Source organism: Falco rusticolus, chromosome 4, assembly GCF_015220075.1.
Source record: "Falco rusticolus isolate bFalRus1 chromosome 4, bFalRus1.pri, whole genome shotgun sequence".
Taxonomy (NCBI): domain Eukaryota; kingdom Metazoa; phylum Chordata; class Aves; order Falconiformes; family Falconidae; genus Falco; species Falco rusticolus.
In genome coordinates, this window is record NC_051190.1 from 42,364,758 (window position 1) to 42,436,846 (window position 72,089).

The 72,089-nt window shown below is 38.9% G+C and overlaps 1 long non-coding RNA gene across 1 annotated transcript; it reads left to right on the top strand.

Moving 5' to 3' along the window:
* The first annotated feature begins 9,820 nt into the window (after window positions 1-9,820).
* LOC119147213 lies at window positions 9,821-37,833 on the top strand. Its single transcript, XR_005103973.1, has 4 exons — window positions 9,821-9,935; window positions 26,231-26,312; window positions 31,815-31,865; window positions 37,672-37,833. It is a non-coding gene; the product is annotated as an uncharacterized LOC119147213 (long non-coding RNA).
* Window positions 37,834-72,089: the final 34,256 nt, after the last annotated feature.

Genomic DNA, 72,089 nt, shown 5'->3' on the forward strand with positions numbered 1-72,089 from the left:
GGCTGCATGTGTGTGAATTTGCCTGCAGTAAATGGAGTTTTACAGACTAGTCAAAAAGAGAAATTGTTCAACACATCAGCCGAAAGGGCTCAGTTTTGAATTACACAGCACAAGTAGACAGCTGCTGCTTCAGGAATATAGGTGAGCTGCTTCGATAACACACCTCACTCCATGGATTGTAAAAGCCATTACTTTGCAGCAATAATAGTCAAAGAAAACAACAATAAAATCATGAACTATTAAGCAGGAAATTCTTTCAGTAGCATTGAAGTTGTTGTTTCTGCTACTTATAATGGCTGAAATAATTTCTGGTAACCCCAGTGGTTCCCTTATTTCTATTAGTTTTGCCTCTGTAACCATGTCCTCCCTCTGCCCTTTCCCCAGCTTTCTCTTTCAGAGCTTCTCGACAACAAAACCTCATTGGGGAAAACTAGTAGGTTTTGTTCATGGCAGTGCTATGCTTTTGCCTGCCATAGTTCCACTATTTTGAAAGAAATATCAGGCTGTGAAGTTCACCAGACCATGAAAGAGAAGATAAGCAAGTTCCATTTAAATTTCTACAGCCCTAATTTTGAGGTTTTATTGAAATATTTAACTGTATTTAAAAGTCTAAATTTTTGTCAGCCGTTACTTCACTCTCATGTGACAACAGGCATTGTAAACCATAAACTCCAAACAGAACAATATATTTTGCCCGGTTAATTTCTGAGAAATAGAAATGGTTACTTCTATATTTATTTCCCAGTTTAATGACTGCTCTGGCTTTATTGACCTACATTTCAGCTTGCAGACAAGTGTAGGGGAGTGCATTATCTCATGTGTGCTGTTTCATTGCAAAATTCAAACGCAGGTTTCACAAGGTGCACCTTATAGAAGCACACACAGTCCCTGCTCCCAGGACCCTGCCCATTCAAAAAGCCAACCATCAGGAGGGAATACTGAGCACAGAGAGTAAATTCCATTCACCCAGGGCTGCACAAGCCAGCGGCAGAGACAGGAAAAGGACCACCTTTTCTACTACTGTATTCCTTATGCTAGACAGTATTCTTGGATTTTTATTTTCCTTTTTTTTTTTTTTCTATTCTATGATATAAACAAGAAAAGGTCAGTAGGCAGGGCCTGTAGTTAGAATCATGGAATCATTTAGGTTGAAAAAGACCTTTGAGATCATTAAGTCCAGCCGACAGTTGGTGCATGATGTGTGAAAGCAGACAGATTAAACTTTGCAATCCATAATCATCGTACCATGGCCTCCAGCAGGGCCCTTGGCTACCTCCTGCAAAGAACTCACCTTCTGCAAATATTGGAGGAGCCTCCTGATCCCTTTGCACTTAAACTACTTTGTCACTTTCCAAAATTGTCAATGGCAGGCAACAAATATCACACAGAGCATGAATAAAATCATGGTATTAAATTAGATCGAAGTCCTACGCTCACAGAAGTTCTTTGGAAACCTTATTTTGTCCTATAACCCAACTAGCCTTATCTATAGAAAGCTAAAAATGAGAAATGACAGCAATCAGCATTACTATCACTAACCCATTTTTGGTTCTAGCCTAAAGAGCCCAACCTAAATCTCACTGCAGACAATACAAATAAAAACATAGCAAATGATACAACCCTTGCGGTTATGCATTGGCCATAATTCCTCCAGCTGCCCTCAGCCATTTCACACCCAGGGGACTAGCAGCCTGTTGAAGCACGTCATCTTTTATGGTCATGTTCCTACTAACTAGATATGTTTATCTAGCTAATTAAACCAGTTATCTGGTAATTCTCAGAAATAAGTATTATTCAGCATGCACAGGGATTGCAAAGGAGGCTGTGCTTTTGAGATGCAGGTTACAGGTCCATAACTAAAGTCACTACAGGCTTCATTATATTTCAAATATGTTCTTTGTTAAACAACGACTGACTCTTGGGAAGCTGCAGAATTCAAATTCATGCAGTTGCTGAAGGTGCTTCTCTGTGAGACAGATCAGTCAGCCAAGAAAGGGATGCAGGGACCAAGCGTGTGGTTTATAGCACAGAGAAGCTAAAAAACCCTGCAAGTCTGCTGTGCTCCGGGGAGGAACTGTTCTGATGTTACCTTTGAGAAACACAGTTGTGCCCACTCTTTGGCAGAGCATGGCAAGGACTCTGGTACAAATTATAAAACAACCATACGGCTTGAGCGTACTTTTGACATCCTCAAAATCAGTGAGTCTAAAAACTTGTCTTGGAAAACAAGCTAGTTTCATGCAAGAAAATGAGTTAAAATATTGATTTAGGACCTCGGTAAAGACTCTTATAATTTGTACTATAAATAAACTGAACAATAAAATCCACAATTCAAGGAAAAACTCGGCTATAAGAAGTAATAAAGTAAAAATAATGACCAGCTCATCAGCTTAAAACAAGCAATGTTCAGAAATTAAAATGGTGACTGTAAGGTAAAAAGCATGACTGATTTTCAGCTACATGTGGCTGTGCCCAGGCAACATTTGCCATTTAATGTTTGTTCTGAAGAAACAACACAGAAATCTTAAGTCTTTTTGATTTAGAAAATTTAGTCATACTGAGATGTGAGATTCCTTATATCTTTGTGAAACCTTTCCCTTGGCTTTATTATCTTAAATACTTGATGCAACTTGGTTTAAAACTCTTAGTTTCTTTTTCCTGGAAGGGCAGGTCAGCTAACAAACAGGAATTCAAGGCAGTATTTGCTACAGATCCAGGCATGCACATACTATCCTTTTAATCAACGCCTTATTTTCATCTCTGAGGTGAGGTACTGGCATAAAAAGGTTTTACTACTGGCTGGGGAAGGAAGGGTGATTTCATATATGTAATTTCCTATTTGAATTTCCCAGTATGACCTTTACGAGTAAGAATCCAGTGGTCCTCTCTCAACTGCAACTCACTCGTGGACCTTCACATCCCCTTCCCCAGAGCACCTGCCTAACCTGCTATTCCCCAACCTGCTGCACAGGTAATCGTTCATACCCAAGTCCAACTCTTCTTATTTGCTCTTACAGGATTGTGAACCAGTTCTCCCACTTCACATTAAACCTTCTTCACATAAGCCCTCATATCAATATCACCTGCAGATGTAAAGAACAGACTCTTTTTAGCTCAGGCCACTAATAAGAACATTGAGTAGTACCTGGGCAGCCCGCCTGGGAGCTCGCAGGTTACTGCCTTTCCATTCTGACAGTCAATCATTTACAACTGTTCTCTGAGACTCATTTCACAATAAGTTTTGATCCCATCTAACTTTATTGTTATCAAACTGTATTTCTCTATCCTGCTTACAAGAAGTCACAGGAGACAACATCAAAAAACTTAGGTCGAGGTATGTGACATCTCCTGTCTTCTTGCTGTAGTAGAAAGTTAAACAGGTTTGAAGAACAATTGCTCTGGGAATATCTATGTTGACTTTTGCTTGAGTTCTTATTGACTTTCATGTGCTTTGCAAACAGTTAATCTGTTCCCCTGTTCAAATAAAATATTTTGTAAACATCTGGGAACACTACAGAGCTAAGCACTGAATCACCTCAATTTTTATCCTGTGTGTTAGGAAACACGACTGACATGGACTCCGAAGTCATGAAATACTAGAACTTGAAAACAACAGCTTTGCAGGTGCAGTCTGACACCCACCTCCTCCAGTCAGAGATAACTTAAATTCTTTAACTTTCCAATACAATATTTTCAATAATGAATCTTCTTGCCATTGCTGTTAATTCCCCCCATTCATACCTTTCATATTTTCACACAGTAATCCTCTCAGCCTCCCTTAGAATATTAGCAGTTTTCTTAGCTGTGAAGAATAGGAAACCCACAAAATCTTTGTTTCATTATAATCAAATAAATGTCAGCTTCCAAAACCAGGTTGTAGCTAGATCTGTTAATATAATTCTTACCATAGTAAACCACTATGAGTTTGCTATCAAAAAAAAAAAAAAAGTTTTACTGTTGTCTGTTCTAATGCAAATTTCACTGGGCTCGAGTTCTTCATGTGGCAGGATTATGTCATTCACAGGTACGCCTGGAGTATTAACAAACCCAATCATTCAAAAAGCCACAGGCTAGTATTAAAAGTCACAGTATTCAGGCCAAGTAGATAATACAGAATCATACCAATATTGATGTTCTTGACATCAAGAAAGATTAGATCCAATTGTTATAGTTACAGAGGAGAGGAACAGTGGCAACCAGAAGAAAGGAGATCCTAACTTATCTGAACAGCAAAACTGGCAAAGTGAAAGCTCAGAAGGCGACAGCAGCCAGAGATAAATACTGGCATAGGAACAAAGGACTATAATCTAGTCCTTTAGATCGGACACCTGAAATAGTTTTACAACCAGTAGGATTGTATGGCTGTGAAAAGAAGGAACAGCTTAGGATGGAGCTTGAGAAACTAATTAATTGTGAGTGAGATGTGCCAAGCAGGGGACTAATGCTAGGAACAGAAACACATATGTCACATCCAATTCTCTTTCCTTAGGATGTATACTTGGCCTCCATTTATTTACACAAGCTTAAGATCCAGAATGGTAAAAGTTTGTTATGAAAGAAAGGTGGTATTAATTTATTTTTGTTGACAACTTAAGCCAAATTCCCAGGAATAGGATTGCAGGTCATTAACTTCACTGAGTTCACAACAAATGCAAACGATGCTTTTTATGCTGAAATAATATACTTGACATCAGTTGAATATACTAGTTGCAACCAAACAGCTACATGCCTGAACTCACTTTTTGCATACAACTGTATTTATATCATATTTATATCATACTTAATTTGATTTGACAGTTATATCATTTGCTAATATTTTTACACTACAGCTACCACTGTGCTCTGCCTTTGCTCATTATGTTTAACATCTTTTATAAAATATTCACTACACACAAACAGCATTACTCAGCACACACAGGGTCTTACCTTACAGCAGAAATTAAATACAAAAAATTGCTTCAGAACAGATTAAGTGATGAAGAGGAAGCCACAGTAATAAAAACTTGAACAACAAGCTCATTCTTTATGTAAACTGTTTCAGAGGTATTTGTTTTCTAAATATATATATAAAAAAACACTAATGGAGATCAGATAAATTGGTTACAGTCTTAAAAGCAAAATTTTGACAGTTGTCTTTAAATACACATGTGCACACATGCATATTGTACATCACCTTTGCAAAGACATCACAGACATATTCTGCTCGTTCACTTGCTCGTTCCAACAGCAATATTAGGAACATTAATCCTACCATGCTTTTAAATAACACTTTCAACTCCAGCAAAACGTAATGTATCACTGTGTGAATAGGAGGCAGAATATGTAGTGCTCTTGAGTATATTTTTCTCTGTGGTACAAATTATAACTCTGGAATAAAAGTCCAGTCCTCAGATGCTATAGGGAGGAGAGGAACTAAGAACCTGCATCAACAGAATTTCTTCATAAAAATTACTAAAACGAATTGCATAAAATGTTTCTTTGGGACACATCCAAGCAGCTGGTTTGCTAATGAACAGGAACCAGAGTCAAGCATAGCCCTCAGAGACGTACAATCAACCTCAACAGGTGTATTTCCCTGAAATCAGATTTCTGGCTTCTTTTTATGAGAAATAAGAAGAATTTCAATCAAAGAATAAAATTAGAGAAAATAACATTTCTTTCAGGAGTATCCTCCATGTAAAGAGCTAGCAGACTGATGCTTAAAAACAATTACCATGCAAGTTTAAAACTTTCTTTTCTAGCCATTTGCAATTATTCTTTCTCAGCCGTAATCAATGGAGTATAATTGAAGGCTACCAAATGTTGTTTGAGATTTTGCCATGATTTAAAAAAAAAAAAAAGTTACTGTCCAGTTTTTGTATTAGTGTGACTTAAAGGCTTGAAGGATTTGAACAAGGCTGTATCGCCAATTACCATAAAGAGATGCACCTACGAAATACATCAGCTCATTTCTGAAATCTCCAGGTGTCTGGGAGGTGGAAAAGAAATACCACTATTTAATATATGAACTAAAGCAAGCACACTATTCAAGTGTGACCTCCTTCATGTACCAGCGAATGCAGCGAAACATGGGAGATACAGCCAGAAGTGGGAATCTTGTCTAAGGGAAGACTGGAGCTGGAAACACCTGAGCTACAACACCCTGCGGTAAAACACAAAATTGAAACATCATCCTAATTTTATGACTAATGTCAGGAGAAAAAAAAAAGGTTGTTTACATATACATGTATTTATATGCATATTTTTGTATATACAAATATACATTTTTGAGGAAAAGAGGATCCTGGAGTTTTGCTCACATCACGTTTTAAGTACTACAGAAGGGAAGACAAGCAGTATGCTAGCTGAGAAGTTTCTGCCTGATGAAGCGCTGACAGGCAGGCTGTGCGAGCACACACCCTCCTTCCGCTCAAGTGCTTTGAAGGAACATTGGTGAGTGTCAGCTGAAGGGTGAAAGCTGCTCTTTTTAAGTGAAATATTTTCATATTTATCCTGCCTATTTGCCCAGGATGCTTTAAAGGGGTAAATAACACCTTTCTCACTACACACACCTTTACCTCACTGCCTAGAGGGTCGACTGTGGTGCCGCTACACCCAGATCAACAGGGAGGGCAATATCCCTGCGCACATCCAGCCCTGTCCAGAGGGGCATGAGAACCCCCTGCCCCGCCCCCCCCCCCCCCCCCCCCGCAGCCCTGTACTGAGGCTGACCTCAGTTCAAAGGCTTCTCTCCAAGGGATATTCTGCATTTCCAGGGCATCTGTTTTCACAGAGCTTCTGTTTCTGTAATATGTCCAGAGTATATAGGGTAGGTTTTCAATGGGATTTGAGCTGCTAATGCTCTTAGACTCCCTGGAAAATTCCAGTCCGATGTCTTGACATTTACAAAATTGATTTCATGCCATGACCGTTTTAAAGCCCAGGGTCTTGGGATTTTTTCTTTTTTTTCTTTCATCTTTTTTTCCTCAGGAAAAACATGATATACACTAAACTAGCAGAATCACCGTCGTGCAGTTTGCCTCGTTACAGTTTGCCGGAGCGGCTGGAGCAGACCGTGTACCCTGGAATGCTGTATCCAAGAGGAAGAGAGCCAGGAGCCAAGGGGAATTTTACCATCCACTATTAAAACTTCCTAAAAGCTATCAATTCAGTAGATTAAATTAGTGCCACTAAGCCCATCTTTTTCTACAAAAATGAAATCTGTGCTAAGTGAGTATGGCACCTTTGTTTTGAAAAAAACATTTACTCTCCTGTGTGTTTGTTGAGACTTGTGGACCATAAAAACAGACAGTAACTTGAAGCATTGTACTGAAATGGTCTTTTAGAACATTTAATACAAATGCACACAGATGTACCCAGCTCAGATTGCACTCTGCTAATTATCAGCTTTTTTCCAGAAATTTGCAGATGGTGGAAACTATCCTTGTATTTTTTACATCTCACCTATTTGCCTAGGATGCTGATATGAAGTAAATAACATCTTTTATGACATTATCACTATCCTTGCAACAAAAGCTTTAATCAACTTTTATTAATTAAGCAAGGGACTAAATTTTCTGCCTAGTAACATTACTTCAAAGTCTGTGACCAAAAAACCCATGATGACTTAAAAGATCAGAGTAAAAGCTATTAACTAACAAATACCATTTAAAATTTCCATAGGAAGCCTCTTATGGTAGGAAGTGCAAGACTCATTTTGCTGTTGCTGGAGTTTCTGCTTTTTTTGTCCAGGGCTGATTTTTAAATCTTAGCACGTCTGGTCATGAGGGACATATCTTAGTGGAGACAAACTAGAAAGGTTTTGGAATTGAATGCTATACATTGGACGCATGCTGAGGATGGTAGCTGATGCCCAGATGAATTTCAATAAACCTTCCTATGAGACAAGCTTTCCTAGATACTAACATCACTCATAGCCTGGGTTCTTCCTTACAGATAGTTAATTGATCAGGCTTGCATAGAATGATATGCTTGATAGCGATCCTCCAACTTACTATTTCAAGCAGGTTTAAGAGTAAGCGGTATTCGATGACACATTTAAGTAAATTCAAATAGTTTTTACATACTTGATCTCTAAATAATTAAGTACTTTTTAATCACTTCTTTCACATATCATAAATCAATGTCCTGATTACTAAAATGTCTGATCTGGGTATTTTCTGCACCTTTAAAATTTCTTAATGGACACAATGAGACAACTGACAGAGCCAACCAGATTTTGAGTTTGAGTGTGTTGATCACCATTGTCTACTTGAAACGCAGTACTTAAAGCTGTTGAAGTTCTTGTTTGGTTACTTACAGACTAGAACCTTCATACCAAAGGTTATCATTATAGATGTAGTACAAAACATCTCTACCCTTAGTTAGCTCTATTATAACAATCAATAAATAAACTGGATATGCTAATCTTCTCATTATTTGTTATTCATCTTATGCCAGCTATGTCTTTATATGGGAATACTCAACTTTAATGGCTCTCCAGCATTTTGTCACATGGGATTTAGCCTCACATTTTATTTGTGCCATAGGCAATTCAAAATACGTCCTTTCCCCCAGACAGTCTAGCCGGAATTGGTTCTATAGCTTTATATCCCCTCTTTAAATTCACTCTACCTGACATTTCATTGTCGTTTACTATAGCTACCACAGGAAAATACCCTCCCTGGAACATGCTCTGAAATGTATATTATTTTATACCTTTTCATTAAAAACTGATGGTAGATCTAGTGTAACATGGTATCCAGCCATAACATATGCACCACGGTAGTCATTTGTATTCCAAAAATATCCAGCAATATTACATTTTTCAATAGAGACATTCCAAAGCTAGAAGACATACTCTGTTAAACTACCTGATCAGCTCTTTCTCTTCTGAGATAAAAAGCTGTGTTCCCTTAGTGTGCAGAATCTCCTGTGAATGAAATCCAAATCTAACTGATCCTCTTCTGATTCTGGGCACATGAGTTAAAAGGAAATCTTCACAACTGTCTCTAGTCTGCTTTGACCCCATCCTGAGCCCCAGTCTTATAGATACTGGGACACACACAGGTGGAGATAACAAATCCTGATCCACTGACACTAATGTTAAGATTCACTTTTTCACAGGATCACAATCTGTAATATGGAGGTTCTGCAGGACAGAAAGTAATTTTGCTAGGATATTGTTCTTTCAAAGTACTTCTGCATCTTTCTCAATTGACTTCTCACTCTCAGGAGGGCATCCCACTACCTCAACTTGACTCCATGCCTGTTCTATTTTAACCTCCCTTCTTTAGGGTATTCTATATCGTACTGAATTACCTTGATCTGCAAAAATTTTGTAATGAAGACAGGCTTACAACAGACAAAAAGAACCTGTACTGCACAAAGCTACCTAATCCTACGTCTTCCCACACAATGTACCGTCACCTCTGCCACAAACAGTCAGGCTCCCTCCTTTCAGGTCGTTTGTATCTCACCACCATTTGCTTTGTGGCTGACCGAATTTAGCTGTCTGAAACTACCATGTTTGAAAAATTGGCTCCAGAAAGAAAACATTTCAGTACACGGTAATGTTTTGAATTTCATTTTGGTCCATTAAAATGGTTAGAAAAGGGACATTTAAAATATCATTAATGAAATCACAGATACGCCATACAAAAAGTAAAATGAACCCCCTTAATTAGATATTAGATTAACAACTCTTAATAAACTTATATAAAGTTAGTCAATCAATGCTATTCTCTCCCAGTATCCCCAGAGCAATTAAAATTCAGTGCTCAGTAAGATCCATTTAATGATTTGGTAAGGTCTCTTTTGGAACCACATGCACAGTGTTAGTGTCAGAACATTCTATGTACGTTATACAGGATGCCTACTACAGCAGGTTTGTGGGTCCTTCAAACCAAATGGCTCACCAAGAGACCCACCAATTAATTCTCAGATGTTAATAGGAGGTAAGTCCAATGGTTTTGAGATCACTTTTTATAAATGACATCATGTGAACAAGATCATTAGAATATTCCTCAACTGTACGATCAGTCTGATGGTATGGATGTTGTGAGAAGTGTGGTTGTGAAAGCTAAAATAAGAATGGCTTTTCTTTGCATGCAGATACATTCTCAGAGGTCACAGGACTGCAACATGTTATTTTTCAATTCTTTACTGAAAGAGGATGGAATAATTCACAAACATGCTTATTTTATCTGTCCCTCCAGCAGCTGCTGTATGTGTACAGCAATTACTTTTCAATATTAAAGTGCTTACAGCAGAATTCATCAGTACACATTGGTCCTTTTTAAAGCAGGTTTGAAGATAAAAAGTTCTTGAAATGGATGGAAAGGAATAATTAAAAACAAACCTAAAGTAGTTTTAGAAAAATAATTTTTAACAACTTTATTCTTGACAGGATACATACTTGCATATAGTCATTTGCTGTGACTGGATGACTGATTATATTTTGTAATTTTGTTTATATTCATTTACTTCCTATTATAAGAAGTACTTGGCAATTATTTTTAAAAAAAAAAAAAAGTAGGCTTTATGTGAAAACATCTTATCTGTCAGTTCAGCTCACAGGAAGCCTGTTAAGTTCTATGGTGGTCTGTGATGAAGGAACACATTTTTAACAGCCCAAAGTCAAAAGATGTTACGGCAAAGGAAGACTGAACCTAGACTTTAAAATCTGTTCTTCCCTCTCAAGAGGCCAGAACTACCAGGAAATTTGCTCCCTAACAAAATAATTTGAAAAACAGTGAAGCACTTGACAGTCAAAATCATACTTGAATCTGCCATTGGGAAAGATGCTGGATGCATAATTAGTATTGTCCATGCCCCAGCACCACTGCATCACCTTCATTTCAGTTGTAGGGAAGGAAGGGTGCCATGGTTATGAAGAACATTTATTTACCACTGAAAATGATGACTCTGAACTGAAAAATCAAGGTAGGAACTTACAGATACTTCAACTCCCTCCATAGTAATATAGAGCTGTTTGGTTTTAGGGTTGTTGTTGGGGTTCTGTTTTCTCTTTAAGCAGTGTAGTGGATGTTACCTGAAGGCTTTCTACAGCTCTGAAGGTCTGCCTTATTAAAGAGTGAGGTCTGTGGAGAACACATTGCATCCCAGAATCTAATGGCTTCTAGATCCAAGGGAAGAAAGAGTCATTGGCTATTTCCTATCAATAAATCATGCTGAAATATTTCAGCATTTAGTCTAAGCTCAAAAGATAAACACAAATGGTGATTTGCTGATGCCTGACCCAAGACTCAAGCCACAGAAAGTAATTGAGAACTTTTGGTTCTGCAAAATGAGCTGGAAAAATTATCTAGATAACCACACATAATCATTTTGTGCTTTGTCAGGCTCATTTGAATAGTACTTTCATAAAATCAGCAATTTCCAAAGGACTGGTTGTCTTAGTCTAGAATTAACTGAAAAATTACTTTAGTCTAATGCCTATAGCTTAATTTAAGTAGGAATGCACTTCAGGTCTATCAGTTGAGAAAAGAGAACATAAAGCAGGTGCAAAAGTATTAGACAGTGAGTCTATAGCAAATTGATTCACAGTTTTGAAACCACAGGAAAACCGTCCCTTTTGTAAACAGATACGCCATCCAAACTGTCACCAAAGAAGACATTTTAAAGAGCAAAGATCTAAGATTGCTGTGCACACAGCTAGAATTCCTTCATCAGAGCAGCAATATAAAACCCAGTATATTGTAGTTTGAATGTGCACAGTCACAAAAAACAAACCACAGCCCAGAGATAATTTCCATTACATTCAAATCACTCTAACAGAGATATAAATTAAAACACATTTTGGAAGCTCCCAGAAATGATAGAACCTTTTCCTCCCTGTCTCACATAAAAGTGCAGTCAAACTCTGCTATGAATCTTTATATTTTTCCTATACTTAGTTGAGTTCCTCTACTCAAAAAAAGATGGCCATTTAACTTCAGAAAAGATCCCACCATTTGTCCCTTCTATTTAAAATAAATGTTTTAGGACAAGGACGTTTTTCTCTGGTCTGTGAACAGTGCCTAGCATAACAGACTCAAGATCTCCACTGAGATCATGAAAGTATTAGGTAAGAAATGCTAACACCACATTGAGTGGGTTAGTGCACAAGCCATACAGGCAATAATAGTTTATATGACCTTCTCTTCTGCTGATACTGTTAGCTCAGTTCTTGCCCTTCTCTTTCCTGTAGGGAACTTCAGAAGCTATTCATCTCCAACAACTTAAAAAACCTTGAGCTTCACTCAAATGCATCAGGGGATCTGTGAAAGTTTGCCACAGATTATGTGTCGATGTAGGCACCGTTACTTCGAGGGTACATTATTGATAAAAGCTAAATATTTCATCTTCGCTGTCTCTAAACAAAACTGCCATTTACTTAACATGAGACTGAAAATTCAACCTTTTCAATATTATAACAAGGAAACATGCTCGTAGTGCCTCTCATGAAGAAAACAGACACCATGGCTCCTCTGCAGCTGCAGCAAAGTCACAGTGTTCGCTCAGAAAGGGCTCTGGAAATCCAGAGGGGTGCCCAGCAGCTCTGCCTTGCATCACGCTCAGCACACTGTCTGGGGTACACCCAAGCTGGAGGAGGAACAGCTTCAGTTCTACATTTCTATCACTTATAGGTTAAGTCCAACCCATCCTATTAGCCGCATGCAGGTGTTTCTGAGTGTGTTTGTGCTTTAATTATTCATAACATCAGCTTCATATTTTATGGATTATTCTGCATCAGTTCTGGTACTTGCCTCATGCATTATACATGCACCTGAATCTGTTCTGATGGTAGGCATAAAAGACACAAAACATGGCTCTCACCTGTATGCTTCTGAATGGAAAAGAGCATTTCTGACCCTAAGCCTGAATTGCATCCCAAATGTGTCCTCCTTTGTCCCATAACTGCACATCCTCCAATGAACAAAATGCAGATTATTTTTTTCTTTTCTCCCTCACACCAGACAACCCTAATTTTAGTCTTTGGTTAATGTCAGCTTATAATGAAACTATTTCCCTTATAAAATGCACTTTTTTTCTGAGTGCTGGTTCAGAAGTACTATCTGCTAAAAATCCTAACAAAGACCTTCTTAAAAATAATATATCTGAATGAACCAAAGGCATCAAGTTGAAAGCCTCAAAACACAGGCATAGTACATCGCTGTTTTACCCTAACAAGCGTCAGGGAAGACAAGGGGATGCACTGGTTTGATCATGCTAATACAGCTTACTGTTTAAAAGATGTGACAAATTATTCATAAGTTGGAGTAGAAATGCAAGTGAAAGTTATTGGGTTGTTTGGGTTTTTTGTTGGTTTTTTTTTTTTAATTGCTAACTGTTTTATTGTGCCTCGTTACTAATGCTACATTCCTTTTTCAATGTAACTAAACAACAGACCTTCTTTCCCACAGGGCCCTAAATTTTCAAAAATCCAAGACATTTTTCAAAGTCATCTTAGCCAAGGAGGAAAATATTTTATGGCACAAGTAATACTCAGGTTGGATGGAGGAGACACTGGAGCAGAAGGACATGGGCTGGCAGCTCAGGCTGGTGCCCAGGGAAGGGCCATGCCACCGCCTCTCACCTGGCTCCAGGGAATGGCTCTAACCTCCCCCAGCCACACAGGAGGTCCTTTTCTTTTTCATTGAGAGCTAACTTTCCAGTAAATTTGCCAAGACAGCTTTAGCAAAGGACAACCCAGGAAAGAGTTCTTCAATCACACAGAAATATTTTAAGAAAAACATAGCAAAATTATGTAAATAGATTTAAATAGCAGCCTCCTGCATTCTTGGGAATTGTTTTGCCTCCTACACCCAGAGCATGAGTTCTGAGCATGGAGAAGAGTCTGATGTTAATTATAACGAATCGACACCATCCCTTGATCCAAGCAGACACTAATCAGCATCCTGCATTCAAAATACTATGGGCATTCAACACAGAGAGCACACTGTTTGATTTGGGGTGTTATTCTTCCCCCTTGCCTTCAGCAGGACTGTTAGCTGCCTGCAGTGAGGTGCCTGATGGGTTTTCTCCACTATCCTGGCTGGTGTCCAGAGACTTTGAAAAGAATATAACTGTTGTATGTGTCTGCAAACCAGAAAGAAATTATGTCACCCAGCAAATTTCAGATGTTATTTTTAATCCAGTTTAAATAAACTAAAACTACTTTACCTGCCTTCTCTACTCATACGCTTCCCTATTTGTCAGGTTGAAATGAACCTGGTTTCATTATGTTTTGATGATGACCGATGATGATGAAACATGGTTTCATCAAATGATCATTTTTTTTCCCAAATCACACTTAGGAGACAAAAAAAAAAAATAAAAAATCTGTGCTTTTACTCATAGCAGACTTGACTGAATACCCTCCTTTATCCCCTTGCCAGAGCACAGCTGTGTGCTGTCACCCTTCCGTTAGCTAATGTGCACAGTCTTGCTCGAAAGGTACCGGTCTCCACCAAAGACAGCAGCTCTTTTATCTGCACAGCCACAGCTCGAGCTCACTGTCAGCAACACCACAAGACACAGCCCGGTTTTCAAGCCTTCTGAGGCAACGGTGGTCTTCTCTTACTTAACCTTTTTTTTTCCATTCCTGTGTTCTGCAGTGTTCAAATATCTCCCCCCCCCCCCAGTTTTGAGCTGCCAATTCCTATTTTTAGCTGTAATCTTCCCTTCTATCACTTTGCACTGTGCTTTGTCAGGCTTCTTAACATTCACCAACCCAGCCAACTTTGTGTCTAACCCACCCCCACCCCCCAATGGCCACTGTACTCTCATTAGACAACCTCACCATGTGGAGGAGGTCCACTGCACAGACAATTTGATACAGACTTCATCATTTTGGCAGGCCTGTTTTAAAACACATCCATACCTTTTCAGCAGAAGTTTTAGAAGAACTGGGGAGATCTGTGCATAAACCCAAAGGTAAATACATTTGTATTTTGCATGGTAAGTTTTGATACTTGTTTGCAAGTAGGGAAAGGTTTCTAAGCAGAGAGTTTTAGGGAGAACACGACCTCTTCTAGATGGCGAAATCTAGGATCCTTCCAAATAAACCTTCTCCAGAGTGTATGAATTGGATATTTTCTCCTCAAATTTTCTAATGGCTGAGAAAAGCGCTATGTGCCAGCAGATAACTGAGAATTACATTGACAAAAATAACACCTAAGGAAACAACTTATGCTGTTTCATCTTTTAAATCCAAACAGTTCCCATAACACACAGATACAGAAGTAAGACTTGTGAAAAACAAGCATTTTTCTTTTGAGAAGTTCATCTCACCCAGTGATTGTTTATGGCCAGGCTCAGCAGAGTACTTGCATACACAAGCTTCTTAATTATTCAGCAACATTTTCATAAGTTGTCTTTTAACTCCTGCTAACCTGTCCAGGAGAAACTCTTCAATAAAAAGGAGGTAGTTAAGGAAAGGTACCTGTGACTCACCCATCACTTTAAAAGGGCCATATTGATTTTCTTTTAGCAAAGCTAACATGCAGGAAAAACTTGCGCTTGACTTACTTCTTTTCTACAACCATCCTCTTTCCTCAGTCCCTCATTAGAGGGTAAATCTTCATTTATATAATTGTGAGGTAACAATGGTATCTGCAGCACCAATTATGACATTTAAATTAACTGGCCAAATCTTCCCAATCCTGTTTTTAACCTAATTAGTATATTTTGAGGTTTGAGCTGTATACTCATTACCATAGAAATGTGTCTATACAGTGAACTTCCAAAGTGTGTTGAAGTGAATGCAAAGACTGTCATAGAGCTCAGTAATTTAGAGTAGATACTTTACATCTTGTATCAGAAGTATCAGGCACCTACCTTTCCACATAACATGAACTCGTCCTCAGCCCTTCTGTCCAACTAAGATATGGCGAGGAGTAAATATCCTACATTTAAATTTGTAGAGCACTTTATCTCTAAAATGCTTTGCAGGCATTAACCGCATAATCATTAAATATTGATATTTGCATGATTAATGCTTTGTTGTTACATTATATGAGAAGAAAGATACAAATGTTGGGAGAAGTAATCTGCCTTGGAAGCAAGCCATGAATTTGTGCATAGTAACTGTAAAACTTGTGTTTCAGATATTCTCCTATTAAAATTCTGGCTGTTTTAGAAATAGACCTGTGGATGTAGTGATCCTGGTGCAATATCCTCAATTGCATTTCATCCTGTATCAATATTTTCGCTGAAATTAAAGCATTATGCCTAGGAAGGACTATTTCCCACAAGAAGCATTCTTTGAGGATTTATGCAGCACTAAGTCTGATGGATGCCAGGTCAGCATCCTGGTTTGAGGATTTTATGGCCCCCATCTGCAACACATCTGTAATGTTTCCTTTTGTGGACAGTAAAGGGAAAGGAGAACAACTGCTAACGAGATATTTTCCTTCTCTCTGAGTTTAGTCATTTCTTGCACGATCTATTTTGTGATGTTAGACAGATTTTTTTTTTTTTGTCCATGGCTTACAGAGGGGAAAAAATATACATATCAAAAATATTCTGTTTGACTAATAAGTTCTTCTTTGTTGCTTAAAAAAAGACACCACTTAGCTGCACCAAGTAGGCAAAGTGTAAAGAGCAGATTCAGGTTTATAATTTAGTACAACTTTGACAGAGTTATACTAATTTACCACAACTGAGGATAGAATCCCAGAGGGTCTCCTTGTTATTTATTTCTTTATTACACATTTTGGCTAGGGCAGAAGTTCCTGCTTTTTATTAATACAGTCCCTGCAAGAGTTACACAGAGCTAACAAATGAAACCCAAGAAGATTCTTTCCAATCTAGTTGACCTGCTTTATCCAGCTTCTTTCCTCTCCTCCTAATATTCCTCCTAAGAATCAGCATATGAAGAGCCCATTTCAGCTAATCACCACTTGAAGAGAAGCAATTGACAAGATTTTTTTTTTTAATTTAGTTTTTTAAAACTCCTTGGAAAAATCATTAATTGTGAAATACAAGTAATTGTGCTGGTATTTTTAATACTTGGCAAGAAAGAAAATTGTTCCCTCTTCTTCTCAATGACTTTATAATAGATTTTGAAACTAGCAAGAACTGCAGAATACGGGAAAGTGAAGAAAAAATACAAATGTAAAGATTATTTAGGCACCAGGTCATTGGATGTTCCTATCAGAAGTGACTAGGACTTCTTGCTACACTTAATCTGGAGATAGCTTGCTGCCTTACCCAACCCAGAGATTGCTCTCCTCTGGGGAAGCTCAAAGGTGTCTGGCTTAGCTCTGGGGCTGTGCAAATGGCAAGCCACAGTTCTCAGGAGCCCTGTTGCATGAGAAATCCTTGTCACAACACAATAAATACAGCATTTACATTTTTTCTAAAATGAACTCCCATGCTTTGTTTTTATGCATCATCCCTAAGCATACCCTCCAAATTCTGGATTGAGGTAAATAGACACGTTTTTATGATAACAATAAACCATAAAAACATGGCACAGCTAGTAGAGGACTAGACACAGCCAATAAAATAATCCAGGAGAAGGATGGTAGCCAAGGTATACTGACTGCGACATATTAGCTAACATTACAAGTAAGCTCAGGAGGTGTGGGTTAGGTGAGTGGGCCGTGGGGTGGGCTGAGCACTGGCTGAATGGCAGAGCTCAGAGGGCTGTGATCAGCGGCGCAGGGTCTGGCTGGAGGCCTGTAGCGCGTGGTGTTCCCCAGGGGTCAGTCCCGGGCCCAATCCTGTTCAACACACTCATCAGTGACCTGGAGGAAGGACCGGGTGTACCCTCGGCAAGTTTGAAATTCTGTGCAACCTGCGGTAGGAGACCCTGCTCTAGCGGGGGGTTGGACTGGATGATCTCCCAAGGTCCCGTCCACCCCTGACCATTCTGTGATTCTGTGATATTGTTCTTTAAATACCCTCTGATGTAAAGTTTTTAATCTTTTTTCCTCTTCCTCTTAGCTTTGGGTATGCAGGATGGCAAGTGGCTTATGAGCAAACTACAAGCTTCCACGCACTGCTGGAGAGGTTTTAGCTGGTGTAACTAACAGGGGTTTAAAGAGCAATAACAAAGTATCTGCTCTGTGCTGTAAGGAGGTGCAGTAAACATGCCTGGCAAGCTGAAAGTCCAGTGAGTAACTTTCCTGTTTCCCCAAGCACTATAAAGTAGAAACTAGTGTTTAAGATTTATTTCAAGTCAGAATAGAAACGTTGCTCATCCACACCAAGCAGTTGAACAGAATGAATTTGGGATTACGTTGGAAGAGCAATCCAGATACATAATATTCTTTGAGACACACAACAAATTAATAGCCTGTCTCCACTGACTCTTAGGTCAATGCAGGCTGTTGAATGCATTCTCTCTACTTGTGTCTTTTCAGGGCAGCAGAAAACTTGCAATGATTTATATATATATATATATTTCTGTATTATTTTTAAGTAACACACAGGTTTTTCAGTCTCCACCATCATACATGGAAACCTTACTCTGAACAAAGGCTATTATCTGCACCAGCTCTGCCAGCATGATTTGGTCCTGTGATGACACCCGATGGGAACTGGCCTAGATTGTATTTACAAACACTCATAACAGTTTTGCATTTGATAAGGAGATTTCTAAATGCAAACCAACATCCCAATAGTGACAAGCTAGTTATATACCCAGGGCATTCTGAAGGACACGGAGCAATACTTCTCTACCGTGCAACCACCAGCAGCACCGTTCAAACAACTATCATTATCATTCTTATTCAGAGCCACAGCATCAATTTCCGAATAAAACATAAGCCATTATAGCTTGCTACAATCTTGGCACGACTAGATTGTGCTGATGTTATTTTTGGCATGATAACGAGGGCCAAGGACAGCTGTAGCACAATCCTGATATTGCTGATATTGGTGACAGGACACTAATCTGCTGGAATGTGAGATGGAAGCAGCCTTTGCTACCCACAAGCAAAAAGAACATAAAGGCCCATCCTATTGTATATTTGGGGTGGGGAGGTGGGGGTGGGTGTTGGCAGGACCAGTGTAATCAAATATGTATATTATACTGTAACAGTTTAACAAAAATACAGGATTTCTAAGAATCGCCTTAGAAGGCTTATGCCAGACTCTTGTAGATGCTCCTGGGAGAAAGACTAGTCAGCAGCACGCTCACACTGACACACTGTAAAGCGCTGCAGCCAGCAAAGGGTTAGTAAGACCCTGTTCACCATACGTTCAGGTTGAAATAGCCTGTAAAAGGAACGGGAATCTGTGTTTTATGGGAAATTGTACTCTGCAAAGCCGAGGTGACAGCAATGCTAGACAAACGTGTATATTCTTTAACCTTCTGTGGGAACTGCAGCTTGAAGCACCATTTCTCTGCCCAGAGAGAAGTGCAAGAGAAGCAAGTACCAGTTTGTTGAACCTTGGTGTTGAAAGATTCCTTTATGCCCCCCTAGAAGGCATTTTCTCAGAACCCTACACAGGTCAAGGCTGCTGAACATATTTTTCTAATCCATCCCTGGTATATAAATTATGTAAATCATCCCTAGAGCTCATAGAATTAAGACTACAATAGATGGTAGGACAAAAATGCCAGTAACACCGCATTAGCTACACAAGGAATAGTGTCTAAAATATGCCTTATATTAATAGCAATAAGCTCTCCTTAAAATCGAGTTCTAACCTTTCAGAGGCTTGATTTGATCTACAGCAATTAGTATTCATTCATTAAAATTCATTATTTACAAATATGCATGTTATGAAAGCAAGAAAGTTGTGCACATAAACCAGAATAAAATATTTTATTTTGCATTGCATTAGTTATCTGTGTTTGACTTTATATTACAACTTTATTCTGTTATCCTGTTTAAGCGTAGTGTTAACATAATTTTTGCAGCACACCATATAATCAGACATCACAGCTGTGGGAATCTGTTACATTGCTACAGATTTACCCTGTGGCTCTCCACAAAGACTTGGGAGTGTAATGCCAGGATTTGTTCTACCCAGCCACTCTGACAAAAATGATACTCCTGTGACATGCAAACCTAATAAAGAGATTTTAGTAAAAAGATTATTTATTTATGTATTTATTTTGACTTGGATCAAAACATTGCTTTGGGACCCAAATATTTTTAACAATTATTTTAAATCTGGACATGACTTTTAGGCTTTGTTATGAAGAAATGAAACCTGGATAGTAACTTTTACATTTTGATATCTCAAAAAAGCCCTCAACCACAATTTCCCTAGAGAAATATTGGTTGGAGGAAAAATATCCTAATTTCCCTAAAATTATTAAGAACAATTGACATTTTTACTATCTCCAGTGATTATGTAAAATTTTTTAAATCAAGTTTTATCTGGTTGCAACAGTTTGGGTGTTTTATTTACTCTCTAAACAGCATTTTAAACTGTATTCCATGTTCTATCATCCTTTTAGAATTTATAGAATTTTAAACACTATTTAAAAAAAATATATTCACAGCTTCTTTATATTTGACCTCTACTATAGTGTTTACTGCTTGCTGAAAATAAAAAAGTAACATCAAATAAAGGTGAGCTAAACCACTAATATTTAACGTTTCTCATAAGCCAGCTTGAGATGAACACCTCCTACTGCAGGCAGGGTAAACCAGTACATCATTGGGACCTCGTTTTGAAGAATTTTGGTGTTTAATCTTTAAATTTCTTTAATTTAATTATCTTTAAATGTTTATATGTGCCAAAGCAATTATCCTATCAAATGAAGGTGCTTTCACACAGCTCAAGTATAAGTAACAGTGGTAGGCTTTTCATATTTTTATACAGTTGGAATAATTTATTTTAGTAGCTATTCAACAGGAAAGAAACACTTCATGCTGCCATTTCCAACATCCTTAAAGTATTATTTTTAAAACCACCTAAAGAACTCAAAAGCGGGGGCACAATTCTCTGTTGATTACATTTTATGAGTTGTTATAAATTTTTTATAGAAAGGAATTGCTTGCTATTAAATACTCCAGGGTTTTAAAATTATTTCTATAGAGCTATTTTTAATTTATACACACACACACACACACAAAAATAGCTACATTAAAGGACGCAGCAAAGTCACCCAACTGAAAGTTAGCACATGCCAGAATTAGAGAGGCCCAAGAAATTTTCCCTCTATCTGTTTCTGTGTGCAACTCCTCTACTCCAAGTAGCACTGCAAACACGGGATGCCGTTGTGGGGTTAGAGACTGATTCTGAAATGTTTGATTGATTCTGAAATTCAGGTTCAGTGGGCAACCATAGATCTAGCCATTTCTAACTTCTGAGGATATGACGACAAATCCATTGGCTCTCAATTTACACTACAGGGTGGGGGTGGGGATGGGGGGTGGTTAAGTGAGAAATTAACAAACAGTCAGATCATAGTATTACAATTATATTTCCTCAGCCATTTCCTCCAGTTCAGCTGTCCCCACTGTCACTGGAGGATCTCGCAGGTGTCAGACCGGTGGGACCATGTACACTGGGCAGAAGCATACGGCTGGGACAAGAGTCCAGCAGCTCCCCTCAGACTGGCATTGCCTTGCCGGGGCTGTGCTGCATGCTTTACGTAGCGTGCATTGTTACTGGGCCACTTCGGCTAAATTAAGTTTTAGCTCTTCAGAGCGTTTCACATTCATATATTTAAATTAGACTAGATACCATAATTTTCTTGGGGAATACAGGAATGTGGAAGAGAAACAGCAACTTGTAATAGCTTATAACCCAGTTAACTGGAATACACAGGAGAAGGAACTGTGGCTTTTCTGTAAACCCAGGGGCTTCCAGTTAAATATCAAACACCTTCTATGAAAGTCAAAGACTTTAGACATAGTTTATAAAAATTCTACAGAGTGGTCTCTACTGGAAAAGGGCTGGACAACCTCTGTCAGCAGGACGTTTTATGCAGGTATTAACTCCGAAAAACTTCTGAGCAAGTTTCTACATGCCACACCAACTGTTCCATGCTCTTGCAGAAGGAACAAAAAAGTCTGGACTGTGAAAATCAACTACATGAGAACCATCTCCAGCTGAATTCCTCTGCATGCAGAGCATGCCAAGACCTGGCACGACAGAGAGGTCATGATTATCATGTGCCATGACTGCAGCTGATGTGCTCCACACCAAGGAAGAGCACAGTGCAGCCAGGAGAAAAGAGAAGTCAGACCCTGATCATTATGAATAGGGGCATGTATAAGATTAAGATGCATTAAAAAAATAGCCTTCTTCCTCCATCTTTCCTTCTTTTGCCTTTGCTGTTCTAATTTATGATGTTCTGCAAAAGACAAAAGCACAGAACTCAGTACACTGGCACCACGCCTAGAAAGGTGACATATTGCACATATATTTTTCATACGTTTTCAAAAATATCCGTGTGATGGGGTTTTTGCATGAATAACTACGTGTTTGGCAGAGCAACACCCTTCCCTTTATCCTGGGCAACTACACAAGGACATTCTGCTTTCAGTTTCTGCTGAAACTTCCCACAGAAAGAGACTCTAGAAAAGCATCCCTTGCTCAGAGCAGCTCCGAACTATTCTTGTAACTGTCAGCAAGAGCTTGAAGAGAAGCGGTGGGAATGTGTTGCTTTATAATAGATTGGGACCAGATACGAAGCAAAAAGCAAGTACAGATTCCAGGGTATGGCTCAAATCACAGACAGAGCCATCAAACAATGCAGTCCATGGATACAGAGTTCTTTATCTGAGAATTAATTTATCCTTATTCCTAACCTGCCTTGATAAGTTTGCATTAAAAAAAAAAAAAAAAAAAAGGCCTTTCTTGAATAATAGATGCCTCCAATCTCTATCCCCCAGATACAATATTTTTAAACAAGTGAAGTAAAATCCACCTGGACTTGAACTCGTAACATGAATCTAACTTTAAAATGCGTCTGTGCAATCTTTTTCACAGCTCTGTATTTGTCCTATCTGCACTCAAGTTGTCTGAACACCTGCCAGGCTTCATTCAAAGGCGTGCTTCAGGGCAGCTTTGTGAGCTTGTTCCGGTGTGGTGCTGAGAGGTCACTGCATCCTCATGGAACTCCCCCTCCGAGCTGGCCAGGATACAGCGGGTCTCTGCAAGATGCTGCAGACAGGCTGAACCCTCATCACACAGATGCTTGGTTAACGACTCATGGGAAGGTGTGAAAAGCTCATTTATTCAACACAGTAATTCAGACCTTAGATTTTAACCTGTCATTTTGATGTAGTGTGTACAAAAAGTAAGTAAAAAAGTCCAGGACTGGACACAGGCATTCAGAAAACTCTAAGACTCAAGTTTCTGTTCTTTAAAAAGTCTGAAAACACATTCTCCTGGAAGCAGGTTGTCTAAAGATTTCTTTTTTCAGTCCTCCTTCAGTTCACACTTCAGATGCTAAAGATCTATATATATCCCTCTATGTTTTGTTTAAGAGCCAAGATTGATATTGTTAAGGATATTGCCCTCTAATCTGATGGTGAAACTGAAAGCTGCCACTAAGGTGCCTGAAGCAGAAAACAAAATTAGTGTTGTAGTAGATTTCGTGAAGCCTTAGTGGAGTAAAGATTTAAGTCCATGTAATGCCACTGGCTTTTTCCCCAGTGCCCAGGATTTTTTTCCATAAATGCATTAGATTTGAAAATTCTTGTATTAAACTATTAAGAACTAGTGCAGTTTCCTTGTCAATGTTTAGCTTTATGAGCCAAGTTGTAGTTCAACCACAGCGCAATACCTGCAGGTAGAAGACATAGCAGACATAAAAATACTGCTTGTGTCTCTTCTGCTATCCAATAAGACATTTTTTCCTGCTAATCATTGGAATTATTCTTCAAATTCAGCCTAGAAGCCTGTACCTCCAGATTTTTGTGGGTGTGCAAATCCCTTTTCATTGATTACAGATATTCCTACCAGGGTCAGCTAGTTTTGGACCACACAGTACAGACCTCAGCAGATACAGCCTGAAGCAAGTGAAAGACAGTCAGTGACTTTTAGCAGCTCTGGATTGTACCATTCACAAGCAATAAGGAAGAAGAAAGGTGCAGGACAGTGATCTGCAAGGTTTGAATGCTCCTATAGCTTGAGCACCAGCAGAGACAGCTCAGCATACACTCCTGAAGCTCCAAACCCCATCACTCTTTCCATCCTAGAACCAGGTATTCACCCCCAAGTTCTGCTTATCCCACTAGACAGTTCCGTCCCAGGCAAGGAGACCAATTCGAACAGCAGGTGCTCAACATGTTTTCAGGAGAAAGTACCTGCCTGGTTTTCTTCCCCTTCAGAGCCCCCTGTATAGACCCGGGAAGGAGACTAAGGAGCAGGAGGGTTTTAGTTTCAGAGATGCACAGAGATAAAGCAAAGGTAATGTTTCCTTCCCATGTGAAGATGCTTCACATTTTCACATTTGCTCATACTGAATTTCACCTGCCATTTTATTGCCCAGTCAGTTTAATTTGCTTTAACCTCATAAGCCAGGTCCTGTATACCAGAATCTGTACACCTGTTATAATTCTTGGTATGATGCTGGATAACTTAAGCCTGAGGGGAAAAATAAAAACAATTTTTTTAAAGTGTCTCTTTTCCAAGACAGCTTTTCCAAAGCACACATGAGAATGATGGATAATATATAGGCTAATCTAAACCTGCTGTATCCAGTATCAAGGTCAAAGTGCTAAGGAACCAGCCCACAGCAAAAAATACTGCTCTGAGTTTTATTTACTGTGACATCATAGTTACTCTATCAGTTATATCTTGCTATACATATTTACTGTGCAGTTTTTCTATTGTTTTGTTTAATCTTCTGCATACTGATAGCTGTTTCCATAGCCATTAAAGGTCAATATTAATTTTAAAAGCAATATTATATGAAACCACGCACACAACATGAAGTAAATATATTATGTCACCCATACAGCTCTGGATTTTAAACTCTTGGTAACAAAACCAATTTATTCTTTTCCCCTTAAACCAGCACCTTTGGGGTCGCTATAGCAATCACGTTTTTTTGGTGGTGTTTTTGCTTTCTGTTGCAGCACTGACAAAGCCAGGGAAGTGCATAATAATGAAAAATATAAGTTAGGGCAAATATCACTTTCTTATTTTCTTTGGCATGCATCTCTTTTGGAATGAGTCTGTATTGTAGAGTTTTCAGTCTATTTCAGCAGCATCATACAGGTCTCTGAACTCCCTGCCTTCCAGGAAGTAATTAATTTTCCTGAGTTGGCATGCAGGGGTTGTTAGAGGAACCCACCACACAGCAAACAGAAGAAGGAATATTATGTCAAACTAACAACAACAAAAAAAAAATCGATCACAACTTGTGTCTAAAGAAGACTAACTCAAGACCTGAAAGGCAGATTTCAGGTCTCTCTCTCTGTGTATATATATATGGATTGTTGGGCTTCTCTTCCCCTTGCTCAAAACACTGTATTAAAATAGCTACTTGCATGGACCAGCTGAAGCCAAATCAGCCAAACCAATTACTATTGAGTGAGGCAAGAGCCAGTCTTTGGTGAAGTATGAGAAAAATAGTGGAATAAGTGGACAGTGATGGGCAGAGAGCCAGCCTTAAGTTTTTTTGTTTGCGGCTTTTTTACTAGAGATGAGTGAAAACAGTCTCTGTTCATGGATTCACTACGAACACCATCTGGTCATGCAGGTTTTTGTATGTAATTAATTAAGCACCTTAGATCCATTGTATCTTCATCCGAGTGGTACACCACAATTTTAAAGGATCAGTACTATAATCACTGAGGAAATGAATATTTACACCTTCGTATTCAGTTTTACTTTTTACTTTCCAGCACTGATACTGCTAATCATATACATTTAGGTAGTTCACATTTGAAAAAAATGGCTTCAAAGATGAAACCACAGACTTGGAAAATCTTAAGAAAATAAAACAGAAATTCAGAAATGTCTTGTGCTGACAGGTGACTATTATTACTATTAATGAGAGAATGGGGGGGGAAAGTACATCCTATATCAGCCCTGGACTATATCTCTATTAGTCACCTTCTATAGTCCTAAAAGATTCAGGGCAGGATGCAGAGATACTGAGAGTCATATTGGTCATAAAAATGTGACAAAAATTAGTGCATCCACAGTAACTTCCTCAGTTCCCTGTGCCTATGACAGCACATCCACCTCTGAATATATGACACATGAGAAATCACAATAGATTAAGGTCACTAAAAACATGGGCAGAGTTGGTGATATCATCGGAGAAATGATAAGCTGGTTCTAACAAAAGCATTTCTCCCTTCACCTCTTGCAGCAAGCAGGATGCCTAATGGAGATGAAGATGACAATTGAGTGGGGAAGAACAAAAACCTCTATCAACAAGAGCAGAAGATCTGGTAAAGTTCAATTAGAATTTTTCAGTGATATGTCTTTGTTCCTGAGAAATTTTGCAATATCTGTCTTTCTATCTCAAGAGAGAACAACAAAGACACTAATTTTCCTGGTATATTAACAACAATTTTCATATCCGGCTTATTACCAGTGTTTGTTATTCTTATCTGGCTTGCACAATATAGGTTTATATACAAACAAATGTAAGGAGCAGCCACATTTTGTAGTAACTGGTTTGATGATCTTCACAGTTTGTTTTGTTTTTCTGTAAGGAGGAACATACGGCACTAAGAAAATAAGTGCACCATTAAAAACATCCTATGCATAATAAAAGCAGTGATTTTAACTCATTCTGACAATTGAAAATCCTATTAGATCATGTATAGCTGAAAATGCCCATTTCAAACAGTTCATTGTTCCAGAAGTAAATAAAGCAGCTTTCATTCTCCTCTCATGGCAATTTTCACAGATATAATTCTTCTTACTTAATTGAAGTTATTCCTGATTTATATTGATGCGAGTGCATGAGATGCTGGCTCTATTATACTTACAAGGCAAATTTCCTGACTGGGTGACACTCTACCATTACTGTTCACACTGAATACAGTGTATTAGTAACCTCGATGACTTCAATATATGATTGACTCATATTTCAAGTTTAAGATTCAAGTCTTAAAACTTCAAGCTTTTAAATGTCAAGAACAGCAACTGAATGCTGGGACAGAAATGTTTCAACAGATGCAAGATACATTTGAGATATATATATGTGTATATGTGCATATGTAAATTACATGCTAAGGCACCAACATACAGTTCTCCAAACTGCTCTGTTGTGTTCATTGGTCTTGCAGGTCTGGTAGAGCCCACTGTGAACTTTGATAAAGGGCTTCCGCATTTCCAGATCAGTGGAGACCTCTCTTCAAAACATGTGTTATCAGTTATAGGACTGAATCAAAGGTAGAAACAGAACCACCAAACAGATCTCCTGTCACAGCTTCTGTGACCACCTGGGGATTATCGCAAAACAAAACAAACAAACAAAAACCCACCACACACAAAAACCAAAAAGCGCCCAACTGTTGTGGGTTGTGGTTTTGGCTTTTTTTAAGACATATGGCACAGTATAAGAGTATACATTTCCCAGTGCAACGCGAAGCTCTCTGAATCATGCTTATGTTTTCCGTACAAAAAAAAATAAGAAAACAAAAAGCTGATTACGCCTCTGTCATCTATAGTCAAGTAAGCAAGTCCTCTGGTAAGAGATACCAGCTGCTCTAGATGTTTTGAACAAGATCTTCCTGAGAAGCAAAGAGGAAATGAGACAGGCCTTGGCTGTGAAGAGAGACACAGGGCTTTGAGTTGCAGGCTCTGTTGCTAAGAGGAACAAATGTTTCTTTCCATCATGCCAAGTATGAAAAAGTTTGAAAAAACCAGAAAAAATACAAAGCCCTAAAATACCCTATTTAAGCAGTTCAAAGAAATATTTCTATTAGTCTTAGATTTACGTTTCAGGATTTTGGGTTTAATTTAGGAACCTTACTGTCAGGTGAGTCTACAGCTCTAGAATAGGCCAAGACAAACCAGAGCCCTCCACAGAGGTAATGATGACACAATAATAGAGGGAGAGCAGGCTGGAGCATTACTGCGTTTCCCTTCCTCCTCTGGAACATTTCCATCAGGGAAACCTCATACTGCTTTTATGCTTTTATGCTTTTCATCTTTTGTAGGCAGAAAACCAGACACAGCTATGTGCAGGAGAAAATGGCACTGAGATGTATCATGCTTGATTTGTTGATGCTGCCATGGAATTAGATTTCCATTTGCTGTCGTTCACATCTGACTTGTTTGTCAAAAAAAATGAAGGGCTATCATTCTCTTAAAATAATAGTCTGTTTAATAAGAGGCAGTGGTGTAATTTTATTTGCTTTTTTAAAAATATAGCAATAGCTACATTTGCCTATACTAGCATAGAATTTGTAATGATTAAAACCCCTTTTTCACATACTCAATTCCCAGTGAAGTCATCAAGGGCAGAACTGAGTTCCAAGGACGGGTGGTGATACCCCAGAATTTCTAGTTTGGAGGCTTCTGTTTTTCCTTATACTTCTTAATCTTCTAAAGGAGAAAAGAAAACCCACAATCCTGGAATAAGGCAATAGGGAGGACTCACATGAATGACCTAGAAGTCCCTTAAGTCCCTCGGTTTATATTCTTCTGTAAATAAATGTGAGGCACATTCTGCTTTTTCTGGCTTGTCTTCTGTCAGTAAATACATCATCCCAGTCCCCACCGGCACTCTGGCTAGAGCAAAATTCTCTTTTCACATAATCAGTTTTCATTTTTCTCCATTGAACATTAAGACTACAATGTCGTATCCCATCTTGAGAATTGCCAGGAGCCGATCCCCCCCTTCCCCTACGTGATATGCATACAGCCCTTGGGAGGGGCTCTGCAAAGCACGGCACGCACATCGCTACACTCTTTCCAGTGATACTGAGCACTAATATATGTGAAATTGTAGTTCATTCAGTTCATTCTACACTCAGCGTAGTTTTTAAAGTGTATTTCTAGTTGAAGAACAAAGGATTAGACTACTAGGCTTTCTGCTCTCGTGAGCTAAATGCGTTTTGGCTGTGAACCCCAAACTGACATTTGCCTGTGTCCCACAAACGCGATGTATTTGTCAAGATGGGCACCAGATTGTATTTTGATAGCTACCGTGTCAGTGGAATACTCTCAGCCAAAAATATGGGAGTCTGGCAGCTTGTTTTTCCTGTGTCCAGTTCACAGTATCATCAGTTAGCATTTACCCATAAATCTCAAACTTTGATAACGTATTTTGAAAGCAGAAATACCAGATTTTGAGTAGTTGAACTAGCACAGAAGCAGTATTCTGGACTGTAAGGCAGGCACAGAGTGAGCCGTTAAGCCAGAATGACCAGACAGTATTGAAACTGTTTTATCCGATGAGGGTCTCTTGGGCTGGGTATTCCTGTGTGTTGAGCTGGATGCAGATTAATTTAAACACATTACATTAAGGAAATACCTTAACTTAAGACACTAATCCAGCAAATGGATTTAAGAAGCACACATAAATGGGCTAGGTCAATTTTTGTCAAATTTCCCAAAAGTGAAATTAGGCAAAAGGAAACATTAGGATTGTGAAATTAGGCAAAAAGAAGATTGTTATAAATGGCTCTTAAAACTTTTCACAGAGGACTAGCTATCACAAAGGCTGGGAAGTTTCCGGTTAGAAGATCTAGAGCAAAGCAAAACAAATTGCAGTGAAGCCTTGAGATGATGCTGTTTTCCTCATTAAGGTCCTCTGGTGATGGAATAACAGCGACTCTTCCTGCAATTTGTCACCATGTTCATATGGTAATGGCAGCCTCCTGATCCCTCTTATAACCATGTGCCAAAGGTTTACCATGAGCCATCAGTTATGGAAGTGATCAAATTAAAAAAAAAAACCAAAACACAATAACAAAGCAAAAAGCAGAGAAGCCCCTTTAGGTTTACTTTTACATTTTTCCTTCATTCATTCTCACTACTGATGTGTATGGTATCCTCCAGAGTAAGGCTGCTATCTGTTAGTTCCCAATGTCTTAATTAGAGAAAGTATTATATTGAGGTATCCAGAAAAAAATATTCAAAAAATTAAGGATAAAACCAAAGAAAACAAAGTGGTTTATTAAAATGGATATTCATTCATTATTTATGATGGTTAGAAATTGTATTTACCACTTCTGGGTGAGATTTTAAGTGATGTAGGAAAAGGCAGCAATGTCAGTTGGAACCTAATGGCAAATTTACAAATGGCAAAAATAACATTCTGCTCTTTATCATCTTTCCTAGCCTGAGAAATCCTGCAGTTATCTACAGTAAAATAAACTGCAATTGAAGAACAGAAATAATTTCAATTTTTCCCCAAATATTCCTGTTCTGGTCTGAAAGTTCAAGCAAAGGCCAAAGTTATCAGGGATCCAGGAATATGTATCCACTTATTTATGAAGCTCAGTGCATGTTTCATAGAATTCTTGAAATAAACATACACATAAAGTGGGGCTTACCTACAAGAATGGAATATGAAAAATAGTATGGCACTAACCAAAGCAGCCACACGTACTCGACATTTTTGCAGTATTAATTACAGTAACAAGAGCATTTCCCCTGCATCAGAGGGCACCAGCCTGCGCCTTTTGATCTGCTTGTGCCCATTCGCAGCTGCCGGGCAGCTCCCGTGCCAGGAGCACTCTGCATGGTGACCGGCTGGCAGCAGGGCTGGACTGACACGGTGCCTCCTGCTTAATATATAGTCTCCACAGAAAAGAAAATGATGCAGAAGGACTTATATTAGCAGGATCTATTAAGAATTAGCTTTCTTACCCTTATACCCAACCTAACCTCGCATGAAGCAGCTGGTGCCCTGACAAGTTGCCACCTTTTCCGGCCTATGAGTTTCCCTGTATTTCTGCTTCAGCTGAATGTGTGAAACGCAGAGCTCTTCCTCGGCAGGTTACAGGTATGGCCAAACCCATTTCACACCGCATGCCCTGCCCAAGCAAACGGCAATCCCAATCCAAAAAAACCAAGCAGTGCTGACTCATAACATACAACACAAACAGATAAAAAAGCCAACAAGCTAAAGCTGTATAATGTTGTGTCAGCTTAGTACTGGTAAGGCAGATCAGACTCTTTTTGATTCAGTATCTCTAATCCAAGCCAGCAAGCACAGATGTCGTCTAATACGTCAGTGAATCAGACTTTGCAGTTCCTTCTCCAGGAGGCTGACACACGGCACCCCAGGGAAGAGTCTAAAAGAAGTAACTGTAAACTTTTATACACTACCACATTAAATGGCATCTGTGCTTCCTGGCTGGGCTTGTTTATTTATTTATTTATTACAGTATCCTAATGTTTGCAAAACTATGTGCTAAAGGAAATGCTTTTCTTTTAATCTAATTGAACCTAAATATCACAGCTGCAGTTGGAATTGGCAAAATTTGGCTAATTTCAATATTAAAGCTGCCATTTGTTTGTATTCCTACAGCTTCATTTTCTGTTACTTGTTTATCTCAGAAAATTCAGCACTCACTTTTTCACAGAACATTTTATTTGCATTGTCTGGCTTTGGTTGTTTTGCATCATGGATGCAGCACAATTTAAAACTGAGAATTTCAAGAGTACTCTGGAGTCAAGGGCAATGGAGGATTCTCAGTCTTAGTAGTTATGGGTCTACCTGTGCTCTGCTGCCACTACTGCTTTCACTACTACATTTTTCAGCTCAAAATGATATATCGTTAAAGCAGAATAAGTTTTCAGGCCTTTAAAGGCAGCATTCAAAGCAGAAGTCACTTAGCCAAGGCGTCCTTGGGAGTACAGCTGTGGAAAGGCAATGTATCTTGTACTGTCCCATTGATCATTGTGCCTCTTCAATGGAATTGAGACAGGTGATGTGCATGAATATCACAGTAATGTTGCAGAGATTTTTCTCTTATTCCTTTTAGGCAACATCTCAAAGATACTACCATCTGTTGTGGTTTAACCCCAGCTAGCAAGTAAGTACCATGCAGCTACCCACTCATTTACACCCCCACCCCACCCCACTCCATGCCAGACGGATGGGAAGGAGAATCAGGAAAAAGGTAAAACTAGAGGGCTGACATAAAAACAATTTAATAATTGAAATAAAATAATAATAACAAAAATAACAATTGTAATGAAAGTGAGGGAGAAGGGGGAGAGGAATAAAATCCAAAGGGAAGGGTGGCAAAAAACAAGCGACGCACAGCACAGCTGCCCACCGCCCGCTGACCCACACCCAGCCAGTCCCCGAGCAGCGATCGGCAGGCCCTGGCCAGCTCCCTACAATTTATATATTGAGCATGATGTCATATGGTATGCAACAGCCTTTTGGCTGGTTCAGGTCAGCTGTCCCGGCCATGCCCCCTCCCAACTTCTTGTGCCCTTCCAGCCTTCTCACTGACAGGGCCTGAGAAAGTCCTTGAGTTCGTATTAACATACCTAGCAACAACTAAAACCATCAGTGCGTTATTAACATTATTCTAACACCAAATCCAAACCACAGCACTGCACCAGGTACTAATAAGAAAATTAACTCTATCCCAGCTGAAATCAGGACACCATCAATTTACAATCATGTAAATTGAACAATACTAGAGTAATTCTTTGTCACTACTATGAAGTATCTTTGTGCCAGCAGTGACTTCAGTGGTACTTCAAAATTCCACTTTCAAGCATGCAGAGTGATTCTGTTTCTGTAAACAGAGGTTTTTATAACATGTAGCAAGAAATACATGACAAGAAGTGACATCACTTCCCGAACTACTACATGAAAGGACAAGTGGTCTGAAGATTACGACATCAATTATTCATGTAGCACCAATATTATTTCCGAATTCTCTGTAGTACTCTGTGAATGATACCAGTAACAGTGCCATGTGTTGTTTTAAATTGTTACTCCGTTATCATCCTCCTCCATTATCATCTGGACATTCCAAATGAAATTAGACATTAGGTTGATATGTACTGCACAAGCACAGAAAAAAAAACACCATCATTTCCTAAGGAGCTAAGAGAGGATACCAAAGTATGGCAAAAGCAAAATTGCTCACCCAAGCTGGCAGAGTTGAAGCCAAATGCTGGTCTTTAAATCATACTATCTGCTAAATATCCTGCAGCGCTTCCCATTTACCCCAAGGTAGCACCTTCATGCTGCATGTTTCCATTTTACAAGTGACCTGACCTCTAAGATGCACCAAAGCACAGCAAATTACATTATTTTGAAATTTGTTTTCGCTCTAAACTAGTGGCTTTTTAAATCAAAATTTCCTGCTTTATTTTTTTTTTAACTGCTCTCAAATGATTTTTTTATTTCTTCCTGGTTACTTTTAAGTCAGATCAGTGCCTTTGAAATAGTGTGTATGCATTAATGTTTAAATTATGAGACAGCAATAAGGACAAAAAACCTAGCATCTCTGGATGTGCAGTGAGAAGGGAGCAAGAGAAGAACACTTGCACTGTCACTAAGTCATCTTAGTGACTTCCATCAAAGCCTGATCTAATGCACACAACATACCCATATTTCAGGCACATCTTTCAGTACATTCTACATTCCAGCACATATTACATTTCAGTAGTATTTCACATTCATATGTGAAAGGTGATCTTTGATGTTGAAGATAGTGACAAAAGGAAGTCAAAGTCTGCATTTCCATAGGCCCAGCTTTTTAAAAATATGAAACAGTCACTAGTTCCCACTTTTTAGCTGAAAAAAACATAAAAGGACAATCGTACAATGTTGTCTGCAAATGGGGAGCTAACCCATTAACCACTGAGATTAAGTGATTCATCCAGGTCACATGAAGTTAACTTTGGCAGTAGAAAGAAGTGACTTTCGATTGGAATCTGATGCCAAAAGGCCATTCTCACACCTTGTGCCCAGGCAGCATTTATCCAAACAACAGGCAGGATTGGCGATGGAAAAAACAGGATTACTTCATATACTGTAAGAGCTAGCATTGGCCTTTGAAATTGCTTTATATAAACATTAAGTGTATAGCTGCAGATATTTCCAAGCTGACATTAATGCAACCAGCAATACCATTCATAATCTGTGCAAAATACACCAAACATAAAAATTTTCAAAATCATCTCATGTTAATGTTAGCTTACATATTTCATGATAGGAACCAAAATCTTATTTAATGGAAAAACACACTTGAAGTTGAGGAATGTTGCTCAGATATTTTTTTTTTTAACATTAAACAGCAGAAAGGTTTGCAAAGGAATCTCTGCAAGTGGTTGTCAGAACTAAAATGCAACACAAAAGAAGAGCAAGTACCCTGGGTTTAGATTCCTGGTGTTTTCTCACATTAATTAGATGTGAATCTTGTAAATTATCCAACACTTCTTCAGAAATATGTTACCCAAAGAGAAAATGTCCCTGAAATTAAGTTAGAATACTAGCCATTGCAAACAATTAATATAAACTCTGCATGACTGTGTATGGTACTGCTGTTTTCTTGTGCACAGTGTGGTGAGTGGTTCTTTGATATGGTAATATAGACAGCAACAAAGGCAAGTGTCAAAATAATCTGCTTAATAAAACCGTTTCCAGGAAATCTAAAACAAAATGTATCCTCCAACTACATAAATCAGTTTTTCTAGAACATGTCCGTAATCATGTATATGGGAAGATTCTGTGCCCAGTTAGCTAATCCCTGCTAGCAGGAAACGTAACTAACATCTGCCATCACCCCTTCCCAGAGAAAGGAATGTGAACAGTCTTTTGGATTTTTTTTTCTTTCCACTCACTCAAACATATCCACACATAGACACAAATATAGAGACACTGCTGTAGGTTTATCTAAGCAAAGACTATACACTATGGTCCTTACAGTGATTAGTTCTTATCTTCTACAATGCTCGCCTCCCAGAAAGGCTCATCTCCTCCTAGATGGGGATGCCAGGAAACTAAAGAGTAACCTTTAGTTTAATTGTTGTTGCTTTTTGAAAGAGGACAGGTAAGTTTACAAAAACAAAACACCAAAAACAGATAACTATCGAAATCGATCACCAGTATACAAACAGGCTATTCACTGAGACCTATGCCTCATCAAGGGGAAAATAGGAAAACTGGTAACAAAAAAACATATTTTAAAACGCTCCCAGAAGATAGATTGTTATCAATTCTGCCAAGTGAAATTACACCTTTTGCACAAATTCTGACAAAAGGTAAATTTTCAGGAGTGGATTTACACTGCTTAATTTAATGCACCTAACAATAAGTGTTAAAGCTAGGGAACTAGCTTTCCTGTACTTCTTGCAGAGAGGAGGAAAGAGGGTTCTTCAAAGAACTGTTAAAAGTGATGCACTGAATTAAATTCCTACCTGCAGGTCATGCAGCCTCAGAATTATTTTCCTTTTTATTGCAAGCGTTTTACCTCCCACGTAATTCAACATTCACTTATTCACAACTTTCCAAAATCAATATTCCTCAATTTCAGGGACGCTCCCTGATTCCTAAGGAACTTGTGTTCACCCCTTGATACGAAACCAGTTTTTCATGGCACCAAATCTGTTACCAAAACACTGAATTTCTATATTAAATATCTAGAAATATATATTTAATATAGAATTAAAAAACTGTCAAATCACATGGCTAGCTAGAGAAGAGAGCCCCTATTACACTATGTGCTATGGCATGAGCACCAGCCCTTCTTAGGCATCAAGGGATCCATGGACAGTCTAAGTCCACAGCAAACTTGTAAGAATCCAAAATTTGATTTTTGCTGTTAAGAAACCCAGTAAGGCCAACAGAGATGAACTTTTCTTCCACAAGGTGAGGAAATAAAAATCAAACCTCAAATTAAATCTAGAGAGTCTGTCTTGCTTTATCTTATAGCTTCTTTTTTCTTACCTATCATTAATTTTGTCTTTCAGTTATCTGGGATTATTTCTTTCAAACAGTACTGCCTGAGGTAACGGAGCCCAGAGTAAACTGCAATCTTCATGAATATAGACCTACTTGAAAATAAAATGTCTCCCAACTAACCTTAAAACTTAGAATGAGAGCTGATTGAACTGTGATTTATTTTATATGTTAATCTAAAAAAAATTTAGAAAGCAAAGAAAAGAAAACAAAATATGGAAAAGCTTGAAAAGAAATCAGTATTTTCATATTATTCAGTTGAAAAAAGGTAAAACTTTATTTGGGTCTAAAGTAAAGTGGGATTCTGAATGAAGTGTTTCTGGTGGTGTGTGTTTGTGTTGTGAAGAAGCATGGGATAAAAAGCTTACAATTTTTTTCTTCATTATTTATCCATATTTTACTGAAAGATGCCATTTCAAAAGTGACAATCAAAAGCTGAGTTTAAAAAGCAAGAAAATAAAAATGTTTTTCCTAAAGGAAGATTTTGGCTTCCTTGAAATTAAACATTTAATTGACATTTGTCAGGAGGGCAGAGGCTTACTTTGCTTCATCCAACCCTAGCCAGGTAAATTAACAGCATTCAGTCCAAAGCTCTACAAATTGCTAAATTTTTTCTTCCACAAAAACAAAAAAAAAAAAATAATTTATCCAACTCAGTTTGGAACTAAACCGTCTCCTCTATCAGTCTACAGAACAAGCCAACAATGCAGTAATATAGCTGAAGAAATTGAAGAAGTTTGCTTAGGAAATTCAATTTTCAGTTAATACCTCTTCTTTCTACCCTGCGTATACTCAATAAGCAGATGAAAGCCAAAGAATATAATAGCTGTGTTTAGTTTCTTTTGCCTTTTTCTAAGCTTCATTTCACTTGCTCCCTTGGCAGTACATCTGCCTGCTTTTTTCATAAAGACATCACCTCTCTGAAAGGACACAGAAAAGCCATTTGCCATCCCAGAGGGGCCTGTATCTGATATCTAGCACTGTTCTCCCACTGCCATTAGATCCTAGAGTAAATGTAAGTTACCAGCTGCCATGGGTGGTGTTTGTTGGGTTTTTTCTTCACAGCCTGTGTTCTGGCGCATAGCGAGAGGACAGGACTGCTGCAGCCCTTCACACCCAGGAGCTGTAAAAGGACTTGTCAGGATGCTCAGAGCCCTTTGTGGTTGGAGGCTGCTTCAGCCCTGCCAAGCTGTAGATGTTTTTACCTTCAGATTTCTCCAGCAGCTGCTTATCGTATTCTTTCCTGTCAGTATTGCTCAGTTTGGGGATGGGTGAATGCAAGAGCTTTCTACTACTTTTCAGAGTTTTCTTCCCAGGTGAAAGCAGATTCCCTTGTCTTCCTGTGGCATTTCAATAGCTTGAATTGAGTCTGGAAAGACTCTGACAAATCATTTCATTTCAACTAATAGCCCAAAAGATTGGAAACTTTTTGAGGATTATCCCAAACCACAGGGTTTAGCTTTTTCTCCTCAGTCTTTGAGACTTTTTTTTCTCCTAAACAGCTCCCCCCTTCCACCTCAACTATTTTCTTTCATCTGAGCTCTGCAGCAAAGACAAACCTTCCTCCATTCCCATGTTTCATATTCATTTCCAGAAGGAACCCAGGTACTCTGATGATTGTGTTTAACACAATTCATGTGCCCTGCCTTGGAGGGAAGCAATACTGGTAAATCCTCAAAGCAGGCAGAATTTGCTTGTTCAGCCACCCTAAAAAAAGCCTGACCAAAACAATTATTGGTAGCAACAATGCAAATCAGAGAGGCCGATTTAAATGTTTTACCCACTGGGAAAGACTGTTACATAGCAAAACATTGCTTGCTTCCTTTTCCTAAGAAAATGCCCAGTGAAGGGCAAAACTGCTGAATTATTATTGAGTCTTTTTTTGCCTATTTTTTTCTTACCTTTTCTAGGCCGTAGCCAGTGCCTCCACCCAGAGCAAGCTGCTGAAGGGACAGACTGCAGCGCAGACAGACTGCAGGAAGCGCCCAGCCCTTTCTTCTGCGGCAGGGACAGGCAGCAGATGTGCCTGCAAAAGGTGTGCCCAGGTGGAGGACCTCCTGCAGTAGGTGGCTGAACTGGTTCCAAGTGCAAGTGGACCCACAGCCCATGGCCAAACAGCCAAAAATTCCCCGAACGGCACACACAGAAGGGAGGGGGGGAAATAATGCAGAAAAATGGAAGCTTGGAACGGGAAGGACCTACAGGAGGAAGACACTTCCCTTGAAGCCTGAGGTGCTCTTGCAGAACCGCTTTGCCACTCTGCAGGCTGAAGAGGAAAGACCCATCACATCAGGAGAGACCCTGGAGCCAAGCAAGGCACCCCAGTCTGCTCCCCATGCAGCAACCAGCACAACTAAGAAAAGGTGACGGGTGATAGTAGTAGGCAACTCTCTTCTAAGAGGTACGGAGGCACCCACCTGAGGCCTGATGCACTCTCTAGAGAGAAGCGAGGACAGGTAGGTAGCCTGGGAGAAACACAGAGAGATTGTCCAAGCACCCAGGAATCAGGTTAGGACAGCTAAAACCCTGAGAGAATTAAATCCAGCCAGGGACATCAAGGACAACAAGAAAAGCTTCTATGGGTACATCAGTGGTAAAAGGAAGGCTAGGGAAAATGTGGGCCCTCTCCAGAAGGAAATGGGAGACCTGGTTACCTGGGATATGGAGAAGGACAAAGTACTCAATGACTTTTTCATCTTGGTCTTCACCAGTAAGTGCTCCAGCCACACTGCCAAGTTGCAGAAGGCAAGGCAGGGACTGGGAGAATGAATAACCACCCACTGTAAGGGATCAGGTTCAAGACCATATAAAGAACCCAAAGATGCACAGGTCCATGGGATCTGATGGGATGGATTCACAGGTCCCGAGGGAACTCGCAGATGGAGCAGCTGAGTCACGATCCATCATATTTGAGAAGTCATGACAGTCCAGTGAAGTTCCCACTGACTGGAAATGGGAAAACATAACCCCAGTTTTTAGAAAAGAAAGAGGAAGACCTGGAGGACTACAAGCCAGTCAGTCTCAAGATTATGGAGCACATATTCCTGGTAACTGTGCTGTCCTTGTTTTGGCTGGAGTAGAATTTTCTTCCTAGCAGCTTGTATAGTGCAAATACAGTGTATTTGCTTTAGGATGAGACTAACATTGCTAACACACTGATGTTTGTAGTTGTTGCTAATTAGTGTTTATACCAAGTCAATGACTTTTCAGCTTCTCATGCCCTGCCAGTGAGAAGGCTGGAGGGGCACAAGAAACTAAACAGAGAACACAGCCGGGACAGCTGACCCAAAGGGATAATTCCATATGATATGACATCATGCTCAGTATATAAACCGGGGGGGAGTTGGCCAGGGGGTAGGATCACTGCTCAGGGAATATCTGGGTATTGGTCAACAGGTGGTGAGCAACTGTATTGTGCATTGCTTGTTTATTTTTTTTTCCTTGACTTTTATTTCTCTTTCTGTTATCTGCCTTTCCATTAAAATTAGTAGTATTATTCTATTTTACTTTATTTCAATTATTAAATTGTTCTTATCTCAACACACAGGTTTTACCTTTTTTTTTCCACTTCTCCCCCCATCCCATTGGGGGAGGTGGAGAGTGATAGAGCAGCTGAATGGTACCTAGTTTTTGGCTGGGGTTAAATCATGACATATGCTGATGCACATGGAAAATAAGGAAGTGGTTGGTGACAGCCACCATGGCTTCATTAAGGGCAAATCGTGCCTGACAAATCTATTGGCCTTCTACAAGGGGGCTACAGCACCGGTGGATAAGGGAAGGGCAACTGACATAATCTACCTGGACTTTTTTTGCTGATAACAGCAAGCTGTTTGGCATGGTCAGCACGCTGCAGGGAAGGGATGCCATCCAGAGGGACCCTGACAGGCTTGAGAGGCTGGCTCATGCAAATGAGTAAAGAAAATATCCTGTCACCCTTCCAGATGTCCATGCTGCTCAGCATGTCCTGTTGTATGTCCTTAATTGGCAATTATGGCTGTTATGTCCCTTTTTATAAAAGGAATCAATGCATTAGACTACCTGTGGTTTGGGGTTTAGTTTTGCCATTGTGGGATGTCAGATGCAGCCACACAGAGTACACACGTTCAGGTGAGTACAAAAAGGGGAAAAGGGAGAAAATAGCTTAAATATAAAGGAGCTAATATCCATCTGGGTTTCTGCTTTACTCATTTCACTGATCTTAGGGGGGTTGCACACTGCACAGGATAGGAGGGAATTTGCCATGCTAAAGAACACTATTATACTTTTTAGAAAAGGGGATGATGGGGCATGATCCAGGTTAAACTGAAAAGGGTTGTACTCTATTTCCCATATAGGCAGTTTAGTAGAACCTTTCTTTTCCCCTCCTGACTGCTATGCACATACGTAAGACGACAAGACCCTTGAGTTAACAGCAGGGCTAATGACTAATAAAATGAGGGTTTTCTATCAATAATCTGATGAAGATGAGCTGCATCAGGAAACATGAACTTCACCCAAAATATCAAGATTTCAACATTTTTTACTTAAAAGGAAAGGAAGACAGAGAGAAAAAGAGTAGGATCTGGCGATGATATTCAGGGTGGGGATCTGAATCTGGTTCCCCCATATATCAGTTTGAATATCTTGGGCTCAAAGCTAGCGTCTGTTCTGAGATCTTCCTCCTGTCAGCTGATATGTTTCCACAAAAAGTTTTCATTTTGATGAATTTGCCAAGGAGACAGTTCTGCTGAAAATGTCCTTACCAGGTCTGCATTCATCTCCATGGTAATTCATATGTTTCTAGTTTCCATGCTGGCATTTTTCCGTGCATCTATTGCTGCTACACAAATGGTGCCATCTGATCCCAAAGTTCTGATGATACTGAGTTACCATTTGGTTCTTCAAAAGCCATAGCTTTTCTCTAGCAGAAGACCATGAGGACATTGAGCTAAAGCTGGAGGCCTGTGATCTATGACCCCTTCTGAGCCTGGTGTTGGGACATGCTTTCCTGCTGGGGTCTGTCAAGTGCCAATGAGTGGACTGATTAGGCTGAATGATGAATCATGGCATGGAAAATAATAATAGCCAAGACTGTCCAGTTTTTCAGCTGCTCCAAGTGCCCAGCCAGAAGGTTATAAAGCAGCAGCAGCACAGTGTTTGCTACTCCACAGTGAGCAAACAGCAGCTGAAGACACTGCTAAAGCCTGTTACGTAAGTCCAAACAGAAAATAGCTCTCAGAAATCAAGAAGGATAATTCCAGTGTCTAGGCAGTTATCACATAGAACGGAAAGGATGAGGTCTGAGCAAGGGTGGCAAAAAGATAAAAAGAAACTATTGCCACCAAGAGAAGGCAAGTAAATTCCATCTCAGCCTCAACCAATCCAGCTGCTTCCCCAAGGTAGCGACAGCCCTGGTTTTCACTGTGTCCTTCCTGTCTGCCCTTTCCCAAGCCCCACTGCACAGAGATGTGCAAACTAAACTCCAAAGCTGCACCACACATGGTACCTCTGCCCATCACACACCTGGGTACCTCTGTCAAAGGATCGAGTTCAAATGTCACGCAGAGCTTGCTTTTCCATGCGGCTTCTACTGGTATTCAGGACTGATTAAACACTAGTTAGGAGCTCCAGGAGCTATGCAAAGCAAATACATCAAGGCTACAAAACTTCCAAATGCAGCAAGGCAGTGCTAGAAAGTGTCTAGAAAATCTGATAAGTACATCGAGCAAAGGGCACTGTCCTGTCCCTTCAGCTCTGCCTGTTGATTCAGAGCTTCCTGGAGCCCCTTTCAGGCAAGTTACACACTGTACCCAAAACTGCATTTGGAGGTTTTACAAGTGGATATCAATCAACATGTCAGCTACTAATGTTGAATCACTGACTTCAAATCAGAAAAAGTGCTGTGCTCAGCACTTCTAAAGGATATTTCGAAGAGCCTTAGATCAAGATAAAAGAACTGAAATAGTTTTAACTGGTATTATTTTTTCACTTGTATAAACTAAACTGAAAGTTTGGCGATACAGTAGGAAATTAAAATTATAAAAGCTAAGAAAAAATAAAACCCAGGGAAATAGGTACCTATCCAAGAGTTCTGCCAAAATAAACTACAAAGCCCTAAAATTACATTAAAGTACTTACAACTAGCATAAGAATATAATGTATATGCATGTGAAGTTAACTTAATACATGGAGAGCAAGAGATCTCTCTCTCTTAACTTCACACCAGACTGGACAAAGACTTGAAATGAATAGAAAGTAGCTGCATTTTTTTTTGCTTTTAGCAGTCCTCTTTCCCTCCCTCTAAACATTCCTCTTCTAAACAAAAAAACTCTAAATTCTTTTGACTAGTAGATCACACACCACAGTAAGTCAATAGAAATGTTTGCTTTCCCACCGTTATCTTCCTTTCTACAAAGCATAGTGCTAGGACACTGAATTCAGTTATGAAAATAAATGTGTCACTTTTTAATGTGTAACTAAAGCATAAAGAAACTTATTACCAGAGACCAGCAGAATATACAGTGAGGGTTCAGTCATGAACTTTGATACACAGGAATCAAGAAAGCTCTTTCTACAGGCTATCATAACAACCTGCGTGGTTATAAGTTGTCAAACCTTAAAACACAGAATCAAGGACCCAAAACAGACACAGAGACGACAGAGTGAAGAGTAAGAGAATATACAAGATATTTGCAGCAGGATCAACTAGAAGAAGTTGCACTGTGTCAGAAGGAGCCTCTGTTTCAAGACAAACCCATAACAACACTCAAAGGAACACATAAAAGAAAGGCCTGGCTTTTCTTCTGGTCCATTTTACTGCAAAAGTGCCACTGACATGATTCAAATCTCCAGATTTTTCTGATATGTATTCTGGCTAAGAATGACACTAGTAGTAAGATTATTTTGAGCAAGACTGGAGAACACAGGAGTATGATACACTTTTAAATCTAACGAGCAACAGCAACCTGCAAACTGGAACGCTACTGGCTTTAAGTCTAAGAAATGTACCCAAGGGATAGAGGCTGGTAGGTTAAATAAAGGAAATGGCATTCCCTTCCTCTAGGTAACAGTGGTGAAGACTACATGCAAAATTTTGGATTTTTAGAGTTTATTAGTAGCCTACTTTCAAGCATTAGGCTCCCTTATTATACCAAATAATTGAACTGGCAGTAAACAGTACAGATGATTAAAGGCATATAGGTTACAGGAACATTAAGGAGATATGAGATTACATTTTAATTTTATTATGACTTTGTGAACACCATATTTATCACGAGGACTGATTTTGTGTGTTGCTTTTAGTATATGTCTGGACCAGATAAGGAGACGAGCACCATGATGAGAGCAAGTACAGTGTTGATTTTGCAGACACGTGGATTGTATTGTTCCAAATCCATTGCTTTTCACTCACCATTAGAGTTAATAATACAAGAGCTGCAAATGAAACACACTGCAAAATTACTTTTCACACTCATAGATGTATAAATCCCTGGGTTATGATTGCCATCTCCGAAACCCATGACCAGTCTGGTACAGCCACAGTATCTCAACTAGCAGTTACTGAGCACAGCAACATACAGATCTGTGCCATCATGCGTGAGACCCACGGAGACCCCAGTGATTTCACAGAGATTATGGCCTTCCCTTTCCTCCTTCCCCTGTGAGCAGTCCTCACGTCAGGACATTCACCAAAACAGACATAGCAGAAATGAGCAGCGCTAGGAAATCAGTGTTTCTGTCACTCTTAATGTAAGACTTGAAACTGCATGGTCTTCTAAATGGCAGAGAAAAACAGCTAGCAGCCCGCATTCCAGGCCTGAACAGAGATGTGTCAGACTGACCTGTGGGGCAGCAAACTCTCTTCTGGGCATAGGCACCTACATCCCTTCAGTGCCGCAGGAGATACACACAGGTGAGCAAACAAAAATTAATCATTTATTAAAGTAAGGCACAGAGTCCATCTGACTAATATGGAAATGGAAATACATACATTCATAATTCGGGCAATTAGGCATTTGCATCTGTAGGTCCTTTTCAAAGACTTGTAACTGTCTGACCACCATGAACAGCAACATACTTTTCACATCTACATGCCTGCCTGGTGAAGGACCCAAAGCAAAAAAGCAGAATTCAGTGCAACAGCAAGACATCTTGGTGTACTGCATGCCTGTTGCTCCAATTTGACCTGCTAGATTTACCTGAGAAGTCATGTGTTCACACGAAGATCACACAAGGTTTGTGGTTCCATGACCATATTTGTTCCATTCAACCACTTCCAGGTGTTGTGGTAAAATAATGTGACATTTTTTTTTTTTTTTTAAATGGCAATAATAAGAAATGAAGTGACACACTCAAAACCCCATAAAGCACCAAATATCAGAAGCCAATAAAGAACACATAATACCCACTTCATAGTCCCACACACTGCCTATCCCCCTTATCCTGCACTTCTCACTTCAAAGAAGCTTAAAATACCTCCCTGACTGAAAATAATTTCCAGACTTTGCATGGAGATTATTTCACCCATCAGTAAAAGGCAGTCATTTCTGAAGTAGCATTTAACAGAGCACGGCAGCCTGGAACAAAAGGTGAAGAATAACTTATTTAAATGAAATGTGGGAGGAAATCTAGAAAGGCAGAACTTTCCTTTCAAAATTAGCTAGGATATTGGGTTAAAAAAAAATCAGCATGTTGTGAAAATTACAAGCCGTTGAAAGAACAAGATCTGAGATCTTTCACAAGTTGATCAGTCCATCTCCCCCCACCACCCTGACATAGCAACTGCATTTTAACTTCACTGCTGGAGGATTTTGGCTAGAAAGCCACCAACTGCAGCTCAAAAACATTCCTTGGTGACCCCTCATCCGACACTGACTAGGCTAATTCAAATAGTCTGGGGAAATCAGGCAACAGGCAATGCAAAGTATAACAAGACTATCATATGTACGGGAGCCCTTTCTATGGGCAAATTAAAGGCTCATCTAACAGAACTCCTCACTTGATCATGAGTTTGCTGACCTGAAGCAAAACCTCATGGTTTCTTTTCAATAAGCTATTTGTCATGTTGAAACATGCCCTGGATTCTCTCTAACGTGTCCCTCTCGTCGTAGGTGTGGAAGCACGCTGCAGACAGCTGTCTGACCAGGGAACCCTTCCCTTAATAAACACACTTACTGCACATGAACAGCATTTCAGCAGCCCAGGGTCATTCCCATCTGTCTAGACAGCATTTTTTCCTGCACCCTTATTAACAGATTTTTTCCTAAGGGATACAGCTACCAGGCTGTTGAGGGGCTTTGCTAGTCATCCTGTTGTACGCAGAGTAAGACATTTCTATTAAAGGTGTTCTCTGTGCCAGGAACCAAGGGCTGGTATCACATCCTCTGAGACCTTCTCACACCTGCTTATCTAACAAAAACCACCACAACTCAGCAGAGAAGAGGAAGATACAGAGATACAGAGCTTGTGGCCACTGCAGGCTGCCAACAAGACAGATTGTGTTGTCTCACATGACTAGAAAAGTCACAAAGGTCAAGTCATCCAACTGCCTGAAGACCGACCATGGGAAGAAACACACTATAAAAGGTTCTGATATGAAATTTGATCACATAGCATCATAAGGGACACACGAGTTTTGGACGTTAGAGTTAATTGCAAAGCTGATCCCACACAGAAAGAAAATGAAAGCTGCAGCAAATGGACAATCACATGACATGAAAATATCACACTTACACTTTTTTTTTTCTCCCCAAACTATCTGCATCCTCAATATTTGGATGGCAAAACCAAAGAAAAAAAGGTTTTCCTTGCCATGGTAGTTTCTATGATACTCAAACAATTGTCCATACTGGTTTCTAGGATTTCTGTGCCACTTTTCTGTTATATTGAGATGTTGTGGAGCAATGAGGGGTTGCAGGGTAAAAAGCCTTTGGCAGAAGCTGTTCAACACCTCATGAGGATTGCCTTTCTGAGCAGTAAGAGTTCCACAAATTTGACCTGTTAATGATGATCGCTTGCTGTCAGCTTTCACAGCTTCCCCTAGCTAGCAAGCATGAAGGGGGTTGCTTGGGATTTTTTCCCATGACAAATTGCTAATTTAGGGGCAATTTTAAGGCAGAGTGAAAGACAGATGAAGTTATCACTCTGTGTTAACAGGGACAGGTGTTTCTCTTAAAGATGTTCACAGACATCTAAGGCCAGAAATATTTTTATTAAAAAAAAAAAAAAAAAAAAAGCAAAACTTCAACTTCAAAACAAGACAAAAAAACCCCAAGCAATAACAGTCTGCTCAGTCAATAATTCTTTGCTTATCCTGGATATTCTCAAAGGTAATTATCCTTGAAAAAAAAATGTTATTTTATTGAGGTTTTCCCCTCCCAACTAATTTATCCTGACTGCTCTCACAATGAAATTAAAATCTCTTTCTCTATATAGGATTTTAAATAATCTATTGCCTGAAACCAGACATCAGAAATCCACATTATAATTTCGCTTGAAGAGTAAAGAGGAACAGATAAAGAGAGATAAGTCCCTTCTTTGGGATACAATTATCTTTCATAGCTTAAAAAAAAAGAAACAATGCAGTAAGAAATCACATAATATAAATTATTAAACACTGCAACATGAAAATCAGCCTGCAACAAAAACCCGCTCCAGAGAATATTCCTGAACACCGATACTTTCTCACATGATGAGAATTCAGGTTTGTGCATCCCTTCACATTCAGTGATTATTCTAAATAATGCGGATAATGTTTCTACCTTGCAGCCATAACAAGATGGTAGATCACTCCATTGGCAGCCTCAGGAAGACACTACATCCTCAAGTTATGAAGTTGCAAGTTAATTTCATGACTTTCATGGCTGGAATACAACAACATTATTTTATAATTAACACTGTTTTCCTCTGTGTCAAATCCCAGACTCTTTTCCAGTAGAAATAACAGGTGGAGAGGTTCCATCAACAAGATTTCATCAAATTTGGTTCTGGCCAACATGGAAGAAGTCCCTTGGAACACAAAATCCATCATATTTAGCCATCTTTAACACTAGACAAACCAGTACAACTAATAAAAATACCAGCAAGGGTTTTTTTATCAAAATCCATCAACAAAGGTAGAATTGAAGCTGGGATCTTTCAGATAATTTTATAATAAACATAGTGGTTGTGTCTCAGCTGTGGTTAGTGTACTGCAGCACTCACAGCATACCACTGGCTTCCCCGATGGGACACTGGTCTCCCTAGTACTTGTGTTGTAGGCCCCAGTCCCATCTGCATTTCTTAGCTATTTTAGAGAATCTGAAATGCCACTAATCTGCTTTATTGAATCTGCATCGCTGAATTCTTAATACACAATGTGTTTGTAAACAACTTGCTGCTTGCTTGGACTAATTGGACAAACTCACCTAACATCTAGCTTTGGATATCCACAGTTTATATTTGCTCAAAAATGTGAATTTCTGACCAAATATCAGGGGGTTTCAGTATTTTGTTTCATAATAATAAGGCAACGAAATCTTAAGTAGATCTTACGTGTAAGCTTCAAATCCTAATGTTTCACAGACAGGATATTTATTGCATGGTGGGGGGTGTGTGTGTGTATCTGTTGCAATCCACAAACTCACTACTGATGATACTGGTGCCCCAAGTCCTCTCCTTCTTCATTTTTTACAAGTGAAAACCAAAATATTCAGATAGGCACTTCTCTGAAAGAACTTCTGAAAACAGTATTTGTAAAATCGCCTTTGGTGGATTGCTGAGGTTAGGAGAGAAATAAATTCAGCAACATGAAATAAAAACCCAAATAAGAGCTAGGAAAATTATTTCTATGTCTTTTTTTAAATGCAGATCTGCCCGAAGTTATACATCACTGTGCTGTATGTGTGTAACTTCCAAAAAAAACCAAACAACAATGAGCTTGTGCCTGTGTCTCTACCAGCTGCATGGAGCCCTAAGCATTTTCACTTGATTTTCTTTCCACTTCACATTTGGGCCCTCAGCCCATTGCATATCCAAGTCCTCTAACCCCCAAGCATTCCTGTCACCCTTCTTTCACCTTCTTGGGGCCGCACTCAAAGGCATGGGCAATTATCAGCCAGGATTTCAGAGTTACATGAACCAGATGGAACCTCTTGTTAAGTTTATGCTAGTGTCTCACATGATTCAACTCAGAGCCCAGTAATTAGATCATGTCATGCTTCTGCCTGCATTTCTCAGTCAGAAATACACAAGCATCTTACACAATATTTGGGCTCCCTCCCTCGAGAAAAACTGCCAGCATGTACACAGATACCAATAGCCTCTTCAGGTTCAGTACAATGCAAATTCATACTAGCACAGGAATGGGTGCAATCACTTCAGTCAGATCATCTCCACCTTAAATACAGAAGCAAACTTAATAACAAGTTAACTGTCTGAATTGCCTTAGCCTTTGGCCCCATCCAGCCACCGTTTACTCCTCTGCAATGGCACTTACTGCTGTGGCTTCCTAGTGTGGTTTTATATTATTTGAAGACTGAAAAGGACTTTGAAAAAACATTTTGAAAAGGCAACCTCTCTTCAAAGAAGTATTTTGCTTCTCTTGGTAAAACTGCTACTAAATATAAGCAATGCTGTCTTTGAAAACCTACAGAGAGCTAGGAAATGAGACATGATTCCTTAAATATAGCTTCCTATTTCTGAAGTGTACCTTTACCTAATACGTCCATAATGGCTAGAAAAGAATAGGACTGTGTAGGCACTTGAGCAGTGCTAGAAATGGGGAAGAGGAGGTGTTGCTTGCCTAGATTATTTCTAATAATTAAAAGGTTTTCATGCAGCCTTTAACCTACTAGAAATTGTATAATACATTAAATCTTTTTCCTTTTTTAGATCTTCATAAATTCATCCAATAAGAGTAATGCTATTATCAACTGTCATTTGAGAGTTAATGATGAATTTTATAATTTCATGACCATTTTTTGAAAGACTAACCCTCACAAAGACGATCATTACAATTACACCATTTGTGTTAGTTCCTTCTTTAAATTGCAGATTCTTCCAGGAGCAGAGCTTAGTTCTGCTGGTCATACCCCAGTACTGACAATGACTGTCTCAGAAACGCATGTCTTAGGAATTCATACATCAAATTCAGACACACAAGATTCTGATAGAAAACACAGTTTAAAAAAAAAAAAAAAAAAAAAAAAAGAGATGTTTTCATTATTAAATGCCTCCCCCTGGCTCCCATTTTCCTGTCCAGAAGTATTGTGATTCCTAAACACAATATTTGTTTATCTCAATTCTACCTAAACTGCATTTCAATATTTGCTGTTCCTTGAAACAAACCTTTATAATGGTGTGTTACTCTTACCGTACCTATTAAAGCACTTTGCATCATTACTTCCAACAATCAAAGAGGGAAGGAGTAGGATCTGATGTAGCCCCAGCCTCCAAATACCAAGAGAAGAGACAGATAATCAATATTTCTGACTATGGAGGATATTCTAGCTAACCAATACAAAACACAGTTTCATGGCTGGAAATCAAAACTAGGAAAAAAGACTTGAGGAGAGAGCCATACTGTCAGCTACTTACTGACTGATATGGATGGCTCATTTATTGAAGTTTTTCCACTCAAGACTGAATATCTTTGTAGAAGAAACAGTAATTTTGGTATGAATAACCAGGAGAGATTCCACAGTGTATGCAGTACGGGACATCTGGGGTGATCAAGGGGTGCCTTCTGTCATTCATATCTCTGACTCATCATGGCTTTATCACCCTCTCACATTTGTAATAAACTGCCTCCATCTTGAAGACAACTTGACTCATCACATCCAAAGTTACCTGTCGGCTCCTGCACATACCTCTTTATTCAAAAGGCTTAGCAGAGATGAGGATTTCCCTGAAGCACCCAAGCCACATCTTTCTCCCTCACTCCCTCTATACTTCTCTCTTGCTCTCCAACCTTGCTACCTCTAGTGCAGTGATATTTACCTGAATTGCTATCACATACTTTTGTTTCTTTTTCTCTTTTTCAGTTCTTCTCATTTGGCCCTTCACAGAAAAGTGATAGACTGCATTTTTTTGTTTATTTTGCCTGAAAGTTATGAGCATGCAAAGTTTGACTGCAGTCTGAATTTCAGAAGTGACTTCTGCAAAAGGTGTTATAGCTTCTCCTCTCCTGCCCAAGTCAAATATCAAAGGCATTTGAAATATATTGCCAATTATAAGACTGCTTACAAATGCCATATTAATGTATTCTGAAGCACATTTCAAATAACATTTGCAGTGGATTATATAAAAATCAGCCATCGTTTTCTCTTTAGCTACACAGGCAAATTCACCTGCTGTTCCCTGTATAGCAATGAAATTCATAGCAAGAAACAAAACTCCTGAGCTGAGAGAAGATGTCTCATTACCATGGCAATAACATAGTCCATGCTATTAGAATCTCAGTTTCTATCTACATCCAACGACTTCTGGGGAAGCAACAAATTACTAGAAATCAAAGAGCACCACCGCAGGCTATTGAGAGACAGTCACCAACAAGAACCAGACTTCAGCTCTTTTATCAGCGGAAGACACGAAACCAGAGCTTGCTGTGTTGCTCTGTGATGTCTTATCACAGACAATCTACTTAGATAATACATACTTGGTTCAGCTGGTGATTTCTGCTCAGAGGAGTCTCCCCAGATGCACACACTTCTTATTTCAGGATTGAATTTCTATATGGAAAGCGCTTGAATGTGACTTTTTGCTCATTGCCTTGCCCACTTGGCTAGGAGGCCCTGGATTGGAACATGAATGTGTAGCACATACTGTGTGCGCCTTCTTCAGCCTTTAGGGGAGGGGTTTTTCACTTCAATTGACAGACTCTTGAGTGCAATGGCTCAAAGAAAACTTGGAACTAAATTACCATCCTAGATAGAGGGAAAAGCTGAGCAATGGAGAAAACATGGATTAGCACTCGTACTTAAATATGACCTCCTAAGGGCCCTTCCAGCCAGAGTTATCCTATGACTCTCTAGTAATTTCTGAACACAAATATCCAGGGCAGGAAAAGACTTCTTTCTTGATTCAAATTTATAGCATAGTGGCTGTTTTGCCAATTATGCTTTTTGATAGTTATGCTTTCTAGTGATAGCTAATGTATGAACTGAAAAATCAGGAAAATATTTCTCTCCCTTTGCTACCAATTCCACCTGGCTTCCTAAGCTACAGCCACTGATTCATGCCTGTTTATAGGTCTCTTACTCAGTCCTGTCTGCCTCCATTTGTGTTATCTCTCTGTATGTTCCAATCTGCAGAACAGAGAAGGAAAGAAAATGCCAGCAGCAGAAGAGCCTAGTTATTTGTTTCTAAGTACAATCTTTCTTCAAGGAGTAGTAAGATCTTAGGCTAAAGACTGTCATAGCTTTCATCAAAGCTGACTTTAGTTAGGAGCATTGCGATAACAGTGGATTTACCAGGTTTGTGCTGCACAACCTGGAACCTTCTAGAATTATTACCCCATTACCAAACAACCTTTTTTGTCAGTTGGCTGTCCTTCGTTTCAAGGCACACCATTAAATTTAACCCAAGATACCCATATTCCAGAATGACTTGCTATTTCTATTGTTGCACCTGCTTTACAGCAATGAATTCCTAGTAGGAATTATTGAAACTGATGAAAGATCTGTTTATGCCAACTAGAAACAATTCAACCCCACAATATGTATACTACCTGCCACAGTAATTCTTTTGCAACTTTGATTTAGGTCTGGTAAGACATAGACTCCCTTCTTACAGGCCTTCCCATGAAAAAGACACCAATCTGCCTGGTGGTTACATCACATAACCCGTTTCATAAGACTTAAGAAGCAGTACGTGGTGCTCAATACTGCAACACCATTTCCTTGTGTTGTAACTGCGGTGCAGCCACTGCATTTCACACAGAAACGTTTCCCATTTCCCATCCATTCCATATAACATTCCCCTTGCCCACTTGCCCTTACAAAATGCCAAGCAGCCTCCTTGCTTCCAGCCTATTTAATTTTTTCTGCCACCACAGGAGGTTTTCAGTGACGAGTGGTGGCTTCAGTGTGCAGCAAGAGCTCAGCTCTGAAACATCGCAAACCTTTCAGTTCAAGAAGTATCCCACAGTGAAATGCCACAGTGCTAAATCATGCAGTTCGAGTTAGAATGATGAGCAACATGTTTCTCTACATCATACAATAGAAATCTCTTAAATCCAGATATGGGACAGGAAAAAAAAAGTTGACTTTATGAATAAGTCCTGAGCCAGTTCTGACCTCCCAGTCCAGCGCAGGAGGGCAGTGAGGCAGTGCTGGAGTGTGCCTGACTCGGAGAGCTCTGGGACAGCCCCTGGGTCACACAGTGCTCCTCCAGGTGCACACAGCTCCTGGGGATGGCACTGGAATGACACTGACTCCAGGGTTGCCATTGGGCTGCTTTCTACAGCCTGCATGATGGCACTTCAGCCATACATGTGCCACAGCACAAAGCTTTTAAGCCTCTCCATTCTGCTCTGATCCTCTTACATATGAATATGAGTACATCAAGCACACATTAAGAAATCCCTTCCCACTAAATAGGCAAATTTTGAATGCTTCAAACTTGGGACAGCTCTCTTCAGCCTGCCTGATAAATTTGATAGCAGGGACAAAGTTTCTCCAAGCTATTTTATTTTTATGTATTTTCTTTTATGTATAGGTTCTTCTTGAGGAAAGATGAGTAGCAAATGTATTTTCCCATATAATGTCATAAATATTTCAGCAATATGGGTGTATATATCAATAAGATAGTATATAATAAAAGCTGTCTGGTTTATTAACATTTACCAATGCTTTAAGAATTCATATTCAGAATGTGATTAAAGGTTGATTGTTTTTTTTTATCATCTGCAATGACAGTGACTCCATATTCAAGTTGAATCTTTCATACTTTCATCACAGCCTGATTTATTAATGATGTATCAGTTTACCGACACAGGAGAGCACTGCACGCAAAGTTAAATAAAAATGCCCAGAAAGGAGGTTGTACTGAAAGTGACAACATAAGTACTTGGCAGAAATATCACAAGAGAAATAGCGTGGTGGAGAAAAGTGAGGGAAAAAAATACAAGCAAACAACAAAGATCAGCTGACCAAAATACTATACTGCAAAGTTTGCGTCAGCCATCTTGAAAAGAAGTCTTTTAGGGGAGCTGGCTCCAAGAAAGGTGTCATGAGCTGAGAAGACTCAGAACAAATGCAAATTCACATGCACTCCTGAGATGATTAAGAATTGCCAAAACCTCGGTTATCACTGAAGGTACAAGACGATGTAAGATTATTCAATTATCTTAATTTTATAAGCAATTTTAAGGTAAATATATGGTAATACAATAGGTAAATATATTTACCTATATAATAGGTAAATACATTATTTTTTCCAACCATTCAGTTTAAGGATTTCAGACACTGAAAGTGGGAGCAGCTGATGCCGTGTCACTTCAATTTGTATATGCAATTGAAAGAGTATTCAGAAATATTCCATTCACTAGATGCACATGGATACGGACACTTCAGGAGTTGGAACTGGAACTTATCTACCCACATACAGACTTAGTGCGTGATCTTGATCAAGAACCTTTTGACCTTTATTTTGGTGCCTTTGAAGAACAGTGCCCTGGCTGCTCTGAGTCTCAATTTAAGTTTAGGTTATACATGAAAATAAATTCCTTAATTATAGGGTCATTGTGCAGATAGATTTCTTAAAACTGTGATCAGCTAAAATATGATAATTACTAGATATAGATTAGTTGTGAATAAGCTTCTGAATAGATTCAACAGCTTCTGATTGGACCTTCAGCCCTTTTCTTCACTTAATTTTAAGGTTCACAAACCAAAATCTCTCTCAGTTGCTCCAAGGTGAACATGGAGTAACTCTAGATATAAACTTTCAGTTCCTGAAATCTTGTTCTTATACCAAGTACAGACAATTATATCCAAGAGGACAGTAGAGTGCCTGTAATTGCTGAAGGAAAAAGACTTACATTTTCAGGGTATGAAACAACTAAAGATTCTAAATTTAAAGCCAAGCTATGTTTTAGAGTCTTCCAGAAACTTCACCTCTGAAATTATAAATCTAACATTAGATGCTGGAATCTATATAAGCTACACCAGGTTTTCTTTTATAGAGTCCATAATAAGAAAAATCTGATGAGGGTAAACCAAGTAATCCCTATCTAAAGATAACTTCTCCAACAAACGTAAGTTCTAAACTTTACCTGTGAGAATTTTCTCCTTTGCTTCACACACAAACTCTTGAACCTAAAATCCCACGATTGACAATCCCCAGACTGTTGTGGCAAGATTTTCTCTAAGCACTAATACTTGGCCACATGGACTAGCAACCCATGTTCATTGTCAGTGAGCCTTGGCTGCAATTCTAAGCATGCATTGGTTTACTGTACCAAAACCGCAGGAATCTGTCAGTAGAGGGTGATAACACTAGAACAAGGTAGATAAACTATTTCATTCTTGTCTTCAGATAAATGGTGCCAAGCATTAATTATTATGATACATTAACATTTTCCCCATTTTCATTACAGTGATATGAAAATTAAAAGTCCATTTTTGGCAATACACTTGATAATTACTGACATCAAACTGCAATTAAAAAGCTCAGAACCATTCAAGGGATGTACTCTATGGTTCAGACACATCAAAGTTGATGCAAATCTTTCCAGTGAGTCAGATACTGAATAGTCAAGCTAGAACTACGAACATAATTTATTCTGGCTCCATTCAGGCACAAACACATGTTTCAATAGGACTTATCTATTATTGTAATATTACAAAATAATGTATGAATTAGGATAAATTAGAAAATGTTCTCCTAAAAATGTTATTTCCACAGTGCTGGATCACTGTAAATATTTGCATACTAGGAGTGAAAAAAAAATTGCAATTTTTAGTATCTATTTCAAATCATTGCATGCTTCCATATGCAAATAGTATCCGACATCATAGATATCTCATTAATTACACATTTTGCATACCATGTCAGTTAGAAATTTTAGTTACATAGTATACACTATGTAACCGTTGCACTTACACAAATACATATGAGCTATCAGCTCCTTCTCTTTGCATACTATGAAGTCCAGTTTAAGGTCTTCTTACACACCTCTGGTTTATGCTAAACATGTTTCTTTCACACAAACTAATAAATACTCACTAGCCAGAAAAAGTAACTCATCAGCTGTTCCCAGCACTGTTTTGAGGTTTTGCATGTCACCATTACAAAGGTGAATAGGGGGTTTGGAGCTGAAGAAAAAAAAAAAAAAATAATCTGAAAACGTTGCCTGGTATCACATGCTGATTAGCATTCATAAGCATTCCTTCTTGCTTATGAACAGTCTGGTTCCCTGCCCACCTAAGCATTTTCTTGCTCCACATTGTCAACTATATTATTTGATCTTGGATGCTTCTGGACAGCATCAAACCATAAAAGCGTATTCTGGGAATCCTGAGATGCAATAATTACTCTGCCTCTGCTACACTGACCTATCTCACCAATTACTTTGTCACATGAATACCTACTGTTGGGACTCTGCTGATATAGCAGCAAGACCAAAGTACCATCTCACATGCAGGTTGCTAGCGCAACAAAACTGAGTATTTCTTTTTCCAGTCTCCTCATCAATAGGAATCTCTAATTGCTAATCAATCTGCCAGCTCAGTCTAACACAACTCAATCCCTCTTGCAGTCATTGTCTCAACAGGATTCTATAAAGTAGCTATCATGTAGTCAAATACAGACATTAGCTGCTATTCACCATGCAGCCGTGGAGAAGTTTTCCACAATTCAGCAATTACTTGTTATCATAATGGATTTTTTCCTTTTTAAGAGCACAATATAGGTCTTCCTCATTTCTGAATTGAGGCTGCCACTGGCATTGCCAATTCTATGACCGAAGACACTTCCCCCTGAAGATTCCCATGTCAGCCATGCGTTCGCATATTTATCTATCCATACATCTTCTTGGCACTTGTTCACTGCTCAGGTGAAAAATTGTTGTTATTTTTCATTTAATTGATGTTGCAATGTTCAGGACGAGAACACGTGATTTAAACCAATTATACAATGGACAAGGATTCTCTCTCAATTACCTGTTTCCTGAATAAAAAAAGAGTAGCGACATTCGTGCACCATAAAAATGAGCTATGTCTGCACCATCCTTTGCTGAAATCTACCCAAGGATTATATTGGATATGTAGCACCTCAGAAAACATCTAGACTGAAATAATCTGCAAAGGCACTCATCCTTTTCAAAATGTTACACATTATGTGCATGAAGAATCAGTCAGAATCTGAAGACAGATGATGAAAAGAAACCTCAGCGCTAGTAGTCCTAAATGTGGATAATTTGATTTGAAAAACTGTTTGATGGTGTGTGTGTGTTTGTTTCAAAATTTAAAAAAAGTCTTTAATTTAAAAACATCAATTTCTATATGGCCAGGATTTCCCTTTAAAACTCCACGATGGTCTTTAGCCTGGAAATATCTCCACGCTACAGGCAAGGCTGAGCATCACATATTTCTGTACCCCCCCTCATGGACCCTGAAGGTACTGTGCCACTTTTCTGTGGGAGAACTGCTTTGCCATCAAACAGTACTCTGCTGGCTGCAGTGGAGCACTCTGCTACTCCGAGTTTACCAGCTTAAACTACAGATCCTTTTCAGGAGTATAGACTCAAACGATAGCAATGTATCAAATTCTTTTTTTCACTGGTTTAAAATATCCACGTAAAGAATTGTTTCACAAAGCTGAAACTAGTGTTGGAAAAATTAAAGCAAATTAACTGAATGGAGTTAAGAAATCCTCTCCAACTCATTATCACCATATTACCTTTTACAATTCCAGATATGTCCATCTTGATAGAAATAACAGACTCCCTGTTATGTGAGCTCAAAGTGAGATGGGAAAGACAGAAATGAACACTCAGCTTTTCAATTTTTCTTTCGTGTGATGGTCTTACAGAAGTTTACAACAGAAAATGAATACTACTTTGCAGAGGCAGACTGAGATGGAGAGCACCTCACTGGCAAAACCCAACAGAGATTGTGACATTGCAGTTCTATTGCTTGTACCTTTCTTCTTTCAGAACCAGGATTGTCTAACTCTTCCAGACTAAAGTTCATAAACTAGCCACATACACAAGAGATATATATATATATTGTATGTTTCCCCTTTGAAACTAAAGGACTTGTTTTAATTACTATTATTATTAAACAGAAGACAAATGTTATTAATTGCCCTTCATCCTGAATGTGATGATTATGACAAGATTATGTATACAAAATGTATGGAAGCATGGGATATACATTAAAAAGTATGAAGATCCTGAAAAACTAAAAACACCACCATCAAAAAAACCCACCCAACACTAAAGCCAGACCAAACCATCAAAAAATCTAACCACAGAAACAGAAAGCTAAAACAAAGGGCTCACCGTTTGATTCCATCTGCATCTTGTGTGCTGGCTGCTGCAATATGGGCATATTTTATCTACTACATTCTGGACCCCCCTCATTTCCCGTGAAGGCTGAGCCATCATTCATGGAGGAAAAGTGGACATGTCTAATACTAAGAAAAGATTCAACACGTCCAGAGGCTTAGGTAGACTTTTTTAATGGCTCTTTGAACGGCTTCTCCACAACTGAAACTCTGACCTTAATGAATCTGGAAACAAACTAATACAGAGGCTACTCAGAAGAAGCCCAAGTGTATGATTCCAGTGGAGCTACAATTCTTGGAAAATGGGTAAAAACAAGGAGCATAGAAAGAACACCTGCTATTCCATTGCTTAAGTTTCTGAAACACCGTTAAACAAGCCTTTGGTGTTCAAATGAAATTTCAGGTCTTTCTGGAAAGTAGCAGGGAAGGCAGAGACTTACACCATCTCCACTGAATACCTACAGACAACTCTGTTCAGGAAACTTCTCAACATTTCTGCAGGGGAGGATGAGTCAAGAAAATATATTACTGAAACAGTCTTTTGTCTTTCTTGACAGGCTGTTACTGCACATTACTGCACACAGCAATATCAGCCAACAGCTGTGATTATATTACTTAATGTGTGTGTCCATAACCAAGCAGATCTTAGCATTTACTATTCATTTAGTTTAATGTAGGACTCTAACTCACTAAAGACAACTGGTTTTTACATCTGATAACACCTTTTAGACTGTAAGTGGAACAAAACCACAGGTTATTTGAATCCTCAGAATCGTACCTTTTTTTTTTAACACCTACTGTGAAAAGTTGTTGCAACATCAGAAATATTAGGCCTCAAGGCCATCTTCACAAAAGTGTGATCGTTTAGTTTATCTTTATGGTGACAGTAACTGCCTCAGAACCAGATGTTTCCAGCAGACCAGGAACCTGCAAGTATTTAAAACCCTTTAGGGGTCTGCCTATCAGCTCAACTTGCCTGGAAAGCTTTTCAGTTTCACCTTTATTATATAAACATGCCTAACCTGGATAAGGAACTATTTCTTCTATTTCTCTTGATCATTTTTTAAGTTTCTCTGCTTTAAAGATAAGTCAATGGACTGGATACTTTTTGAAATAGACTGTCCAAAAGGGTAATGCTAGAGGGCACATAGATTTTCAAAAGCCCTCAACAAACATCCATCTTTGAGTCTAAATTTTCAAAAGTGTACCAATCCAATGCATACATAAAAACACTAATTATAAAGCCAGGAGTGACTAGTATCAGAATCTACTCTGACCTCTTACAGAGAACAGGCTGTAAAACTTGGAATCATGGAATCATTTAGGTTGGAAAAGACCTTTGAGATCATCAAGTCCAACCATTAACCCAGGACTGCACAGTCCATCACTAAACCATGTCACCAAGCACAGCATCTACACCTTTTTTGAATACCTCCAGGGATGGTAATTCTACCACCTCCCTCGGCAGCCTGTTCCAATGCTTGACCACGTTTTTTGTGAAGAAAGTTTTCCTAATATCCAGTCTAAACCTCCCCTGTCATAGTTTGAGGGCATTTCCTCTTTTTCTGTTGCTTGTTGCATGTGAGAAGAGACCAACCCCCACCTGCCTACAACCTCCTTTCAAGTAGCTATAGGGAGCAATAAGCCCCCCCCTCTCTAGACTAAACAGCCCCACTTCCCTCAGCCACTTCTCATCAGACTTGTGCTCCAGATCCTTCACCAGCTTTGCTGCCCTTCCCTGGACACACTCCAGCACTTCTATGTCCCTCCTGAAATGAGGAGCCTAAAACTGAACACAATATTCAAGGTGTGGGCTCACCAGTGCCGAGTACAGGGGGACAGTCGCCTCCTTCGACCTGCTGGCCACACTATTTCAGCTACAAGACAGGATGCAGCAGGATCTGTCTGAACGGCCTCAGCAAACACCAGTCCAGCAGCGCGGACCGCTCCCCAGGATGGCCAGCAGCCAGTGCGTGTTTAGCAGAACAGGGCATGTCCCTTCCACTGCTTCCAGCAAGGAGCTGCTGAGGAAATTCCTGAGCTACTTTGCACTGCACCTGCTACTCACTGTGTTTAACAGTTGTCTAGTCTATGGAGGTATTCAGTCCCTTTTCTGCCTTGGCTTTACTATTGTTCTCTACATTTCTCCGAGTTTCACAGCGTAGTTACTTTATATAGTTGCAATAGAGTCATTACTTCTGTCAATATAGCACATTTTTTATAATATTTTTTGGTGACCAAGACACCAAAAATCAGAAAGTATAAAAGAAAAAAATAATATTTTTTTTCCTCAATAAATTTCTTTGTCAGATTTAGTAAAATTCTAAGCAGGACTCCAGAATTCAAATGTAAATTACAGAGGTTTGTTCTTAGGTCAACATGATTATTTTTATTCATATCATCATGGGTTGGAAAAGACGTTTAAGATTGCCAAGTCCAACCATTAACCCAGGACTACCAAGTCCACCACTAAAATATTTTGGCAAGGCACCAAGATTTGATCTAATGCATTGAATTCAGTGGACTGGTCAATATCATTGTCTTCTGTAAGCTAATAAAACATAGTTCTTCCTTTCTAATAGACTAGTACAATTCTTACTACTATTACTAATACCAGCATCTCTCAATATTATCATATGTGGGCTCCATCTCAAAATACCATTGAATAAAAGGTGACCTAATAGTACTCAATCTTTAGACAGATGCAGCTTGTTAAGCAAAACCATCTGCAGCGGTCTGCTCCAATGGCTTCTTCTGTTTATTAAAAATATATTTGAAAACATTTCTACAGATGCAAGGTAAAACAAAGGCCAGATATCATTAATGATCCTTCTTTCTTTTCCAAAACATCTGTTTGTTACAAACATTATAGAGTTCATCATGTGGCTTAATATGCAAAGACAACACAGTTCAACTAAAGCCAAGACCACTCTGTACCAGTCTGACCAGTATCAACTCCTTTGCTTCCCTGTGCTCCCTTCCCTACTTGTTTTCTCTCAATTTCTACAGAGATTACAAGACTTCTGGGGGCATAGCCTGTCTTTTTATTCTGTGTTTGGGACACAGTATTACAAGATATCTAATCTCATCTGTGAAGTACTGCATATGTGTACTAAGAAACTTTGCTGAAATAAAAATAATGAGTAATTAGCCCACTCTAGGTACATTTCCAGTTCAGTCTCCTAGATGAATGCCAGACTCCTCTGTATGTGGAGATCTAAGATATGCTTAAATTTAAGAAGAAAATCCTAAAACATGTACTACATAACAATTGCAGATAGCACAGCTGAAGCAGCACTTTCAACAGTTTCAAGAGATGAAGAAACCAACACAGTTTTATCTCATGTATTGAATTAAGTTATCACATTCCCCATGTTGATTCAAAGTCTGTAATAATGATTGGTTTCTTTCTGCTTTGCAGAAGTAATACCTGGATAGGCTTCTGCCTGAAAATTACCATCACCCTGGTGATGAGGATTGGTCCAAACAAAAATCTACATCTCTGAAAAATTCCTCCCAAGATGCTCATGGGGAAAACTCTGACCTCCACATCCCTATCAAAATATGTAAGGCAGAACATGAAGGTGGGAATCAAGACACTAACAGCTTAATACTTAAAGATAACACATTTTACTAAACTTTGTGGAACTTGGAAACGTGCATTCTTCCCTATGAAATGCTGTGTACTTCTTCCAGTCAAGCCCTAATATAACACTGGCAAAGCAGACAGGTCTTTCAGTTTTAAGGAAGTAAAAGCAGGGGTTGGCATCACTACAGAGTTCATCCAAGATTTATTTAACTTTATTCAAGGGGGTCCAAAGTATAATGTCCAAGGAACAAGCACTGTTCTTTCTGGTTAGGGAACTCTCCAATAATCACCTTCCCTTCCACCTCCCCCTCCGCCCGCCTTATTTTCAACATTTGTTTTCTACCCATGGTTGGATTTTGCTGTAATTTTGTTTCCTCCACCTCAAACAGGGATGATAATCATCACCAAGAAAAGATTTCACAGTAATGGTTTTATTGCATCGGGGGGGGGGGGGGGGGGGGGCGGGGAGGGAAGTGCTGTTGTGATAATATTGGCTCAATTTCTCAGTGCCGCCCGATGACTGGAAACATACCTACAATGGTGGAGTGGTTTCTTTTCCTCTTTTTCCTTTAATAGTGTGTTTATATTTGTCAAATAAAGACCTTAGCTTTCTTCCACATGAAAGTCTTAGCAAAATCAATAAGAAATTAATAAATAAAATAATCTGTGCACATAGTACCTTTATTGTTTTTATAATTGCTTCATTTCAGCAAGGCGTAGGAAGACTGATAGAAGATCCATACATCAGAATTTAAGCATGCCCAAACAGGTTTTTTAGTTTTTCATATGTTATTCCAATTGACCATTTTAAACTGGAGCTGAAAACTGCGTTGATTTTATATATCTCGGCCATGCCTCATTGACAAGTTAATGATTATTTTTGCCATAAACTTCTCCAAGCTACTGCATGCACAGTGTGATGGAAAAGCCAAATTAGGTGATACAGTTTTCAGCTAAAATGTATAAATAATCATCATAATTGAAAAGATGATCATCAAAACAAAAACATAGGTATTTTATAAGGATGCAGCTTATTCTTTTAATATCGTTCTCCTTCTTCCGTGGTCTAGATTTGCCCCTGAAAAAGAATGAAAAGGAAGGAAATGAAAAGGAAAGAAAACAGTAGGGGAGGTTGCATTTAGTTGGGGGGTGGGGAAGCATTTGTTGTTAAGGTTTTTGGATTTCTTCCCCCCTGGAAGTCAGGATTATTTTTCACTTCTTCCCCATTAATTTACTTTTGAAAGTGGGGGATTCTTTCTCTCTTTTTTTTTTTTTTTTTCCCCTCCATAAGGGCATTTTAACACTGTGTTAATACTGTATGGCTGCCAACAGAATACAACAGAAAAAAAAGTCATAAATACATTAAAAATTATTTACCCACTGTTTCTAGGAAAGAAAAAAAAAGAGGAAAAAACTCCCAAATATTTCCTGTAACAATGAAATACTGATAAGTATCGGTGTTATCAGAATTGAGTTTCAGACTGGTGTCCCAGTGAACCACACACAAACAGAAGAATTTAGTTACAAAAGTCCAATTCTGCCACTGTAATTACATCCTTTTTAAGGACTTCTGTTGACAGAATGGCACATCATGACACCTCTGAACAGTATCAATTTGCCAGCCAAAGGCTGCTGCGTATGTGTGGTCTTATTCAAACCATTGATTTATTTAAGTATTAAATGAAGAAGCAGTAATTATTTTGCATTGATCCAGGCCTCCAGTTACAAGATCTGAACAGAAAATACTCAGATAAGAGTGGCTTAGTGAATAATATCCATGAAAACTATCAAGAGAAATTAGTTTGCCATCAAAGCTGTGTGATTAATGAATATGCCAAAGTTTATCAGCAGACAGTTCAGGTGCAGAGTCAGAAAATTGGTTGTGGCAAATACTATGCCCCATTCTTCTCTCTAGAAATTGTATTTCATCATGGCAATAGTAAAAATTAAACTGTAACTGAGATTTTTTCACAAGGTTTAGCTGCTGTAATCATCCTAAAACACAAAGGTCAAATATCCCTTGAAGCCGAACTTTCAGAAGCTAATTGGAGGTATTTTCCAACAAACAATAGCCAATTAGCATACACTGCTTTTACTTTTCACTGATTGTCACAGAAATAGCTCTTGGATGTTTCCTTCTTGTTGATATTAAGAATTAGAACTTTTTATAAGGGAACAGCAAAACAGAAATAGAAATTGTACAGCTCATACAGATACCAGCAGGAAGGTGAGAAAGGGGCACAAGCATGACAGACTAAAGATTTTCTACAAATTCAATCATGGTAGAGGAGTTCTAAAGTCATGCTGTTCCATTTACATATAAATATCAAGCTTTGCTAGAGAAAAGCCCAGCTGGTTGCTGTCAATGCTAAAGAGATACCTCAACCCTCAGGACAGCTATAACCCAAGAGATGTGGGTTATAGCATAAGCCACTGGCTGTTTCCACATCCTACCAGCCAGCAGACAGGGACAATGAAAACAGTACCTGGAACACCTGCATACCTTAAGGTATTATTATTTGCAAAGCAAGAAGTCACTTCAGATTACAGACCAACGCACAAGACAATAAACCAAACTGTGCTTGACTAGAACTGTGCATTTCAAAGGACCAGTGCTAAATCTGAACCACAGAGCTTGGTGATAGGGGAACATATAGGCAAAATCTTCAAAGCAGAGAGCACATTCCCATCTCTCACACACAAAGTAGCTGATATCCAGTGCCTGATGAGCTCCTTTCTCTGAACTCTGTACCCAAACACTGGGTCTTCTATGATCATAGAACAACCCATTCAGAAATTCCCCATATGCTCTGGTACTTGACATATTCTAGGTGTAGGTTGCTCACTCTAAAAATCATTTATATATGTTGTACCCTGACACACTAATCCATTACTGGTAATGCGATTTCAGTGGCATGGACAAATAACCTACTTTTGAAATGGTGCAGGGAATTTCCACAAGACAGAAAATGCATGCAAGTGTCAATGGGCATGATGGACTACTTATGAATACACTCAATGCATCAATAGCCATGTACCACCTTATTACTTCTTTTTAGAAGCAGTCCTGTTCATTTTCCATGGAGAAATATTTCTTCAGTAGAACAAGATGCAGTGGTAAACTGAGAATATCCTATTCTAAATAACTGACTATGCATTATTAATTATTAAACTCTAGTGGCCTTAAAAAGAGAAACCAAAACGTGGCTGTTATCCCAGTGATTAGGCTTTCTTCCTTATTAAAGTATTCTTTGTCCACACTCACAGGATTGCAGAACAACAATGGCAAAGAACAAAATGGAGCTGGATCTCATGAGACACATCAGAATAACGCTTTGGAGATTTGCAGCTACAGCACACCAACTTCTGTAGCTAACTTCTCTTTGAGACTGACAGGTCTTCCTGGAGAGATCCTAGAAGAGCTTAAACTGATAATTCCTGAAATACCTTCTAGGGTATTGGTATCTCCACAAGTTTCAGAAATGCAGCGTTTTATCCAGCCACAAACCAAACAACTTTGCTTGTTACCAGTGTTTCTTAAAGGGTTGTTAGTCCTCTTAGCCCTTATTTGGCTGGGGGTGGAGAGTCAGAAGTTGCTTATGGAAGAACATTAAGAAAATAAGAATCATTAAAGATCATTTTAGGTCTTTGGCTAATAAGCTTAATCTTTGCCAGGCTATGCAAGTTCTTCCCATATATTTTCATTAAAAAGAGAAGTTCCACATTAACCTTTATAGATTTCCTTGTGGTGGAAAGTCTCTGGTGCCTCAAGAAGGTGGAAAGGTCTGAGGTTCTTCCCCAGAACTCTCACATGGAAGGAAGTTACAGCCAGGAAGCTGGGGAAAAACTCATTAGTATGAGTGAGTGGTTGCTAAACTTGAATCATTCTTCAACCCCAGATACAGTTTCCCTCCCTGCAGAGATGCACATGTACCTTGTGCCCTTAAATTCAACCCTTGCCATTGAAAGCCAAAGCCTATCATAGTCCTTCCACAAGTATTTCTATGGTAGGTTGGAAACAAAGAGATTTCAGAAGTTGCTTAAATGCTTAGCCAATGGTGGTTTTGATGGCCAAGGGCTACAGAAGGATACCATGTAGAAATGCAGAGTTGTTATTAAGATTCAGATGCATCGACAGCTTTATTGTCATGTTTGCACTGGGAGCCCTGCAGAGAAGAGCTACACAAGGTGCAGGAGCCATGAAATACATACACCATGCTTCCACTTCAACCTGGTGCTGCAAACCCCAAGCTGGTGCTGTCTTAGGTATGGACGCATTGACCAGCCTAGCCCAATGTTTAACACACAATGTCTACTACAAAAAAAAAAAACCCCTCGCATTTCTGCTGGCATTTGTCATGGTACCAGAACCTCTGGCATGTCAAAAACATCAATAAACCAAACAAAATACAATACTGTTGGGCTTTACTGGCTTAGTGTACATAATTTCTTAGCTGAGGAATTCCTTGAAGTTTTCAGAGTTGAATCAAGTGTCTCACCTTTTAGAGTTGGAGGTACAGGCTGGTGAAATCTCATGCAAATGGTTTGGGACAAAAAGTTTTGGTGAGAAAAAAATTTGTAAATTAATGAGTCTTCCTTTCCAGAGACAAAAATAAGTATATCACAGGCAGCATGAAATAACTGAGAATAAAAAAATGTTCTGAAGATATAATGGGCAAAATATTTTACCCCAAGGCCAAAGTTCATCAGTTTTCACTTTGATTTATTTATGCAGCACCACTTTGGGATATGGTAAAATTACAGAGCAACAGTCTTCTGAAATTTGACAAATTTGTCATGTCAGCAGATGGGCTGTAAGAACAGAAGCTCTGAACTGGGATTAAGGATGATTTGGTCTTGAATGATTCCATCTAACTGCTAGTTACAGCTAAAACAGCTAGATATAAACTTAGATAGTTATCCATCTATTATAAATCATTCTGTTCATGATGTTGCTTGTTCAGAAAAAAACTACATATATCTCTCCTTGTAAGCTTTTTCTCACTGTTCTGATTCCTTGAAAAAAAATTATGCTGGACATCAGGTAGGGACATTAATACTGGTTGACCAGAAAAATGAATGGCTTCCCTCTTGACATTTCAGCCATCACATTGAGTTATGTTGCTTAAATCTAATCATAGCATGCTACCTTGCACCATGCTGTTATACCTGATGCAATAAATCACTTAACCCTGTTAGAATCAATCTATGCTCAGCTGCAGTACTGAGATTGTACCCCACCAGTTTGTGTCACATTTAAGACACCCAGTACTGAAGTCACACTGAAGCAGAGTGCTCCATTTCACGAGCATAGGAATTTTATTTAAGGGCATGGATTAGGTGATCAAGACTTCACTTTGTGTGTTTGTGTTTTTAGCATAAAGAATTTGTGGGACTAGGGTCCTTGATTGTTCCAGGAAAAGTAGGCAGTGCTTAGGTGGAATGGGCAACTTTGGGACCCTCAATGGCTCTCATGTTTATGAAATCTACAGTAGGCTTGACCTAAAGCTAAAATCAGTCAAAGATTGTGTTCACATACATTCATGCATCCAAATACAACCCCCCTTACTTAGAAAAAAATCATATTCTTCTGCTGCATGAATCAGTTCATAGCTGCAAGCAGACACACATATGAAGAAAGCTTCCCATACAGAATAGTAATGCAGTGTATCTCTGGCTTCTTCATCCACAAAGTTGCTATACCCACATGAAACATGCTTGTGCTCACATAACACTTAACAGGCTACCATTTCCCAGGTTGTTTTCCAGAGTGCTTCGGTTGGAAATAAAATTTCATATGTGCAAACATTATTTGAAGCCTAGGAATCTCCAAGTGCTAGAATGACCTAGAAAATAAAAGCTGTTACTTCACAGCAAACCTAAGCAATAATCACGTGTAACTTTGAACTGAAGAATAAAAACAAACAAAAAAACCACACAAAAAAACCCAAACCACACCTCTACTGGTGTGTGACCACAGCTTCCATAAATAAAACGCCAAAACCAGGCAAGGTAATAAAACTATCATAGCTGGCATTGGGGATTACTAATAAGAAAAAAAAAAAGACTCAAATGTTAATCTGTTACAGTACTTTGTTAATTATACCTTCAACTTGTAGAGCACAATTTGCAAGAAATACTGTGCAGTTATGTACAGTAATTTACACAAAGACTGCCTGTCATAATCCATTTGTTTGGCTCATAATTTTCTTCTCTGCTTTGTCTTATTCACCCATTAACTGTTATAATAATTTCCAGGCATGCATTTACTCTAGCTTTCAAACAGTATTTGCACACCTTGAGGTACACAGACATAGTACTGCAAACTGTACTGACTTTACCATATGCCAATGCAAGGGAATAAAGCCTAATCCCAGGCATCCTGAAGCCTGCCATTGAGAACCTTTCCCAAAAAAATAAACAAACAAAACCCAGCAGGCCAGCCATTAAAAGGCAATAAGAAAATTCACATCATCAACTGTCAATAGCATTTATTGTAATCTCCTTCATATAGCTAACTCTGCCAGTGCTCCTTTGCATTTTTAATCCCCATAAAGGCAAGAAACATGCTAGACTCATCCACCAAATCAGCATACTTGTGCCTCTGAAACGCTATGAACTCCACTCCTGATCATGCTCATGTATCTGCAAGCCTAGTAGAACCATCAGTCAAACGTGCATTATGCACACTTCCATGTTCCAGCGCTTGTGCCACCTAAAGAGAATGGTGACCAACAACCACACCTAGGGCCCGTGGGTATTTAGCTCGAGCTGTAAATACGTACAGCTTCCTTCTCTGGCAAGTGCCACGGGATAGCAATACAATAGCTCGTGTGTTAGAATGTTTCTGGCTATATGCAAAGCTGTAGAGATTCTTTGGCAGAATTAGGAACTCACTTCAGACACTTGTGAATAAAAATTTCAATGAATATGTAGTTTTCAGACATTTTTTGACGCAGGTGTAATAGTAAAATCTGAACCACATTTTAAAGTCTAAGTGAGCCTATTGATAACTGCCTGCACTTCACTGGAAGAATACACTTGTTTGCACAACTCTTTGCTCTACTGCCTCCTTTTGCCGAGTTACTTACCTGTAGATGGGAACAGAATTCTGGTTTGCGTTTGGATTTGCCTAATTCTGAATCTTCTAGAGAAGAGAACAGAATGGTATGTTCCAAATGTTGTTTTCTAAAGCACAGGTCCAGACTACATAATCAAAGCATTCCTTAACACAAATTCCTTATACAAAACTTACCACAGCTTACAAACAGTCATACAAAGTGAGGATTCTGCATTGCATGCAGCCGTTTCCCTATACCAAGCTGATTTCTCAGTCAATGTGGAGATTTCGGTATTGCAGAAATTACCTGTTGCTCCCATAGCTGTGTGAATTTTCTGTCTCCCCAGTCCAAACAAACCTGTAGCAAACCTGCAGCTGCCTGGCCTTTCTACCAATGATCCAGTTAACCATCCCCCTGGCCCACCACTCTGCCATTTGGGAACTGACCATCTTGCTAGCCACAAGCATCAGTATATGAATTTGTGTGACGACTGCTCTGACATGGTAATTTGCTTCCTAGCAAAACTACTCCAGACCTTCCCCCCAGATAGTTTCAAACAAGACCTTTCCATCCTCCCCCAGACAGTGGTGGAGCAGCATTTGTTTCCAAGGTGCCACTTCTAGGGCTCTTTGGAGCAGCTATCCTCTGTCAAGCCACAGGTCAGTAGGCTTAAACAAAAAAATTACGGTCTTCCACAGTCATGGACTGGGACACGCCACTTGCCATTCTGTGTAAAAAAACTCAAAGAGGATGATAAGTGCAAAACTGCAGAATTTAATTTCAGAAAAGCGTGATTTCATGAGACTAGATGAAATGAGGGTTTGTTTTTTCATGTATTATGGTGTGGGGTGGAGAGGAGAAAAGAGTGGTTTCCTAAAACAAACTATTTGTTCAGCTTTGGATAATCTATCCTCAGATAGCATGTTCCAAGTCTTGAGCAAGTAAAGGCACTTTCAACTTTACTACACTCAGGGTAATTGCTTGACCATAGCTAACAGTTGCCAACAGAGGAATAAGGAATAGAAAACTTTTAGAAAGTTATCAATAAGACGAGTAAAAGAAAGCATCCTTTATTGATCAAGTTCAACTGACTTTTCCAGATTTAAACAGGAATAATTCGAGTTGCAGAAATTTAGTATGCCTTTAGATAGGGATCATTTGCAAGGAGATACTTTCCTTCCTTGCTTATGCATGCCACTTTTCCAACTCATAATGTTATCATCCATGTAATGTCACTGACACCTATAATTCCAATTTTAATCACACAGGACCCCAAAATGTATTACATGTGGCACTAGAGAGAGTTGAGTGTGTTCCCAATTAAACCTGAAGACTGACAAAGATGTATGTACTGCTTATTACAAAAATACATTACTCATCCAAATCTGTTGTGGAATGATTCATGAGCAATTCATTTGTAAGCTATGCAAAAACTGTCCCTGTTCAGAGTTCCCTTCTAAATTTAGATTCCACAGCAGTTCACTTTAAAAGAAATATTAAATCAGTGATGAGATGTGGAATATTAAAGAAAAATAAGAGGTTGTATGGGGATTCTAATTAGTTGAATAAGCTATGAATGACTATAACCAACCTTAAATACTACGAATAACTTTACATCCTTGTTCCACTAATTAAGAAATGCCTGTAGTTGTAGCTGAACAGTCCTAGTAACTGTAACTAATAAGCCTAGGCTAGTTTTGGTGACAACAGACTAGATAAACACAGAACTTTTTTTCTGCCTTGGAAACAGTAAAGATTGAGCTTCACAGCCTTGCCTCCAGCAATGCTTTACATAACTACATTTTATATAAGATCTTCAGCTCTTTCAGTGCCTGAGGACCTATGGTGAGGGAATGCCATAATTCTATACATGTCACACATATTCTGACTACTTACCAAAATAATAGGAGCATCATTAACTTGATTGATTGCATATGTATCAAGACGGGTTAAACTGTTCTTTCCAAAACTTGATCCCAACACGAAGGTTTAGAGAACAACTTTAATTAGATTTAAATTTCCATATGGACCTCAGGTTTGCCTTGGGATGTATGTTGCAGATTTTGCATAAACTTGCATTTACAATTGAATGTCAAATAATTTTATTGTTCTTTAAAATTAGTGTATGGGCAAACATTTTCTTTCTTTCTGCATACATGGACCCCAATTAAATATTCCAATTCAACAAGGAAATTGGTTAAATTCAGCTCACTTTGTTGGCAAAAGAAGTCTTCAGTTACACTTTACTTGCTAGGTACTTGTACACTCCTAAGTGATAAGATTCCTAAGGACGACCCTGACACCACCGGGGTTTATGGAACAGATGATCAGAAATTTGATGATGTCACTAGATCTCACCAAGCAGTCCTACCATAAGACTGCAGACATTCAGCATAAAACTGTTTCTGTCCTAAGCTTCTAGGTTTCCAGTTGTAGAACAAGAGCCTTGGCAGTCTTGGAAGACACAGCTCAAAATAGAGCTCTCAGTACTTTTCCCTTTTTTATTTTTAAGTTTAGTTTGGATGCCCTTGCTGAGTACAGGATATAGCAGATTCCAAAACATCTGATTTAGTCCCTCTAAAATAGATAGTTTTCTGCTGGGAGAGGCATTACTTAACATTTTTGGAAGCTAGTTTTATTATAACATTCTTAAGTACTTTGCATGAATTTAAACATAAGTGCAAACTGAAGCAAAGTTTTCAGTAAAAATTGATATTTTGTGAAAATTATGTAATGGTTAACTATTAGTTGTTGTACTCTGATAATACTGTTAAGAAGGCCATGTAGGTAAACAGAGATATTATGATTCCATAATGCCAACAGAGTGCAGAGGAAAAAAGAGAAAACAGGGAAGTTAGATCTGAGAAAGGGGCCAGAAAAGCATATTTATGTGGCCTTTCATCTCTGGCAGAAAACATGGTGATGTGGGAATTCACCTTAGCAATCTTATCATTAGTTCACAGTCTGCCTAAAATACACAGCAGACAGTGGAAAAAAAAATGCATACAGCTTGCAGAGAAAAACAACATCTTGTTTCACTAAGATCTATGTATTGCCGAAGGACAGTGACATTAAAAAACAGGAAGACGGCCAACCACAGCCCCTATAGCAAGTTTATAGTAAGAGCTTGAAGGTGTATGAGCAGTAGAGAAATTCAGCAAGTAGCATCTGTTTCTTTGATTTTGTATTACGCATTTTCTAGTAACAAGCCAAATTAACCTGAAAGCCAATGCAAATCATATCAACTCCATGTTTTTTCTCATGGAAAAAAAAAAGTTGTACCAGGTCAGATCTCAACCAAATGAGAATGAAATTGAGAACTATGCCAGGGAATTAAAAAAACAAACAAACAAACAAAAAACCAAACACACAACCAAACCCAAATATCTCTGATCCTGAATAATCCTCTTCAAATGCAGTTCATAAAGCACATCTGCAGTCTTCTATCCAGACTGCTTCCCAAGGCAAGGTACCTCATGAGTCCAAGATAAATGAGCACAAAGAGCTGTTTATTCTCTAATTTTATTTTTTTTTCTTGCTTTTGTCATGTAATAGAAAGGATCACACTGGTACACCAGGAGACCCAGAATGTTGCTTTCTTTAAACTTTTTTATCTGTGAAGCTATATATCCACTTATGAGTCAAAAGTAGCAGTCATTGCCTTTCACCTCACAGAGGGCAGGTGAAATCCTCTCCTGTCTCACAGCTCAAACTCATTCAAAAATTGTGCCTAAAAAACCTCCAATTTCTTTCACACTCAGCATTACCCCTACCAGCACAAAAGAGCACACAAGACCCAAGATACTGGAAAAAAACCCCAACATATTAGTGATATAGGCATCAAATATTATAAGCATTTCTTAAGGCCAGAAGGAGGAACACCTGGTGAGTGAGCATGCTGCTATTGTGCATTTCCCAAGGGCTGAAAGACTGATCACAGAGAACACTTAGTGAGACTTGGTGGTGAAACCTGCATGAGCAAAGAAATCCGCACAAAGGCCAAATGGCCTTCAGCTACTCAGCTCAGCCAGCCACTCCTGCCAATATCATTTGGTTTCAAAACTCTATAAAAAAAAAAATATACACTCAAAAAGACTTTTAAAAAAGGGAGCAGGGAGGGAACGGAATAAACAGTCCAAGCTTATAATATACATAAATTGCCAGAGTAATGTCTTTAAGACGCAACAAATATGAAAAAAGCTTAAAC